General features: G+C 42.2%; 1 protein-coding gene across 1 annotated transcript; it reads right to left on the reverse strand.

Annotated features, from left to right (window-relative positions):
• Positions 1-31,895: 31,895 nt before the first annotated feature.
• MMP13 (matrix metallopeptidase 13) lies at positions 31,896-43,207 on the reverse strand. The gene is made up of 10 exons (XM_055306293.1): positions 43,083-43,207; positions 42,753-42,994; positions 41,913-42,061; positions 41,627-41,752; positions 39,547-39,708; positions 37,885-38,002; positions 36,762-36,895; positions 35,639-35,798; positions 33,799-33,902; positions 31,896-32,932 (listed from the first exon to the last, which is right to left on the reverse strand). The coding sequence occupies exons 1-10, from the start codon at positions 43,197-43,199 to the stop codon at positions 32,832-32,834; spliced, it is 1,413 nt and encodes a 470-aa protein (XP_055162268.1). The 5' UTR covers positions 43,200-43,207; the 3' UTR covers positions 31,896-32,831.
• Between the last annotated feature and the right edge of the window lie 28,882 nt (positions 43,208-72,089).

Genomic DNA, 72,089 nt, shown 5'->3' on the forward strand with positions numbered 1-72,089 from the left:
TCTTGGCTCCCCAGCACTTTCAAGAAACCCTATGGCTTTGGTTGGAAAATGTTGCCACTTTGGTCGGTCTGAGCAGAGGAAGATCGCCTGGGGCATCTAGAGATCCCTAGAAAAAAAAAAAAAGAGCATTGAGCTGGGCTTTGAAAACCGGTAATGTTTAGAAAGAGTATCAAAGTGTAGTTTCCAAAAAGTTAAAAACATGACTTGTATAAGGATCTATTCAACTAATTGATGAGAGAATGAGCAGGATGGTGAAACTAGTCCAAAGAATATTTGAGAAACTGAGTGTGCACAAGCATTTGAGTAATTTGAGGCTACAAAACTAGTTAATGTCCTACAAGATGATAAAACCACAACCATTGGGGACAGAAATCACTGATATTGCTAATAGGCAAAAATTACAAATTAACATGGGGCTTCACTAAGTCTAGAGTTTCAATCAATAGTGAAAAAGGAGTCAAATAAAAACACATTCCCCTACATGATTAGATACTCCTTGGGTAGGCCAGTCACATGGTGCTCTACAGGACATTGAAAGGACATGTTGTCCTCTCCTTGCCGGAAAGACAAAGGATAGAGAAAAGTATCCCTTTAAGGCCTTGTTCCCAGAAAATTTTGAGAGGTGAGAATGCACATGGGTTCTGGGCCCATTTTGGAGGCTGGCCCCTCCCCAGGAGCTGGTGAGGCTCCAGCCCTACATTCCTGTGTAGAAGCAGCTGCCGTCTCCTTGATCATGCTTCCAACCTATGCTGTATATTTGACCTTCTCAACCAGGATTGCCCCAATTTCCAAGGGAAATAAATACTAAGTTTCCCTTTACCCTTTGAAAAGCATTTATTTAAGAATTTTTATTTATTCATGAGAGACACAGAGAAAGAGAGAGGCAGAGGGAGAAGCAGGCTCCCTTAGGGAGACCGATGTGGGACTTGATCCCTGAACTCCAGGATCATACCCTGAGCCGAAAGCAGAGCTTAACCGCTGAGCCATCTAGGCGTCCCTTTGAAAAGCATTTAAAGACCGAATGTCCAAAAACAACCCTAAGGAACCAAAGAAATGACAACATGAATTCATTTTTGTCCATCTTATCAAAAAATAATGGCATGTTATTACTGTTTTGATTTGCATTTTGCTGGCTACTAGAGAGACTCAGTATCTTTACATATATACTTTTCTGTGAATTTCCTTCTTATAATTTTAGCTTTAATATTTCAATTTTTATTGAGTTACTTTCTTTCATCTTCCATATCTGTAACAGCTCTTTCATATTTATAAAGGAAATGACTCTATCTATTATATTCATAGCAAATATTTTCTTCAGGCTGTCATTTTGACTCAGTTTACAGTGTCTTTTAACATTCCAGACATTTGAGGAAAAGCTTCCTAAGTGATAATATCTGCCCATCTTTTTCTTTAGGCTTTTAGATCTCCTATGTTGCTTAAGTGTATTTCCCATACTCTTAAAGTAATCAAGATATTCCCATAAGCTGTCTTCTTATATCTTATCTTTTTTCTTACACATAAGTCTTTAATCGATCCCTAATTTAATTCTACATGTGTGAATAGGAAGCTAGTGTTTTTCTTCTCATAGCCAGCTGTCCCAGAACTACTTTTCAAATGCACCATCATGCCCCCAATAGAATTAAAATGCTACCTTTGTCCTACATCAAGTTTTCTTGTAAACTCTCTCTTCTTAACTTTCATCTTGTTATAGATTAATTCCTAAACTCTTGTCAAAATCCTCTTTTTGAATACAGGCCAAAGTTTCTCCAGGTTCCTATAACTGCATATGATTCAGCTGTTCACAGCTGTCTAGACATGTTTGCTGAAAACAAGTGGCGCTGTTCCTGGAGCTCTGGGAACCGCGACACAGCTGTGCAGATGCCTGTCCAGACAATGCCACTGTGGTTTTCCTTTGCACATACATCTTCAAGTGGGCTCCTTCTACAGACTAATCCTTTCTAAGCATGATTCAATTAACAAGCAACGTGTTAAGGAAAGGAGATCAAACACCAAAATCTGGTTTACAGCTACAGCTACCGCTACCAGGGGGTGCTCTTTCAATGTGAAAACTGTGCCAGGACACATTCATTCAAACACTTTTCATTCAATACTGAGCACCCGCTATGTGACAGCTACATTCCAGACACTGAAGGTATATAACAGTAAACAAAATAGACAAAAATCTTTACCCTTGTGGGGTGAGATGGAAGAGATGGGTAACGTGGTAAAGTATGCAAATCATAAGCATACAGCACAGTTAACATTTACACATGTATCTACCTGTGTAACTGCCACCCACATCAGGAGAGAATATGTCCAGCTCCCCAGGCTTCCTTGTTCTCCTTCCCTCCAATGGTAAGAACACTTCAAATGTAACTACTATCTAATGACTATCAATAAATATTTGTTTTGCCAGTTCCTGAACTTTATATAAATAGAATCATAATGTGTACTATCTTGTGTCTGGCTTCCTTCACTCCTGTTGTTGCATCCAACTGAAATTTATTCTTTATATTGTGTGGTATCCCATATTATGAAAATGTCACCATTTTTTAATCCATTCTGGATATTTCATTATTTCCATTTTGGGGAAATTGGGAATAAAGTTGGTATGAACATTCTTATAATGTTCTTATAATGGATTTGGCTAGTTCAATTGCACACACAGTATATTTAAATATAGTAAATTATATATATAATATATATGATATATATCATGTATGTGTATATATCGTCTCTGTTATATATAATATGCTGTCTTGGTGTCTTTCATCATTCTAAGCCTCAAAAATTTTGTGTGTGTGATGGTATCTGTCCATCTTTTCTCTTAGCTTTTAGATTTCCTGTGTTGTTCATAAATCTATGTATGTTTATATAGAATATATACATATATTTATGTATCAAAGAATTCATATACAGAGTATATTTTAAAACTACTGATCAATAAGAAAATGATAGACATTTCAATTTTTTAAAAAATAGGCTAAAAACTAGGACACTTCACAAAATAGAGACTATTCCAATAGTCAATAAGCACATTAAAACACACTAATTGGGAAAGGTACATTAAAATCACAGTGAAGGATCCCTGGATGGCTCAGCAGTTTAGTGCCTGCCTTTGGCCCAGGGTGTGATCCTGGAGTCCTGGGATCGAATCCCACATCAGACTCTCTGTATGGACCCTGCTTCTCCCTCTGCCTGTGTCTCTGTCTCTGTCTCTGTCTCTGTCTCTCTCTGTGTCTCTCATGAATAAATAAAATCTTTAAAAAAATAAAATAAAATCACAGTGAAATACTAGCACTCCAAGCTACCAGAATGGCTAAGGTTAAAATGACCCAATATATTTCCCAAAGCAATCTACAGATTTAATGCAATCCCTATCATAACACCAATGGAATTTTTAACAGAGCTGGAACAAACTATTGTAAAATTTGTTTGGAGCCACAAAAGGCCTTGGATAACCACAGCAATCTTGAAAAAGAAAAACAAAACTGAAGGCATCACAATTCCAGATTTCAAGTTATATTACAAAGTTGCAGTAATCAAAACAATATGGTATTGGCATCAAAATAAACACATAGATCAATAGAATAGAACAGAAACACAGAAATAAACCCATATTTATATGGTCAATTATTTTTGATGAAGCAGGAAAGAATACACAATGAGAAAAAGACAGTTTCTTCAATCAATGGTGTTGGGAAAACTGGACAGCAACATGCAAAAAGAATGAAACTGGACCACTTACACCATACACAAAAATAAACTCAGAATGGATTAAACACCTAGATGTGAGACCTTAAACCATAAAAATCCTAGAAGAGAGTACCAGCAGCAAATTCTCTGATATTATCTTTAGTGATGTTTTTCCAGATCTGTCTCCTGAGGCAAAGGAAATAAAAGCAAAAATGAACTATTGGGACTTCATCAAGATAAAAAGTTTCTGTACAGTGAAGGAAACAATGAACAAAACTACAAGGTAACCTATGGAATGGGAAAAGATATTTGCAAATGACATATGTATAAAGGGTTAGTATCCAAAATTTATTAAGAACTTATCAGGGATCCCTGGGTGGCGCAGCGGTTTGGCACCCACCTTTGGCCCGGGGCATGATCCTGGAGACCCAGGATCGAATCCCACGTCAGGCTCCCGGTGCATGGAGCCTGCTTCTCCCTCTGCCTGTGTCTCTGCCTCTCTCTCTGTGTGTGACTATCATAAATAAATAAAAATTTTTTTAAAAAAGAACTTATCAAACTCAACATCCAAAAAATAAAAAACTCAGTCAAGAAATGGGCAGAAGACATGAACAGACATTTCTCCAAAGAGACATACGCATGGTCAATAGAGACATGAAAACATGCTCCACATCACTTGTAATCAGGGAAACACAAATCAAAACCACAATGAGAAATCACTTTACACCTCTTAAAATGGCTAAAATTAACAAGTCAGGAAATAACAGGTGTTGGCAAGGATGTGGAAAAAGGGAACTCTCTTACACTGTTGGTGGGGATGCAAAGTGGCACAACCACTCTGGAAAACAGTGCAGAGTTTTCTCAAAAAGTTAAAAATAGAACTATACTATGACCCAGCAATTGTACTACTAGGTATTTACCCAGAAGGTACAAACATAGTGATTTGAAAAGGCACCTGCACCCCAATGTTCACAGCAGCAATGTCAAGAATAGTCAAACTACGGAAAGAGCCCAGATGTCCATCGACAGATGAATGGATAAAGAAGATGTGGTCTATATATACAATGGAATATTACTCAGCCATTAGAAAGGATGAAATCTTGCCATTTGCAATGACGTGGATGGAACTAGAGGATATTATGCTAAGGGAAATAAGTTAGCCAGAGAAAGGCAATTATCATATGATTTCAGTAATATGTGGAATTTAAGAAACACACAGATGAGTATAGAGGAAGGGAAGGAAAAATAGAATAAAAACAGAAAGGGAGACAAACCATAAGAGACTCAACTCTGGGAAACAAACTGAGGGTCACTGGAAAGGAGGGAGGTGAGGGAGAGGGTTACTGGGGGATGGGCATGAGGGAAGGCACATAATGTAATGACCATTGGGTGTTATATGCAACTGATAAATCACTGAACCCTACCCCTGAAACTAACGATACACTATATGTTACCTAAATTTAATTTAAATAAAAATTTTAAAGAAAGATAGCACAATTAATTTAAAAAATCAAAATTAGAAAAAAAACTTTTGAGTAATTTTCAATCAAGTATGTATTACCCTGGAGCAATGAGTCAACTTCTAGTTCAAACAGAAAACTTTTGGATCCATGGGACATGGAGAATATCAGTGATATCTGTAACATTTTCTTTCTATAATAAACACAATTAATATCTATTATAAAAATAAAATCATATAACAAATGTAACAAATTATTACAATATACATTAGAGGTGTACACCATAATACATGTTATATATAAGTACATAATAAATTATTTTTTAGAAAAAAAACAAACAGCTTGAAGCAAATACCACAAACCCAGGGTATGGAGCAGCACACTCACCACCTGGGTTTGCAGATCATCAATTGAAGTTTGCCTTTTATGACAGTGGGTCATGGGTGGTGGAGGGAGGGAAAGGTCCCGTGACTGGGTAAGGGGTCCCAAGATGAGGAGGTCAAGACTGCAGAGCCGAGGCTGAAACCAGAAGCTACCTCCAAGAAATACAAGAACTCGAGAGGCAAGAGGAAAATGAACTGCAGGACTACAAGCCTCAGGCTGTAGAGGAAAGCAGATAGACTAAGGTATGAACAGCTGAGATGAGATTCCTTCCACCCAAATTCCACTCTCAGATAGTTCTTGAGCTCTCAGTTTTCCAAGGAGAGAGTTTGAGAGCATGAAAATGGCTGTAACATGTGATTAAATAAGTCAACATTTATGAAGCCTAGTTCATGTTAGGCACTTCTAGGCTCTATTAACCATGAACAACAGAAATGAGTAATGTAATTGGATTGGGGGGAGAAGCATAAAGTTTCAAAAAAAACACTCTCCTTAGCATTTCAAGTGTCTCAAATGTTGATTAGAACTAACACAAACTATCATTAATCAGTCAAGATTATTGGGTGAAAAGAACCAATGAGAATATTTTGGGTAATGACACTCAGACGATGGAAAGTTGCCATTTATTTAGCTCATGGGAAGCTCACTTCACGTGTGCTGGATTATTATTATCCCTTGTACAGGTGGGAGTAATAAGGCTCAGTTGAAAAACATACAACTACTAGCTGGCAAAACCAAGGTTCAAAAACAGGATCTGACTTGAAGGCCTAGTTTTCTTCACTATTTTGACAGTGGCCTATCAAAGAAGAAAATTTTACTCATTTATTCAAAGAAATGTTAACAAATGTCTACTACATATCAGACATTTTTTCAGGCACTGAGAACGCAGTGATATATATATAGGATGCAACTTACTTTTTATTTAGAAATTTCCATCGCTATATGATGGCTTCCTCACTGTCCTGAAAAATACAGTCTGGCTGGAATCAATCTTGAGAAGAGAGAAAATACAGTAAAAGTAAGCATAGCCCATATGTCAATAAAATTTTATCCAGGCAACGTTATTTTCTAAATGGAATTCAATGATAGATATATAAACTGTTGAGTACTGAAAGAATATGTAGGAGCAGTTTAGGCCATACTGTTGATTTAAAAAACTTTGTTACATTAATTTTTTAATGAATTTATTTTTAGTCAGCTTTACTGATGTATAACTTACATAAAATAAGATATATATTTTGATGAGTTTTGGCAAATGTATACAAGCAACCACCACAAGCAGAACATAAATCATTTGTTAGTAATGTCAGCAGGATGGCAGAATGGGGATCCTTCCCCATCCGAACACACTGATTCAATAATGCATGGACCTATTCCATTTGTGAGAAATCCAGAAACCAGGTAAGTGGCTCCTGCATCCCAGGTGAGTGCAAAATTAGCCTAATCAAAGCCAGTAGCAAAATTGTGACATGTACTCACCATAGCACCTCCTTCTGGATCAGCGTGATGGATAAGGAGAAAATGCCCAGCTCCCAGCCTCTCCCTAGGGAGAAAAAGAGAATACTGGACACAACACCCACATTCAGGCTTTCCAGGGAGCTGCCCCAGGAACTGCCTTGTTCTACACTAAGTCTGATGGGAAATGGCATAGTTTCAGGGGGCACCGAGAACAAAGGCTATGGTTAGGCGCACTCACCATGCCACCTCCCTCCAGCTCAGTGCAGAGTGAGTGGAAGAAAACATGCAACTCCTAGTTTCACTTTGGAAAGTGGAAGCGTTGGCACATGTGTCTGATCTTCCCAAGGGACTGGCTTTTCCTCACTTGTCTCAGAGCACAGACAGGACCCAGCACATGGACCCATAGGAACCTCTAAGAAAAAGGATAGCTCGGCAGCATGTTGCTGCTTCAGAAGATACATGGTAGAACGAACAGAGGTTCCCTTTTCAGGAGAAAGAGAAGAGTGGAGTCTAAGTCCAACATTCTGACTTTTCAGGGCACTGCCCAAGGGACTAGTGTTTGTCTTGCCTGACACCATGGGGCTTGGCATACTCTAGAAGCCTTGGCACCACTGGAAACAAAGGAGCTGGTTCAAGAGAACCTGCACCTATAGACAGATGCCCCAGGAAGTAAAAGATTGCAAGCTCAAAACAAACAAACAAACAAAACTGGCAAATCCATCCAGTTCAGAATTACCATGAAGCTGAGAATACATATCACAGAAAAGGTTTGAGAGGTCTTCAGGTTGAAACAGAAGGGTGCTAAAAGCACCACCAAAGCACATGAAGAGTGGAAAGCTCATTGGTAAAGGCCAATATATAGACAAACACAGAATACTGAAATGCTGCACAAGTGGTATGTACATCACTTCTAATGCTGTTAGAGGAGTTAAAAACAAAAATGAAAATAACTTTAACTATAAAAATACGTTAATGGATAGGGGCACCTGGGTGGCTCAGTTGTTGAGTGTCTTCCTTCGGCTGAGTTCACTATCCAAGGATCCTGGAATAGAGTCCCTCATCAGGCTCCCCTGCCCAGTGGGGAGCCTATTTCTCCCTCTGCCTGTGTCTCTGCCTCTCTCTGTGTCTCTAATGAATGAATGAATGAATGAATGAATGAATAAATAAATAAATAAATAAATAAATAAATAAATAAATAAATTTCAGAAAGATGTCATTTGTGACATAATAACAGATTTGGGAGGCAGATGTAAAAATGTAGTTTTGGTATATATGCAGCTGAAATTAAGTTATCAGCTTGAAGCAGGTTGTTATAACCATAAGATGTTTTTTGTCAGCCCCACAATATTCACAAAGAAAGTACCTCAGGAAGCTACATAAAAGAGAATGAGAGTAGGATGAAAACATGTCACACATATAAACAAAATCAGTGAAACACCAAGGAAGGCTGCAGGAGATGGAGCAAAGAGCCCCGGGGCAGAGGAGGGCTGTGACCACAATGGCAAGGGCAAATCCTCCTCTATATAATTACTTTAAATGCAAATGGATTGAACTCCCCAGCTGTGAAACACAGAGTGATGAAAGGATCAAAAAAAAACAAGATCCAGCTGCATATCGTCTACAAGAGACTCACCTTAGATTAAAGACATGCAAGGGCTGAAAGCAAAGGATGGAAAAAGATATTCCGGACAAATGACCACCAGAAGAGAGCTGACTTGGCCATACTTGTATCATAAATAATGAGTCTCTAAGTAAAAAGTTGACACAGAAGACAAAGAAGGACATTATGTGAAGGCAAAGGGGTCAATTCACCAGAAAGACACAACAGTTACAAGTACATATGCGCCCAGCCTTGAACACCCTCATATATGAAGCAAACACTGAGAATTGACTGGGAAAGAGATAGCAATACAAAGGATTTCTGTTCCTCACCTTCCATGGCGTGAAAACTGGGTTTCCACACACAAAAGAAGGAAATTGTAAACTTACCCTACACCATATGCAAAAACCAACTCCAGCTGGATAAGACCTAAATGTAAGAAAGCTTAGAGGACAAGCTTCAGAACATGGAAATGATTGGGTCTTGGAAATGATTTATTGGATCTGACAGCAAAAGCACAGGCAACAAAAGCAAAAAATAGACAATTAGGATTGTATCAAACTAACACACCTCTGCATAACAAAGGGAACAATTAATATAGTGATAAGGCAACTTCCAGAATGGGAGAAAATATTTGTAAACCATGCCTGAGAGGGGGTTAATATCCAAAGTACACTTAATGAACTCCAACAACTGAATAGCAATAAATAAATTAATTTTAGGAAAATAATAACCCAATTTAAAAATGGGAAAAGAACTTGAATAAATATTCTTCAAAGAAGACATACAAATGGCCAACAGATACATGAAAAGATGCTCATTAATCATCAATGAGTAACCATCAGAGAAATGCAAATCAAAACAATAAAACATCACATCACACCTGTTAAGATGATCATTATTTTAAAAAACAAGCAATATAAGCAGTGGGGAGGATTGAGGAAGTCAGAAGCCGGGTGCACTGTTCGTGGGAATATAAAATATGCAACCACTGAGGAAAACAGTACAGAGCTTCCTCAAAAACTTAAAAATAGAACTACCTCCTGATCCAACAATGCCAATTCTGGATATTTATCCAGAAGAATTGAAAGCAGGATCTTGGAGAGATATCTGTGCTCTCATGTTGCAGCTTTATTCACAAGAGTCAGAGGCAGAAACATCCTTGATGTCCATCAAAGAATGACTGGACAAAGAAAATGTGGTATATGCACACAATGGAATATTATTTAGCTTTATAGGGAAGAACCTGCCATATACTACAACATGAATGAACCTTGAGGCTGGCATGTATGTGAAACAAGCCAGTCACAGAAACACAAATACTGCATGAGGTAGTTAAAACAACCAAACTCAGAAGCAGAATGTACAGGATGTTTCCAGGGGAAATGCAGAGTTGCTGTTCAGCGGGTGAGGACTCAGTCATGCAAGATGAAGAAGTTCGAGAGACCTGCCTATGACAATGTGGATACAGTTAAAAGAATGGTACTGCACACCTAAAACATTTGCTAGAAGGATAGATTGTATGTTATATGTTTTTTCTCATAGTAAAAAAAAAAAAGAATTTTCTACCACATTGGGACATCTTTGTCTTTAGAAACATGAATCGCCACAGCAATATTTTTTTGTCTTTCCCTATGGGACAGGATCTATCCATTCTATCCAGACTATTTCAACACCTCACTTCTGGTGTGAAATACAAACCAAATCCCAGTATTGAAACTTCAAGAGACCACCATGCATCACTTCATAAGTCTCAGCCATACTGTCCTCTAATAAATACAGTGTAGTGGGGGGAAAATATGTAAACCATCTCTATCACCTCAAAAAATTCCTTTGACTTTTGCATAATCCCTTTGTCCCACTCAGTCCCTGGGAACCAGTGATCTGATGAAAAAAGTCTATGTGCTTTTTCATCTTTTCTAGAATGGGATAGGAGTGAATCATGCAGCACATAACTATTTGTCACTACCTTCTTTCACTTACTTTGTTTTTAAGATTTATCCATTTTTCACATGTATCAAAAGTGGTTTGTGTTTGTGTTTGTTTTTGTTTTTGCTGCGTGGCATTCCAATCTGTTTTTAACTTTTCAATAATGTGGTGGCAATTGTCTTCATAGTGGTGTCCCAAAGACACCTGACACTGACGCTACCCCAGAGCCAACACAACACCTGAGCACCAGAAGCTGCTTGAGTCACCAGCGGGTTCGCAGGGAAGTCGATATCCAAAGTCAGGCAGACTTCTTTGCTAAGTGACTCTGCTTCCATGATTCTGCACGCTCATCCTTGAGAGCTTGTGGTGGGCTGAGCACATTTCCTGGGAGCCCAGCTTCTCCCCTCCTGAAGCAGGAAGAACGCCAACGCCCAACGTCCATCATTTAGCAAGCTTTTGCCCAGTGGTGGAGCGAAAAATAAAAGTTCATTGTAAACCTCTCCTCCAAATCACTTGTAAACCTCCTCCTCTCATCCAGATCAGGTGTTCAGCCCTGCCTGAGCACAACCCTTATCATCAGCATCTTAAAACACGTCCACATGGCAATCCCCACCCCTGACTTTGATGTTAGACCCTTCAGGTTGGTGCTAGATGGTGGGCATTTTACACATGGCAACTGGCTTCAGTGAATGACCAGAGTTGAGAATCCCACATCTGAAGCTCTTCTTGATCCTGAGAATGTGAACTCTGGAGTGTACAAGACCCCTGAGCTTCATCTTTTCTCACTCGTCTCTTCCTTTCTTCCCCAGATAAGACAAGGACTTTGGGGAAGCCTGTGCCGTCCACATTCACACCTTGTTCAACTGGCTGCAGGGAGCCGGTGGGTCCTGGGGGAGACTGGGGTCCTGTTGCATCCCCTGAGGGGGAAGGCCCGTGAGGAGCCAACGTCAAGCATGAAGGAAAACAGAGGTCAATCTCCTGGTTCACTCTTGAGCACAGACTCAGAGCAGCATTGAACTCTGCAAAGGCTGCTTAGGTCTATGTGCCCAAACTGCCACGCCAAAAAATGGCCAGCCTAGTATTAAGGCCAGCTTGTGGAGAGGACTATAGAAGCTCTAGAACTAACCTTATGTATGAATTACACAAACATAGTCACAAAAAGTGCCCCAAACTATTGTGTCATGAAAGGAAATTAATCTGTTGTCGACATATAGACATGGCTGTTTTCTCCTCACCATCTTAATTTTATGGTGACTATTACTGGCCATTGTAGAGGAAATGAAATCATCCCACACACATGAGGCATTGCTGATACCAGAGTAAATTTACAGAGAAAAGCAGACTGCACCTTCCTAATAATCTGAAAAACTCTGTATCTGGTATTGAAGTTTGAAGACTTCTTATTCTTCCTTCCTCATTTGCAGAAGACTCAGAATGATTTAATTTAGACTCATACCTTTCCTTAGCTGGCATGGTTTAGGTGGAAATGAGAATAATCACATGTGACTTAAGAAAAAATTAATGCAAGAGTAGTCTCCAGCGGGATGAGGGAGAGGGCATGCACTGGTTGGTGGCTCAGAAGGCTGGCTCTGCTCACAGCCTCTGCAGAGCCAGTGCACAGAGTGGTTTTCTCAGCCAAAGTCACCTGCTTCAGTGGACACTGCCGTGCCAGCGTGGCCACAGATACAACTGAGAGAGGGATGCCTCACCCACAGCACTCACGGGCCAGCACGTGGGCTCAGGATAAGGGCATGGAAGGTCTGCCTGCAGGGGGACTCCACACTGAGCAGTGACTGGCCAGCCAGGGAATCCTCTCTCAGGGGGACTTTGAACGTGAGCGGTTCAGTTAGTCAGTGTGCGCACCTCTTTCGATCATGTTCTAGATAAAATCAAATGATCAAAAACATCCCTGAAAGAACAAAAAGATTTCAAAATTTCATTTTCTGTTTTTCTTTTCTAGGATGTTTTGAATAATCTTATCAAAGATTAGTGGAAAACCTTATCTATTTCTTTTCTGATTGGTTCTCTCACCTAGAAGACAATTCTTTCTTCTTCAAACTCAGCCCTGACATAAGCATGATGGGTATGGAAGAGCAGTTCCTACCAACCTCTGGCCTATCAGGACTCTCATGGATATTTGTAAATATGTGAGGCACATCTTCAGAAGTACTAGACAAAGAAAACACGCATCCCCCAAGCTCAAAGATTATAATCTCATCAGGGAAAAGAAGACTGGATGAAAGGAGGGAAAAGCCCAAGCCGGGACAGCAACATTCAAACCAGTGGGAAACCAGGGACCAGACTGAGTAGGAGACACGCGAGTGTTGGGGTGAGGGCTGAAACCCTCCAGAGCCGTGACCTGAAACCTGCATTCTGAGTAAGGAGCCCAGGTAAGACCCACACTGAAGTCTGAAAGCCACCAGTAAGTGTTGGCAGGAATGAAAGAATGAAGTGGAGATTGCACTTTCCCATCGCCGACGTACAGCATGATGATTGTGTGTAAGTCACGTTAGGAGGTGAGTGGAAGAGTGGAAACCCCACTGGCTTCCATGCACCGCTCCCTTTCCTCAGATGTAGGTCAGCCCCTCATGAAGGACGTGCTGATGAAGGAAATTCTGTAGTTTCCCTGAGTGTGAGTCCTGCTTCTGGGCACTCACTGAGGTCAAAATGATTCAGCAGAACCTCAGTGTGCATGCTGTGTTGACCCAGAGCACACATCGTCCAGCTGCTTCATTTAAATAATGACCAAAAAGGAGCATTCCAAATGTAAAGGTAAGAAGAAGAAGAAGAAAAAAAAAAACAGAAAACCACCCTGGTTCCCATAAGATCATAGTTGAATGTGCTTGAACATACTACCAGCGTCTACCAGCGTGAGACAGTCTGTGGCTTCCTGGAAGTCCTTCGTCTGGATACCTGGCAGTGCCTCTGGAAAACCATACACAATCCTGCACCAAATGTTCCTGTTCCGGAGCTCTCTCTTTTGGAAACTGTATCCAGGACACCTGTACTTACTGGGGCTCAAATCAAACTCTTTTTTCTTTACCCTCATAATTTTTGAAAAGACTTGTCTATCTTGCCCCACCACCCTTGGCTCAGATGCCCCCCATGAGACACAGAAGGAGTAAGACTGTGAAGGCCAGGGCACAGGATGGGGTCCCCTGGGCCCTAAAGGACTGGGATTCCACTCTTTGGGATCAGCTTTGCCCACAATGCCTCCGGCCCGTGCCCAAACCTGCCTTCTAGGAGTACAAGTGATCACTCAGGAGCCCTTGGGCGAAGACGTCCAGCAGGAGTTCCAGAAGCCTGCAGTTTCACTTCTCTGCAGAGGAGTCACAGTCTAAGGGTATGAGCCTTGCCCGAATCAGATGAGTTTAGGCTCCGCCTGGCCCACTGAAGTGGCATCAAGGGGGATGGTGGGGAGATGCAGCCACTCCCATCCGCAGGAGAGGCAGCCTCAACCTCTGTGTAAACCACACATTTATTATAAACTTGCTGGGTTTACTCAACATTTCAATCTGGTCCATGTGCGAGAGTCTCCTCTGTATATGGGAGCTTACAGGCCACGGAGGGTTAGAGTAGACGCATTCATGTGTGTCTCACCTCCAGGCAGCCCCCAAGTCCCCAGACCCTGGGGCTGACCCACCAGCTAGTCTGCGGTTTGTATACGAAGCTTGTTTCCCCGGCCTGTCATCCTGTATCCCGTACCCCTCCGTGGCCCATAAGCTCCCATGTACAAGCTGTACATGAGCTTACAGGCCCCCATGTACCACCCACGTGCAGTTCTGCAGAATCATTTGAGGCCGTCTTGTGCACACACCCTGCTCAGACACAGGCCTCTGCCACCTGTGCGGTGGGGCCAGTGCGTCAGGGTGGCCATGAGCGCAAGTTCCTCAGCTCCACACGGGGCCAGCCCTGCTCCATTTTCTTCCTGATTGTGCTTTTAAGAAAGTTCCTCACCTCTCTAAGTTATGGTTTTCTCACCAGCAACATGAGCCTGGTAATAAAACTTCTGTCAATGTCTGCTAAGAAAATCAGAAGGGGTCCAACCTGATGCCCGCAGATTCCCTCACATCCTGCATTTACACTTCCCAGGAGGAAACACCGGATTAATCCACCGCCACTGTTTAGACAGTAGTCTTTTGCTGGTAGACTTAGAGACCACTACCAGCCAGGCTGTATGTAGATGCCAGGCTGGGAAAGTGAGATCCCACGTCCCAGTCCTGGTGAGCCCATGTACAGAGCCGTGAAGCGGGCTGTGGCCTGGCAGATGGTGTAGCCATGTCCAGGACACCTGCAGGGCACATTGTTGAGACTCACTTCACCCAGAGCAGGTAATTGGTAGTTGTGTGGGTAATGGATCAGCCGCACAGTGTCCAGGGAGCACCATGCAGCAGCTACTGTAACATGCCAAGGGTTATCAGTCCTGACCCCCTGACCCAGGGCTTACACAGAACCTTATTTCCATTCTTGAGGAACAGAAAATATGAAGTGGATGCAGAAGGCATTTGGGACAATTGGACAACTGGCTGTGTGGAGAAGAGGAAGAAGAAGGGACTGTTAAAAATAACTCTGAGGTTCTGAATTTGGATGATGATTCCAAAAGCAGGTAGTAGGAATAGTAACAGGAAGTTCAAGCTGGCTGAGGAAAGCCCGGAGGGGTGACTTCTGCTTCCGATGTTGTCACAATTCAAGATGGAAGAAGACCTAATGACCAGAATCAGTGATTTTAAAACCTGGTATTTTTAATATTAATGTGGAGACCTTTCTTCAAATGAAATCTTACATGTAAGTCCCAAATGTCTAGCAAAATAAAAGTAAAATGTCCTTATTGCGGTGGCATTGGGTAGGAGGGTGGAGAGGCTTCCCACGCAGGTGACTCTCACTGCTTCCCATCTTGGCATGTGCCTCAGAGGCCTCTCGGATGGTGTGTGCAAATGCTTGGGCAAACAGGGCTCCATCCTCTACACACGATGAACGTGCTTCTCAAAGATGCAAAGTGAATTTCCTAAGGGCACATAGCTGATGAGCAACAGAGCTAGGACAGTGACCCAGACTTCCCAGCACACAGCTCATCCGGGGAAGGTGTATGTGTGCCTGGCCGTGCACAGCAGCTAACTCCGCAGTGTGATGGGCAGATCCCGCTGTCATCACAGAACCTCCTCACACACAAACAAACGATGCTTCCAGACAGCTGTGATCTGCAGGAAACACTGCAGACCACCGTGGGTCTGCCACCTGGGGCTAGGCGGGTAAGAGGGAGCTTGAGCCAGCTGTGTGAAGAGCCAGGGAGCTGGGCTCTGCGGAGGAATTGCACCTACAGAGACCCTGGGGCAGAAATGAATTTGGTTTGTCTGAAGAGCAGAAGGGCACCCGTGTGGCTGAAGGGCAGTGAACAAAGGAGATGAGGTGAGTGACATCAGAGAACCAAACTGGAGTCAATCACACACCTTCTCGCTTTGTGAAGTCTGGAGTGCCAGCACGGCTTTGGAGGGGAGAGGTTCACATGCTCAACAAATGCGTGCTTGCTAAAAGAGGAGGAGCATCCTGAGTCACTAGATGAGGGGCCTACAGACACCCTTGAAGGTTTGAACTGCACGGGTCCACTTTACACTTTTACTGATTTATTGTTTTTAGAGAGAGCAAGCTTGCAGCAGGGGTATGGGGGAGGGGCAAGGGGCTGAGGGGGAGAGAGAGAGAGGGAGAGAGGGAGAATCCTAGCAGACTCCATGCCCAGGGCAGGGCTCAGCGTGGGGCTTGATCCCTCCACCCTGAGATCATGACCTGAGCCAAAACCAAGAGTCCAATGCCCAACTGACTGAGCCACCCAGGGGCCTCCCTTCCCTTATTTTTTGTAAGAGTTGACAGCAGAAGCCACAAGGCCTTTATTCACAACCACACACCCCAGCTCCCAAGATCTTAGTAGGCCATGGGTGCAGGGATGCCATATGCTGCCCCTGCACCTGGGGGGCAGGGTGGAGAGGGGCAGGGCTGCAGGCTGCCACGTGCCTGGGTGGAGGTCAGGCCCAGTGCCTAGAGCCAGCGGCAGGAGGCCAGGCTGCAGCTGAGGAGGGTGCCAAGGGCCAGAGGGCACTGCACTGGGCACCCGAGTCCTCACCCACTGGGGCTGCTCTGCGGTACAGAAGCCCTGGACCCTCCTCAAGGCGGGGACTCCTAGGTGGCCATAGCTGCAGGGCAGGCTCACCTACATCTGCAGGCAGGTGTGTGGTTGTCCAAGGGCCAGCTGTATCTGTCTGCTCCTCATGTTGCTCTGAATCGTCTGGGACACATTACACTCCCTGGCACAGGAGCATGATGGCAAGACCGGGTGCTGCAGGGTGAATAAATGCCATCCCTGCCACAGAGATGCAGCGAGCGTCGAGCAAGAACATCTGGGTTATTAATTAAGCATTTGCTTTAAAACTCTTACCTATAATAAAATTTACTTATACTATAAATGGTTTTCTTTTTTCCTATAAATTAGTCATTCTTTACACTACCAATGGCCTACTAGCTCCAGCTTGTTGCAGGGCTGTATTTTCTCTGTCAAGTTTGTACTGGCTCAGCCGTCATGTACTAACAACTCTCCCTAATCCATTGGTCTAAACCAGGAAATCCCACGCAAAAGTCACAGGTTTTACAGAATGACCGGAAACTGCAAAGGATGGAATATTTCTCACTATGGGAAATATGAAAGGAGCTTTTCTGTGAAATATACCAGCTCTAAATGCAGTGAGTGAGCTTACTGTGCTTCCTTCCATCCTATCGGTTAGGATTTGTTCCTTCCCTGAGGAAGAAGGGGGAAGAAGAATGAGCTAGCTCTGCACAGAGCTGTGCCCTGGGCTTGTAGAAGATGGCAAGAGTGAGCACCCTTCCCAAGGCCCGTGCCCCCGAGGACACACACACCACACAACCACCACTGTTACATTTGTGCCCAACTAGGGGCAGACACATCTCCCAAGGTCCTACATCCATAGCAGTGAGCAGCAAGATAAAGAGCTACAAATATCACAGTCCTCCTCCCCAGGGACCCTCGTGACCCCCCCCCCCGCCCCCCTCCACACCTTCTCCTCTTTCCCTCATGCCTGTAACCCTTGGATCCTGTGTGCAAGCCCTCCTCCAGGCCAGCAGGGAGCACCTCATATACAAGGGTCTTTTTGAGTCAGAAGATCAGGAACCTGGGAATTTCTGTAGTCTATATGACTCTGAAGCAGAACAAGTGATGCCAGATCCATTCAAGGCTGTACAACTGGCCCCAGCCAGTTGGTAATGTTATCCCATTACCAACTCACCATAGCTCTGGCTACAAGGACCATGCCCCATGGAGACCACCCCAAGGGACCATTCCCCTAGGGGACCACCTCCCATGGGGACCAGCACCAATGGGACCACCCCCATGGAACCACCCACATGGGAGGACTCCAAGGTTGCTGTTGTTTGCTAGAGATTAGAATTGAAACTGCTCAGTGCTGCATAGAAAGAATGAGCACCTGTCTCACTTGTCCTAATTCAGGGACTGTCTGAATTGTATGTTGTCTCACAGGAGAGCTATGCACCCCAGAGAACATCTACTTCAGGTGTCACTGGGACTTGGCACTTTCACAGAGGGGAGGAGGGGAGCCCAGTCCATTTCAGGTGCCCACTGTTTCCCAGCCTACTCTACCCTCAACCACCATTTATGTTCCCAGCGGTTAGGACACTCTGCCGTGGAGAAGTGTTTAATCCCTGTTTTAAAAATCACTTGATATTGGAGCACCTTGGTGGCCCGATGGTTGAGCATCTGCCTTTGGCCCAGGTCATGATCCCAGGGTCCTGGGATGAGTCCCACATCTGACTTCCTGCATGAAACCTGCTTCTCCCTCTGTGTCTCTGCCTCTCTCTCTCTCTCTCTCTCTCTCTGTGTGTGTGTGTGTGTATCTCATGAATAAATAAATAAAATCTTAAAAAAATAAAAATCAGCTGATATTTTGTATGTCTAACCTGTATTATCAATTCACATGATTGGCTAATTATGTTTATGGCACTTTTTAGTTAAACTTCTTGCTTGGATGGTTTGGCCCAGTTTTACACCTAAACCTAATTTCAGTTCCTTTCTGAGGAATATACAACCACCCCAGGAAGCAGAAGTCATCAGCTGTATACACAGAATTACTATGTTTAGTGAAGAAGAGGCAATGAATAAGACACTCAAAGTTAAATTTGACTCTAAGAGATTTGGGCAATGGTCTTATCATCAGCAGAGTGCCTGTTCCCCAGAGCTTCGACTATGGGCACTAGTCTGGAGGGCATACACCAAGGGCCTTCCCAAGCTTGACTCAATTCTGATGATCTCACGATCATCATGTCTGGTAACAGGCATTCAGCTAGTGTAAAACCACGCTTCCATAGGGTGTGTTTTTGCCCTCGGGACCAAAGTCTTAATTCTTCCTCACTAAGTAAAGAATCATCAATGATTATTCTGCCAAAGGAAACACCTTAATGCATCTTCTTTCTTTTCCCAAAGAGATGGAATTCAGGAATTCAGACAGGGCTTTCAGGCAGGCTGGAGTTGGGCCAGTGCACCCCCAGGCAGCGTGAGACAGGCTTCCAGCACTGGACCCTCAGGGCGAGGCCAGGTGAACGTGCAGCTGTAGAATGACTACATCACTCCCTATGGATTTAAAACAATGAATGGGATTAGACTCAGGAGATTTGATGTTTTCAGCCACGGGATGCGTGCTCAGAGCTGATTCAGTTACCGATGCCGAAATAGTCAGGCATGTGGTTGGAAAAGAGGAAGATGTGTGCTTCAGCTGATGGGGTCACGTGGCTGGTTATGGGTTTAGGATCCCATCTGGACCCCTTCTGACTACACCGCAGGATTTTAGGCTCAGCTGGGCCGGGCCTCAGAGGGCAGTGACTGTCATCCCACCTCGTCCTCACCTTTCCTTGGGAGAAATCCTTGATGACTGGCTAATCTTTGCAATGTAGATGCCACTGGGTCTCTCCTCTAGCAAATATCTAGGAAATACAGATAATACTTGAAACGGGTCTAGAGAAGACATCCAGTAAAGGAAAACTATTGCTCCAACAAATGTTAAGCTGTATTTCACGGACAAATAATCATAAATCCTTACTGGGTTCTGCTTCCTTGTTTCTAGGCTTGTGTGTCCCTATTCTAGTCCCCACTCAACATGGACAAGACGGTTGTTGAGCAGATGCCTTCAGCACCATGGGAAGAACCCCCACTTTGCCCAGAACCGGGAGGAGGTAGGTGACTCCTACCTAACGGTGAAGAAGTGGGTGACTGAGGTTCTTATTGTGGAATCCGTCCTGCTCCTTCTTGGAGGTTTTAAGCCAGAATTCCATATCCTCAAGAAGCAGAGCAGTAGAGAAACACTTAGTCACTGGACTAAACCAAAGAGAAGTGGCCTACAGACCATGTGAACATGAAGTGCAAGGACTTAGAGCTATGACCTCAGCTTTGGTCTGGGTATGCGCTTCATGTCTGGTGGAGTGAGCCCAGTCATCCCCCCCCCCCTGCCGCCGTGATCCACCCCTACTGGGCACTATTTCAGTTTGAATATCTGCATATAGATCCCTAGCCTTCCCCACACCAGTTGTATGACTTAGGACAGGCTCTTAGTCTCTCTGTGCTTTGTTGTCACTTGTGTGACAGTAAGTAAATTAATGCATGTGGAGCACGGAACCAGTTGTGGCGCCCAGGAGAGTATGGAGGTCCTCTTCCATTACTACCGCTGTCACTTTAGATGAGCTGGGGCTCATCATCAAGGCCTAGAGAAGCGGTGTCCGTCTGCAGGTAGCATGCCAGCATCCCAGGGAGCAGGCCGAGCACTGCCCCTAGGCACCAGGTTCCACAGATGGTGACGTGCCCGTATTACACTCTCAGCTGTGGCCTCTGGTGTGGCCTGCCCCGCACACGGCTGCAGTGGGCCCATTCTGCCCACAGCCCCTCCACATTGTTCCTGGAGGGAGGCTGGAAAGGGTTGTTGGGCTGCAGTGACAGCAGGACTTAGGGGCGGGGGTGTTCTCACGAGATCAGGGTGGATTTGGAATAGGATGAAGACAAAAGGCAGCTAATAGAAAGTGAAGGGATCCACGGTGCTGCATGTGGAGGGTCCCCTCTGTTCTCCTCTGGCTGCTCTGCCAACGTGCAGGGCCGCATCCACAACTACTCTGTCTCTTTTTCAGCACAGATGGCTACTGAGCACCAGAACCTCGGCTAACCAGAGCAGAGACTATTGGCAGTAAGCATAAAATACCCACTGGATTCCAAAGATGTCATATGAAAAACAGAATGTAAAATATCTTATTATTAATTTTTAAAATCTTAATTATATTTGAAATACTGATATTTTAGATATATTGAGTGAGATAAAATATCATTAAAGCTTATTTTGTCTATTTTTTTCTCATTTGTTAAATGTAGCTTCTATAAAATTTGTAATTATGTATGTGAATGTGTTGTAATTTCTGTTGTACAGGGTTGCTCTAGATCACGGGTCCCCTGAATTCCCTACTGCCAAGGTCTGAATGAGTCTCCTCCACTAGCTGTTCTACCAAGGGTGAACCCCTCGGTGATGCGTGCATCCCTACTGGTGGCCAAGGGGCTGCTGGATACAGGTGGATGGTCTACAGGTCTGGGACACATACTTGTTGTGTTGGGGTCTCCAGTGATGCCAAACAAAGCCAGAGAGAGGAAGAGAAGAAGAATTTGGTAGAAAGAGGAGCCTCAGAGATGTCAGGGACAGGCATAGGCTCTGGGTAAAGAAGATCTGGAGGGGGTCCCAGAATCTGTATATTCTAAGAGGTGACATTGATAGAGCTGAAGGAGCAAAGGTTGTGGCTAGCTTTGTGCTGACACTTTTCAGAGTAGGGGTCCCCAGGGGGTGTTCCAGTGCTGGACAGGTGTCAGTCCTCATAGCTGACAGCTCCTTTCTTGGTGAAGAAGCCAGCTTGACCTCTGAGCACAACAGGGGAAGAAAAATAGAAGACATGCAGGATAGATCAAACAAAAGTGAGATAGTTGTATTTGTTTCAGTGTTTGTGTCTTCACTGTAGGAAAGGGCCAGTGCCTCACAAATAGGGAGGCCCACCCTCTGGGTGGCAGCAAGGACCTGACCTTGAGTTACCCAAGATCTGGGTAGAAACACCCTGGAGCACGCAAAAGTAGGGTCTGTGGTGTGGGCTCCAAACCTAGAAAAACATAGAAACCAGGCGGTCAAAATTGTATACAAAGCCAACGTTGTCCCGGCAGAGAAAATACTTCACTGAGTCCTGTGTGGTTGAGCTGGGGCCCCTTCGATGGCTCCTGACCAAGGTCAGTCAGGGTCAAGCAACCTCAGCTGTGAGGAGAGGATGAGCTGCAAATTCTCCCTGGCGGGGCACAGCAATGAGCCAAGGCCAGAGAGACACAGCTCTCTGTGGCCCATCACAGTGGCGGTCGCCTTGTGGAAGAACCGAGTGTGTCTTGTGATCTGTGATGAGCAGTGTGTCTGCACACCTAGTGCCCTGGCCCAGGGTAGAGGGGATTCTCCTGGAAGGAGGAAGATGAGATGACTGCAATGGACCCATCTCCAACACTGTCCTAAGATCTTGGAGACATCACCTCTTATCTCCTGGCCTCAGTTTCTTGACTGTAAATGAAAGCCCTGAATCCACTGATCTAACTGGTTCCTCTAATTTTTTTCATCTTCAGTAATCAAACTACATATAGTATTGTCATATCCCCCCACTCCCAAATTTGCTGTATCTGGAGATTTCAGGAAATGTTCTGAACTTAAATGTAAATATCAAGCAGAAGCATCATATGAGTACAGAATGTATAATGCAGTTCTGGTGAACTAGCTCTGACTCATTAGTTCATTTGCCAGCTAATGCCCCATAATTTCAGTCGTTTTGCTGTTCAGATGCTCTGCTTCCGTTACTGCTACTGTTCAATATGGTCCAGCATTTCACCTCCCCATTGCCCTGCTTCCTTGACCTTTATTTTATCTTGCTGTTGCTCAAGCCATGAAGTGGTTCAGATGTCCCCTATGAGGCTGGGAAGTCAGCAGGGCATCTTGCTTACAAGGGATAAAGCTGATGAGTGCACTCAGAAAAGTTAAGCATGGCTGTGGGCATCAATGGTAAGTGTGCCAGTCCTCTGCTTACCTTGAAATGATCCGGACAAGAATTTTCCAGAAACAGAGCCAACATAAGTGTACACACTGTTCCCCACGTGCTCAGAGGCACTTAGCGCTCTCAGAATCCCTTTTCCCTTTCACTGCTTTGCAAAGAGAGGCACATGCCACGCGGCTCTCAAGGAGCCCAGACACAGGCTGGCTAAAGCACCCAGCCAAGCATGGCCATGCCTTAACCACAGAAAGCAAGTCCTTTACAGACAGAATCGGAGGGGGCCGTGACTGCTCTACTGTGACCAGTACCAGGCATTTAGTGCTCAGCATGTCCAAGGAAAGACGGGGAAGGCTGTCAAGTAAAGGCATTTTGCTGGTATATGTAAATACTAAAAAACAAACCAAAACACACTTTTGGTTACCGATTTTAAATGTTTTTGGCACAGGAAGTAGGAACATTGCTGAGGACGCCCAGTTGATGTCCTGGGAGCCAGCGTGAAGCTATGAAAATGGAAACAGCGAGATCCTCACTTGTAATGAACCATGAAGCTCTGATTTTGATTCCTGTGAGCCCAGCTCTGTGACAACCAGGTTCACGAGACTCACAGGTTGGCTGGATAGCATCTGCCCCACGCTCGTTTCTTGGTTGGTTGATGTGCAGTGACAGTTTTCAGTGATTGACTCTAGAGTGGATTATAATGAATTCTAAGAATATGGAGGAGAACTTTTCCTTCTCTCAGTATGGATTTTGAGGCATAATGTTGTCCTTTCAGGTTAAACAAGAGTGCTTATTGAGCGGTGAGAAATTCTAGATCAGCATTTGGCACACTCCAGGATGGCAGGTATCCAATCTCCCTAAATTAGGACAACTGAATCATGACAGAAGGAAGCTTCAGAAACCTTAGGTGGTCTGTACCCCTGAGAGGTGAGTGTACAGGTCCCAGGCCTAGGGGTCTGGGGACTTCTTTCCTCTTGTTGTCAGTGGGTTTGGCTCCCCTTTAGAATGCAGCTCTGTGCTGTGTGCATGTTGTGTATTTTGTGGGGCATGTTCAAGTCTGCCACCCAGGGGCCCTGATGACTCACAAGTCCTGGCTCCAAGGGGCTTGCCACATGTCGTGGTGACCTGACAGGACACACAGTCCTGACGCCTGTTTCCATGAAGGAAGCTTCCCCAAGTTGAGGGGTAAGTGACAGGGACACAAACCTTATTTGAAAATCAGTGGCATAATGACAGGAATTAAAATCGATCATTCGACCAGCTTCCTCGTCCAACACTCAGCAACAAAGCTCTAGTTTTGTGACTTAAACAAATTATCGGAACATTGCGTCATTTCAAAAAAGTATTGCCAGTGCCACCTAGTGGAACAATTGTAAAGTTCACAGCCTTGCAAAGAATCCTTAAAATCCGGTTGTTTTCCACGACCAGGACGTAGCTAGCTAGGTACGGTGCTATCTCTTTCTGAGAGGTTCTGTGAGGTATATTTCTCGGCATTTTTATCCTAACACAAGGATGTGGAGATCCAGGACACTATTTTTAATTGGACATCAAAATTCTCGAAGGATAATCTCAGGGGCAAAATGAGTCACACCAGCATGGGATCTTGTCAGTTGCACCTATTCCAAAAACCTCTGGACTAGAGATTCACTCTGAGAGGTTTTTCAAAGTCTTCATCCCAATTATATGATGCAGAGACTGTTACTGGCTGCTAGTCCACTCGAACAAAGTTGCACATTAGCTCGTATTTGTACTTCAACCTTTGTGGACGTAGTAGGGCTTCTCAAGAAAAAGTCACTTGGTGTCTTCATGTCGTCCATGAATAGCTGTGTGAGTGGGTTCTCCATATTTTACTTACATATTCTAAAGCAGATCCTATGAGGACCAAGTGCGCAACTCATAACGAATTTTCCTTAAAGTGTTCCAGGTAACACCAATCAAATCAGGAATGTGGAACTGCAACTGGAGCAGAGACAGGATCTGGGAAATAATCTTGACTGTATATCTATTTTTGTATCTCTTATCTATCTATCATCTATCTCTCTGCAGAAGAGAGACTATGCAAGCAAATGAAGTTTTTTTCTGAAACCGAGTTAAACATCTTTCTAAAAATGAGGCTAAAAGAAAGAAAATAATCTTCTATGTTCACATATGTTTGGGAAATCTTATTCAACAAAGTTAAAGAGTTTCTTTGCCACAGGAGTACTTGTACCTTTAATACACTAGCACGTACTATGGATCTTCTGGAAGAGGGTGTAGAACATCATGCTCCAAGATCTTGCCTGGAAGCTTTGAGCCCCAGCAACACCCATATAATTTCTCAGGAGTACTGCAAAGAGTGCTTCATCATTTGTTTTATTTTTTATTTTATTTTTTCAATTTAAATTTTGTTAGTTAACATAGTGAATTATTGCTTTCTAGAGTAGAATTCAGTGATTCATCACTTATATACAACACCCAGTGCTCATCATCACAAGTTCCCTCCTTAATGCCCATCCCCCATCTAGCCCATCCCACCCACCTCTCTGCGTGAACCCTCAGTTTGTTTTCTATCCTTAAGAGTGTTCTTGTTTGTTTCCCTTCTTTTTTCCCTTCCCATATGTTCATCTGTTTTCTTTCTTAAATTTCACAAATGAGTAAAATCATATGGTATTTGTCTTTCTCTGACTTATTTCACTTAGCATAATAATCTCTAGCTCCATTCACATTGTTGAAAATGGCAAGATTTTATTCTTTTTGATGGCTGAGTAACATCTCATTGTATAGAGACCACATTTTCTTTATCCATTCATCAGTCAATGGACATTTGAGATCTTTCCATAGTTTGGCTGCTATAAACATTGAGGTGCAGGTACCCTTTTGGATCACTATATTTGTATCTTTGAGGTAAATACCTAGTGCAACTGCTGGGTCATAGGGTAGCTCTATTTTTAACTTTTTGGGGAATCACCATCCTGTTCTCCACAGTGGCTGCACCATCTTGCATTCCCACCAACAGTGTAAGAGGGTTTCCCTTTTTCTGTATCATCACCAACACTTGCTATTTCCTGACTGTTAACTTTAGCCATTCTCACTGGTGTGAGGTGAGATCTCATTATGGTTTTGATTTGTTTCCCTGATGACAAGTGACTTGGAACATTTCTTCATGTGTCTGTTGGCCACATGTATATCTTCTTTGGAGAAATGTCTGTTCATGTCTTCTGCCCATTTCTTAACTGGATTACCCATTTCTTAACTGGGTGTTGAGTTTGGTAAGTTTTTTATAGATCTTGGATACTAGCCCTTTATCTGGTATATATCATTTTGCAAATATCTTCTCCCATTCTGTTAGGCTACCTTTTAGTTTTGTAGACTGTTTCTTTTTCTGTGCAAAACCTTTTATCTTGATGAAGTCTCAATAGTTCATTTTTGCTTTTTTTCCATTGCCTCCAGTGACACATCTAATAAGACATTGCTGTGGCCAAGGTCAAAGAGGTTTCTGGTATACCTGGGTGGTTCAGCAGTTGAGCGTCTGCCTTCAGCTCAGGGTGATCCCAGGATCTGGGATTGAGTTCCACACTGGGCTCCTGTGGGGAAACTGCTTCTCCCTATGCCTATGTTTCTGCCTCTCTCTCTCTCTCTCCCTCTCTCTCTGTGTCGCTCATGAATAGATGAATAAATCTTAGGGGAAAAAAGAGGTTTCTGCCTATGTTCTTCCCTAGAATTTTTTATGATTTCCTATTTCACGTTAAGGTCTCTCATCCATTTTGAGTTTATCTTTGTGTATGGTGTGAAAAAAATGGTCCAGTTTCATTCTTCTGCATGTAACTGTCCAGTTTTCACAATACCATTTATTGAAAAGACTGTCTTTTTTCCAGTGGATATTCTTTCCTGCTTTGTTGAAGATGAGTGGACCATAGAGTTGAGGGCCCATTTCTAGGTTCTGTATTCTGTTCCATTGATCTATGTGTCTGTTTTTGTGCCAGGCCCATACTGTTTTGATGATCACAGCTTTGTAATACAGCTTGAAATCTGGCATTGTGATGCCTTTGTGATACAGCTTTGGTTTTCTGTTTCCCATCCAAGTACTAACCAGGCCCGACCCTGCTTAGCTTCCGAGATCAGACGAGATCGGGCGCGTTCAGGGTGGTATGGCCGTAGACTGGTTTTCTGTTTCAACAGTCTTTTAGCTATTTGGAGTCTTTTCTGGTTCCATACAAATTTTAGGATTGTTTGTTTCAGCTCTGTGAAAAATGCTGGTGGTAATTTGATACAGATTGTATTAAATGTGTAGATTGCTTTGTATAGTATAGATTTTTAAAAATATTTTATTTATTTATTCATGAGAGACACAGAAAGAGAGGCAGAGACACAGGCAGAGGGAGAAGCAGGCTCCCTGCAGGGAGCCCAATGCGGGACTTGATCCCAGGACCTGGGAACCACAACCTGAGACGAAGGCAGACGCTCAACCACTAAGCCACCCAGGTGTCCCGGGATAGTATAGATATTTTAACAATATTTGTTCTTTCTATCCATAAACATGGAATACTTTTCCCTTTCTTTGTGCCCTCTTCAATTTCTTTCATCAGTGTTCTGTAGTTTCCAGGGCACAGATCTTTTACTACTTAAGTTATATTTATTCCTAGGTATCTTATTGTTTTTGGTGCTATTGCAAATGGGATCGATTTCTTGATTTCTTTTTCTGCAGCTGTGTTATTGGTGTATAGAAATACAACAGATTTTTGCACATTGACTTTATATCCTATGACTTCGCTGAATTCCTGTATGAGTTCTAGTAATTTTTGGTGGAGTCTTTTAGACTTTCTACATAGAGTATCATGTCACCTGCAAATAGTGAAAGTTTGACTTCTTCCTTGCCAATTTGGATGCCTTTTATTTCTTTTTCTTGTCTGATTGCTGAGGCTAGGACTTCCGTGATTATGTTAAATATTAATGGCGAGAGTGGACATCCTTGTCTTGTTTCTGACCATAGGGGAAAGGCTCTCAGTTTTTCCCCATTTAAGATGATATTAGCTATGAGTCTTTTGTAGATGGCTTTTATGATGTTGAGGTGTGTTCCATCTTCCCTACTTTGCTGAGGATTTTTATCAGGAAAGGATGCTATATTTTGTCAAATGCTTTTTCTGCATCTATTGGGAAAATCATATGATTCTTATTCTTTCTTTTATTAATATGGTGTATCACATTGATAGATTTGTGAATATTGAAGCACCTGTGCAGCCCAGGAATAAATCCCCTTGATCCTGGTGAAAAATTATTTTAATGTACTGTTGGATTTTATTTGCTAGTGTGTTATAGAGAATTTTTTTTATCTATGTTCATCAGGGATATTAGTCTGTAATTCTCTTTTTTAGTGGGGTCTTTTACTGGTTTTGGGATCAAAGTAATGCTGACCTATAGAATGAGTTTGGAAGTTTTCCTTCCATTTCCATTTTTTGAATATGAGTTTGAGAGGAATAGGTATTCTGTTCAAATTTTCTATTTCTTCCTATTTCAGTTTTGGTAGTTTATAAGTTTCTAGGAATTTGTCCATTTCTTCCAGATTGTCTAGTTTGTTAGCATACAATTTTTCATAATATTCTCTCATTGTATTCACCAGAGGTGTTTCTGATCTCTCCTCTTTCCTTCCTGATTTTATCTATTGGGTTCTTTCTCCTTTATTTTTTATAAGTCTGGCTAGGAGTTTATCAATTTTATTTCTTTTAAAGAACCAGCTCAATCTGTTCAAATTTTTGTTTGTTTGTTTCTCTATTGTTTTTTCTTGCTCTAATCTTTATTATTTCCCTTCTTCTGCTGGGTTTAAGCTTTATTTGTTGTTCCCTTTCTAGCTCCTTTAGGTGTAAAGTTAGGTATTTGAGACTTCTCTTGCTTCTTGAGGTAGGCCTATATTGCAATATACCTCCCTCTTAGGACTACCTTTGATGTATTCTGAAAGTTTTGGATTGTTGTGCTTTGTTTGTTTGTTTCCATGTATTTTCTAAATTTTTCTTTAATTTCCTGGATGACCCATTCATTCTTTAGTAGGATACTCTTTAACCTCCATGTGTTCATGGTCTTTCCAAATTTTTTCTTGTGGTTGACTCCAAGTTTCATAGTGTTGTGGTCTGATAACATGCATGGTATGATCTCAGTCTTTTTGAACTTGTTGAGGGCTGGTTTTCAACCTAGTATGGGATCTATTCTGGAGAATGTCCCATCTGCACTGGAAAAGAATGTGTATTCTGCTCTTTTAGGATGAAATGTGCCACTTGAGTACCTTTGGGCTGGGGCATCCCCCCACCCCCACCCATTTTTCATAGTAGTGGACTTCCAGAAGTTCCCATTCTGCACTGTGCCACTTCTGATACTTTGTGGTGGCCTCCACAAGCTTCCTTCCCAACCTGCATCCTCAGCTAAGACCCTCTCACCCCAGGTGATCTCCAACCTTCCAAAAGGTAGTGGCTTTCCTTCTTGTAGACTTGCAGATTTTATTCTCTCAGAATTCCAATGGACTCCTCGGGTGTTCAGAGTAACTTGATAGCTGCCTGGCTATGTTGAGAGAGGAGACAAGCTGGGGACCCCCTGCTCCTCTGGCATCTTAACTCCTCCTCTGAAGCTCCTGCTGTGAACACTTCTTGAGGCACTGAAGGGCTTGGCTTACTAAAAGCCCTTCAGATTTCTGGGTCCTATGGTAGGGTTCCTCATGTGGCATGTCTGGGGTGGTGCAGAATGTGCATTTCTAGCAATGCTCAGGTGATGCTGCTGCTGCTGGTGTGAGAAACACATCTGAGAAGAACTGTCCTAAAGCAGCCTTTCCTGTGCTGAGAGAACCTGAGTGTCTCCAGGCAGACAGTGCTCTGCCTGGGACTAGGTCTGGGGTCAGTGAGTGGCATTGTACCATGCCAGAGCAATCTGCAGGGCTCCAAGACAAGAGGGGGACCTCCACAGCACTCCTACAGACACAGGCCTTGACCTTCTTTCAGAATAATGTTGAAAATGCATCCATGGGATGCCTGTGAGGTTCAGTGGGTTAAGCATTTGCCCCCAGCTCAGGTCATGATCTCAGGGTCCTGAGATTGAGCCCCACATCAGGCTCCCTGTTCAGTGGGGAGTCTTCTTCTCCCTCTCCCTCTGCCCTTCCCCCACTTGTACACACACTCTCTCATCACTTGCTCCACTCTCTTTCTCAAATAAATAAATAAAATATTTTAAAAATGCATTAATGTGTCAAAAAAGTTTGTTTCCATAAAGTGGCTCAATTATCAAGAAATAGATATTCACATGTCAATCCTTAGAATGACTTCTCTCCATTTTTTTGATCAACAGACTTTAACAATCAATAAGCATTTTGTTTGTTTGCTTGTTTGTTTATCACAGAGAAAATCACTGATTTATAGGAAGCATGGGGAAAGATGGGAGGAACATGGTGGAGCCTGGGGGGCTTCTTGGATAGTTTACCCAACTGCCCTCTGCAGAAATCATTATAAACACTCCTGTCACTCCCTACTGGGCTCTAACAAATCTATTTTAGTCTGGAGGTCTGAATCTGGAGCCCTTGCCCTGATTCCCTTCACTGCCCCCATTATACTCACACTCGATATTTGCTTGGGTGTCTCTTCTGCCATGAGGCCTTTCTTGAACCACCCTCCTGTGCCCTTGCCCCATCCACACAGCAGGTAAAATCCTTCTTAATGGAGGATTACAGAGCACCATGTTCTTTATGGTTTTTATCATAGTTGTATTTCATACTTACTTGGTTAATACATATTTCCCCAACCAGACTACGAGCTCCAGGAGAGTAATAAGGTTTTCCACTTCATTGCGTCCAGTGTCTACTGAAGTTCCTGACTTAGCATAGGTGCTCAGTTACTATTTACTGCATGGATGGATGGATGGATGGATGGACGGTTGGATGGGCAGATAGATGGATGCAAGGAAGGATGGATGGATGGATGGATGGATGGACAGATGGGTAGATGGGCAGATGGATGGATGGGTGGACACATGGGCAGATGGATGGATGGATGGAAAATGAATGGTGCAGAGACTGATTCAGAGAGGGGTGCCCTAGGAGAAAACAATCATCAGCCCTCCTTGCACCTGCAGCAACTGGTCATTCTCTCCTCAAATCACTTAACTTACTAAATTTTAATCATTTTGCCTCCATTGTAGGATGGAAGTTCTTCGAAGGTAAAGAGCAAGTTCTTCTAGTTCATCTCAACATCTCAGCTGCCTGACCTTTACCAGACACTGACTAAATGTCTGGGGATGGCAGTGTTTAGGAAAGCAGAAGGGACCTAGTCCTAAGCTCAGTGGGCCCTAAGTTTCCTGGGGAGTGTCTGCCTTCCTTGTGAGAGTGCTCTGCCTCCCTATATTACCCCAGCTTCCCCAAAATGTGATAGTCTCACATTAAACCTTAAGAAAGGCAGGCCCCTGGATCTCTGGGTGGCTCAGTGGTTTAGTGGCTGCCTTTCGGCTCGGGGCATGATCCTGGAGTCCCGGGATCGAGTCCCACATCGGGCTCCCTGCGTGGAGCCTGCTTCTCCCTCTGCCTATGTCTCTGCCTCTCTCTGTGTGTGTGTCTCTCATGAATAAATAAATAAAATCTTAAAAAAAAAAGGCAGGCCCCAAGAGCCACAAGGTACACAGCAGAACTCAATCTTCCTTGCTCCCAAGGTAGCACTATTTTGTATCTGAATAGTGCTCCCAGTGGGGGAGAGTGTGAGGAGCCCCAGGTCCCAGCAGGGGAGAGTATAAGGGGCTGTGGACCCCACCAGGGGAAGCTGGCCTGTCACACGAGGCCGAAAAACCCCATCAGGGCTCCTGCTCACATGGCCTGGGCAGTTACTTCTAAATCCCGAATTTAGTCATTCTACAAACAAACAAAACAGTGAGTGAACCACATTCATCGAAAAATATGGGCAAGAAAAAGGAATAACTTAAATGGAGACTCTTTGTGTGGGGAAAGCCTAAACTTATACCAGAAGACAAAACATACTACATAATTATGTCTGTTGAAAATTTCTTTTTTATTTTAAACAGTACAGATGCTTCCTAACACATCTCGCAAATATAACACACTTTATTTTCTTTGCCTAAATTTCTGTGAATGAGATGTCCCAGTATGACCAAGATAGCTCATGGCAGTTCTGATGCTCTGTGAGCCCCTGAGCAGGTTAAGGGTAGGCCATGCCAGGGCTGGGACCAGAGCAAGGGGAGGAAGGAGCACATCTCCACATCCTTGAGAGGCCTGCAGTCTAGCAGGATATTTTCTTTATTTTGGAGGTCTCTGTGTTAGCATACTTCCAATTTATAAGATATAGTCTATATTTTCAGAAAAGAGCCTGTCTACCCACAGTGAAATGAACAATGAAAGCAATTTTGTAGGTGAGACAAGGCTAGAGTAGGACCTTTTGTCTTAGAGAACCAGGTGATTTATGAAAGAATGATGCTGTGGCCTTAGATTGTTGTCATAGGTATTTTAATTCTTTGATATTTTTGGAAGACCTGCAATGTTTGAATACAAAAAGAGACAGGATCTCTGCATCTTCTAGAGCATGTGAAAAAAATTCTTCTTTGTGAGCAGCGCTGGAATTGTCAACAGTGAGAACTAAAATGAACCCACGGGTCACATCTGCTGTCCTTGGCACTGGGCTCTGTCTCTCATGTGGAGTGACTTAGATCCAGTGTCTGTAGGAAGTGGGGTGTGGACATTCAAGTAGCCTCAGTGCAAAACCACAATACCTTTAGTACAGATATTTCCCTTCGGCTTTTGCCTGTTCATGGTACCATGTGCTTCCCGTAAATTCCATTTTCATACTATTTTATACTTTTTAATAAAGACAATTCATTAATTACATAACTGTGACTTAGTTCTATGCCTTTTAAAAGTCTCCTTATAAATATATTTAAACATTATGCTAACTCTCTTTGACACACCAGATGTCCTGTTTGTGTTATGGGAACCACTGTCAACTGCTGCTCCTGTGTATCACGCAAGAGTTAGGTGATCCTTAGAGATACTGAATTCCAGAACTTTATAACTTCCTGTGGTTCCAGCCACATACAGCTGTACGGACACCGCCTATTCAAAGATAAGTTACTGAAGCTTGTTCACAGAACTAAGCTTTGCCCCAATGTCCCCACCCCCAACACCTGGTATCAATTGAAGTATCATCTCCGTGCTCTCCAGGGTTTAAATAACAGTATTTAGAAGACACTTAACACCACAACAGGGAGTTTGCTGGCATGACGCGGACAATCCGCTTACTCCAGATGCTATACTCAAACTGGATGGGCCCACTGAAAAAATAGATATAACCTGCAAGGAAAAGACCAAAAAGAAAGTTTCAGAGTCTGAAAACACTAAGAGTTTACTCCAGCTCACATGAAAAGTACAACCTGTGAGATCCCATGGTTTTTAATGTGCCAACATTTGTGTCTAAAACCCTACTCATGCCTTAACATACTGCTTATAGTTAAGGGGGGGGGCGAGTTTCCTAGGTCTCCTGAATCATCACCTTGAAATAGTTGTCATCTTACCACGAGTCCTAGTTTTGATGCCAACATGTTGATATTAGTTATTTAAGTTTGGAAAAATGTCCCTTTTCATTATTAAAGCAAAAATAACTATATAGTTACAGTACTCATCTGTCTTTCTATATAAATGACTCCCCACTCTACCTCTGATTTAAGTTATGGCAATAATCTTTGCCTCTTGACATCATTAAGCATAATTCAAGACCATGTTGGGGCACCCGACTGGCTCAGTCAGTTGGGCATCTGACTCTTGATTTCAGCTCAGGTCATGATCTCAGGGTCATGAGATGGAGTCCTAAGACCCGCCTCTTTCTGTGCTCTGCAGGGAGTCTACCTGAGGTTCTGTCTCTCCCTCTGCCACCCCCCACTCTCTCTTTCTAAAATAAATAAATAATTAAAACCTTAAAAAATAATTAGGATAGTGTTTAAAGTTTGCCATCTCTTATTTGTAGAATTAGCAATCATTTGAGCAACATCATCATTTATTCTAAGCGTATTATATTTTGTTTGCTGCCTGTGTAACTAATTTCTTAACTGCCATTTATTTATTAGTACCTCTAAGTCCTGTGTAAAAGTGCTTTATAAGGGAAATGATTTTGAGGGGCTACAGAAACCCCCCATTGAGGTTAATGTGATGGAACTTGTTACCGTTTTTCTCATAGACGGCATCCACTTTATCACCAATCCCTGGGAAGTCCTCTTCTATCAGCCTGGGGTAGTCTTTATCCATGATCTGATTAGTATCATCATAGCTATGTAGTAAGAAAAAGAAACTCTTAAGTAGGCTGTATTTCTTAGAAATTATCTTAGAAATAATACAGTGTGATCATGAAACCTTTCAAAATTGACAAGAGTTGTAAAATGTTAAGTCCATTTAAAATATCTGGTAACTTTTTCAAATTAGGAATTATGACACTGAGTGCACAGTGGGTGCTTGCTAAGCATTTATCGACTTCCCTAAACGTTATCTCTGTAGAGAGAGTTACAAGCTCACTTTCATTTCACAAATTGCATATCTGCTATAAAAGTGTATTATTAGGAAGTGTTCTTAGACCCAAATCAATACATGTTTGTTCATTGAACAACTAAATACTGATCTCTCACCACAGGTGAGACAACTTGCTAAGTGCAGAAATGGATGCAAGAATATTTGACATATAATTTCTGGACTAAAAAGTTATCAGGGCATAGGGTGGTTCTGAAGCTGGGAAGGGGAGCATGGCTCTCTTGGCTCTCTCCTCCCATAGCTTCAGTTCCATAGTCCACCCCCCTGCACACAGGCACACCCTAGCCAAACAAACACATCCTGAAATTAGCCTAGAACAGCCTCCCATCATGTACTACTATTACTGAGGAGAGTTTCTGACCCTTGAGATATGTTCCAAAAGGTAAAAGGCAAGAACCACTGAACTGTGGAGAAAGGTAAGACATGTATACATGGCAACAGTAAGCAATGGAGGCCAAGCGTCATGACCAGGAGATGCAAAGCATCATGAGAGCCTGTAAGAAGAGACATGGCTGGGAATGGGGTGATCCAAAAGACTTGGAGGTTCAATGGTCTTTCCAGGTACTCTGAACAGGGGGTAGAATTGCAAGAGGGGGAGATGCTGGGAAAGACCTTCCAGTCACATGAGGGGATAAAGGCACAGTGTATTTGGGATCTAGGAAGTCACACACCCTCACCGAACCATGCACCTGTATAGGGCATGGGGACTGGAGCAGCAGGAGAACTTGGTTGTAGTATTCAGGCAGTAGTGAATGTCATTGTCAGAAATAAGGAAGTCAAATGGCAAAGATGACTATAAAGGAATGTGTGTATGGGTGTGTGCACACGTGCACAGATGAAGTTTCTATTGTAAACATTTTGAGTATGAGATTCGTATGAGATATTCTCATATGGCTCTGGGCTCTGGTGTCAGAGCTGCCCTCACAACTACATATTTTCCTAATATTCCAGCTTCACCTGTCCTTCAAAAGGGGGCTGTGGCCCAGCAGCTTCTGGCAACCTCTCTGAGGGATGAGCAGACACTGGAAGTGGCGGCCTTCTCTCTCTCTATCTCTCCTTCTCTCTGTCTCTCTCTCTTTCTTTCTTTCTCTCTCTGTCTTTTCCTGCACCTACTTTGTTGTCCTCTCTGGACACAGAAGGTGGGGCCATGTGTAAATTAGGAGGGATGACAAGAAAGAGGACTCAAGAGCAGGACCAGTGAGAAGGAAGATGTCAAGGTCAAAGCAATGGGTTAGCAGGGCTGACGTACAACAAATAGCCAGAAAAGAAGACTGGCTCTGAAGAAGGGAGCGCTGGATGTGTGTTCTCGCCTGTTCAAGCACCTGTCTGAGAACTTGCCTCCAGGGACTGACACGGAACAGACATCCATGACTGGTTTGCCATTGTACGTAACACATTAGAGACTTAAACCAGTGATAGCCACATGGGACTTGCTTGGCCTACGTGACACAGGTGATGTGCCGAGAAAGACAGTGGCCATACCTCCAGACCTGGTTTCCCGAGAAGAAGAGCGTCTTCCCCGTGTCCTCAAAGTGAACAGCTGCACTTATCTTCTTAACCTCTTTTGGAAATCCCAGTTCAGATATTTTTTGGGGATAACCTTCCAGAATGTCATAACCATTAAGAGCCCAATATTTTCTGCCTAGAATAAGTAAAAGAATGGTTTTATTATCCAAGGGAATATACTAGGACTCACATTGTGTAGATACTTACTTTAACAAAGAAAGACTCATTTTACACATTTAGAAATAAATTAGTGTTTGCAGTCAACATGTTTATGAAGCATAGAAATATGAGCATTGTTCAAACAAAAATTAGGATTTAAGATGCTGATATCCTAATTATGAGTATAATTACCAACCAAATATCATAATTAGTCAACTTATTACCTCCTAATGTTAATCTGGAGCTGAGTGAAAAGTATACTAAAATTTCTTCATGAATAAGCAGTATAGGTGTAACAGCAAATTAGACTGAAAACTCAAATTTTATTCCAGATAGAAAGTGACTTTATGATAGCATTAATTATAATAGTCAAACACCAGATATAATGCCAGTAGAATGCTATGTAGTCATCATGAATTATGATCATGAAGATGGAGTAGCAGTTTGGAGAACTGCCCATAATTTTATGTCAAAGGAACAAGTTAAATATGAAAATGTATGCACAACATGAATATAAATATTTTAAAATACATATTACATATAGTGAAGCACTACCAAAAAAAGTGAGGAAATGAAATAAATTGATGTTTCAGAAGGGGGAGAATTATGGATACTATTTTTTCAACTTTTCAAAAGGTACATTGTCATAATGTTTGCTCAGCAAATGATTTTTAAGAGGAAATAAGAAAAAACTGACATGATTGCTAATGAAAAAAAATAGTAGTTTTGTAATGACAAGTAATAATGCAGACTTTTTACTTGTCAAATTCAGAGACATTTTGTGGAAAGTTTCCAGGTATGTTCTGCTTTCTATTTTGTTATGCTTGGTTCTTAATTGAGGTATTTTTCAGAAGTGGTCACTTTGCTAAAACTCTGGCAGCATCAAGTTCACCCCTGCCTGCCCTGGACACGAGGGAGGCCTCACTAGGGAAAGGCTCACCTCTGAAGATGAAGATAAGGTCGCGGGAGGGGTGCTCATATGCAGCATCGATACGGTTGGGAAGTTCCGGCCAAAAGGATTTTGTTAAAAACAGCTCGGCATCCACCTGCTGAGGATGCAATCGCCAGAAGAATCTAACACACAAGTAAAAATACAAAGTTTGCAGTCATATTTTTGAAGTGCAAATACTATCCATCCTACTAGCCACCTGTCTCCACATCCACACGGGTAAGTTAGAGCAATCATGCCCTATCACTCCTTCCCACGCCCTATTCAGTGCCAGGGGGACAAGCTCTTGCTATCCCAACTCTAGGCTAAAGTAGTAAGGTTTAAAGTCTCATGGAATCTTTGAAGGCCTCTAGGGCTTTGTGAGTTGAGGCCATGCTTTGTTCCATTTGGCATATCTTGCAAATGTACCAGGCACTGAGTTGGGTTCTGGAAAAAAAAACAGGAGTTACCAAAAGTAGGTCTTCCAAGATTTCATGGCCCAGGGAAACAGATACAGGAGAAAACACCTGAGATACCGTATAATCAGAATTCTAATGGAGCAGGGGGTAGGGATGCTGTTGGCACACAGATAAGGGATCAAGTAATTGATGAATGAGACAGTGAACAAATGAACAAATAAGCATATTAGAACAATGTAGAAGTGAAAAATTCATATTTCATTTTTCCTAACCCACAGGTTTAGATTGTAAGGCACTCACTCTCTCAAATTCCCACATATATTACTGGAACAAGTCTTTCCGTACCAAAAGGAATTCATATGGATGCTGTAACAACTTACTGATATGGTCATTGATTTCAATACTTGTGTTTTTAAATAAATAAATTGGATTTTTATATTCATTTGGTTATCTTTATAACAAAGAATACAACCAAAGTTGTAAAGAGAAGCTGCATCATGCCAAGATTACCGGGTGAAAAGTAAAGTGTTTATGCATCAGTGATTTATTTCATCTGAAACATGTAAAAACACAAACAAATACCAAACTACCCAAAGATCTATTATCTTCACCATTAACTTCACCTTTGGAAATGTGACTGCATGGTTGGAAATTTGCAGACAGAACTTTACAAATGTCTATGACATGCAGATTGTGTAAAATAATATGAAGAGTACCTGTCTTTAAAGATCATTGTTTCCCCTCGGAGGCTGGTGATGGCATCAAGGGATAAGGAGGGATCACATTTGTCTGGTGTTTTGGGATGTCTGGGGTTGGGGTCTTCATCTCCTGGGCCTGCAGTCATGAAACAAATGTAAAAAGGGTAGGGGGTTGGCCTCCCTGATGCCTCGACCCTGCTAATGGGTCCCCGCCAGGGAGGACAGGAAATTGTCAGCTTCTACAACAGGATCCAGACCCCATGTAATCCTACTTCCTTCCTCTAGTGTTATCAAGCTCTTGGGGGTGGACCTATTCCTCCCACGTTCATCCTCAAGACCCTTTGAGATTCTTCTCAACTACAGATTTGGGTTTCTTGAGGTTGGTGATAGAAATGGGGAGTGGGAATGTGAGCAAGACTCAGAGGAAACCTGCCCCATGCTTGGCACAAGCTGTGGACAGGTTGCTCTCGAGAGACACATTCCTCTTCAGGCCATTTCTGGTGGCACATCATCCCTGAGGGAGTCCTCACCTCTGCTCTATCTCTTGCCTCTTTTACCAAATGGCAAATGTCTGCCATTTTGCCTCACCAATTTACCCCAGTACCACTGCTATCAGAACCAGCCAGGCCTTAGCAACCTTGACGTGCCTTGCCACGAGTTTGTAGCTTTCCACTGGCTCACATGAGTAAAAAATTCTGAGCTACCTTTTCTCCACCTAGTTCATATTAGTTCTATCATCAACTCCCTTGGTCACAATACTGTAGAAATAACAGGAAACACAAAACATTTGCCCATATCTACACTCGCTGCTATAGTAGATTTCAGTCCAGAGGGAAATGTGATGGGCCCAGGGGCATGAGTAAGGTTTCTGAGCTAGGTGCTCTAGAGCTAGGTTTGCACTGATGACTTTAACTATATTAGTGGCAGGCAATTTTGCTGGTTTGGGGTGAGGTCTAATTATTTGGTAAATATTATTGAAAATTTGGAAGAAAAAAACAGAAGAGATTCTTAAAATGGTCATTATAGATATTGAGTAAAAGTTACTACAGGCCACTTAAACAGTTTCTACTGTGGCAAACTGATGTAGTTGAAGGAATATCCAGAATTTATAAAAGCTGATGAAGACCACACCTTCACTCTCAACCATGGGACTAGAGCTATACTAGGTAAGATCTACATGGTGTGGTTTCTTCATTGGTCAAACGGGGAAGAAAATATTTTCCTTCCTTATGTCAGAGGTGTTTTGAGGGAATCAAACATACCTTACAAGGTATAAAATACAAATATGAATCTGCAAAAGTTTTGGAGAATAGAATATTTTCTACTTGAGCAGGTAGTCTGATTCAGAAAGAAAAAATGGGCATGTCTTCCCAGGTTTTAATAACAGAACCAGAGGGACACCTGGGCAGTGTCTGCCTTCAGCCCAGGGCGTGATCCTTGGAGTCCCAGGATTCAGTCCCACATCAGACTCCCAGCATGGGGCCTGCTTCTCTTTCTGCCAATGTCTCTGCCTCTCTCTCTCTCCCTCTCTGTGTGTGTCTCTCATGAATAAATAAAGAATATCTTTTTAAAAAAATAACAGAACCAGAACAGCAATATGGTAATGATAAATTCACTAATAAATTTGAAAAATAAATGCATGTATCTATTCTGTTTCTAGAATGATAAATTAAGAGTTACCATAGAGAGACTGGATCCCTTGTACATCATCATCGGGAAGCATAAAGTGGCTTTTGCCCGTGTAGGTGTAGATGGGAAACATGAGTGCTCCTGGGTCCTTGGAGTGGTCAAGACCTAAGGAGTGGCCGAACTCATGGGCAGCGACAAGGAACAAGTTGTAGCCTGTAAGAGAACAAAGCAACGATGAGAAGGCAAGGCAGTGACCAGCTAATCGAGGGAATGCTATTTTCCTCACCTCTTTCTCTTTCTTGGCGATTTCACTATTTTTTAATTAATATTCAATATTCAGTTGCTTGAAGGAAGATTCAAAACATTGATTTAATCCTGATAAATAGTTTCATGTTCTCTTTGATTCTAGCTGCCTACATAATTAGAATATTAATAGGTTGCTCTCAGATAATTAGAAATCAATGAGGATCTAATGGGAGACACTAGTAATCCTGATGTTTTCTCAGGTCAGGTGAGGGAAGTGGGCAGTGGAGGCCAAAAGAGGACTCCTGGGAAGTCACACAGGGTGGTCCTACCAGGGGTGTTTCTAGAACATCATCTGAACAAGAGGCATCATGCAAAGGGATGATGACCAGGTATGGAGCATGTACTAAATAGGGTCTCTGGGAATCTACTTGGGAACAAATCCCAACCAAATGATCCTTTTCAGAATATTCTAGACTCTAAAGTTTAAAAAAATAGAAACTCTGGAAATGATTAGCCAACTTTCCTCCATTTTAGAAGACTACTGTGTTGCTCTATTTACATTATTTCCTCTAGTCATTCTTTCTACAAATTTCTAAGCCTCCTAATACTGCTATTTCAAGTTGAAGGAGAAAAAGATAAAAGCTTTAAAAAAAAAAAACACATGGAAGCTGGATTCAGTAGTTTCACTTTGACCTTAGACACCACTTGCTATCACAGCCCACACCTGGAGAAAATGCATAACTAACTTAGTGAATGATGGAGACCAGAAGAGAAATCAGAGCTCACATAATCTGAGTGACAAGCAAGTCTTCATTGAAATGACTAGTGAAAGATTCCTTTCTTGGCCTTCCACTGAAAAATCAATCATGGTTTGTTTGTGAATATATTCATTCATTTCAATTAAATATCTCAAATCCAGAATTTATGCAGGAGCCTAAAACTGAGGTTTACTATGGCTCTATCTTAACAATACTGATGTTATTCTTTCTTCCTAAAAATCATTCTTACCTGTGTAATATTCAGAACATAAATATATAATCTCTCACCTTTTTTTCCAAAGACACATCGAGGGCATTGGAACCAAGGCATTGGTCAGCCAAGCCCAGAAAAACAATTCTTCTGTTTAAATGAAGAACAAAAATTAGCTATCTATGAAGACTACCTCTAACTGTCACAACCAAGGGTCAGTAAAGCTCCATAGTTACATCCTGGTTAGAACAATCTGGCTTTTCTTCCTAAATTAATATTCCCAATTCTTTTGAGCTTTGAGGATTCAAATACTGACTGAATTCATTCAAAACTGAGTTTCATTTTGCTTCAAATATAATCTGGTCTGTCTCATGCTATTTGGAGTAAGACACCATCTAGCTTGGTTGGAATGATATTTAAAAATCAGTGACATAGACACATCTGAAACAAGGAACTCATATAACAGAGAACAGAAAACTGATTGCACTTGTGCCATTAATATTTCTGTCGGGGAAACAAAACCTATTTCAACTCATATCCAACTCATCTATGATCTGCCTATTCAGCCCTAATAGTTTTTAGATGTGTATGTGTAATAAACTATACCTCCTCAACACATCAAAGTGTAATCCACATTAACAACCCCTTGATTGACAGAAGAACATGTTGGTCCTAATTCAAGTTAGTTAGTATCCCTCAAGCCACTAAATGAAACTGCTCACTTTTAATGTTTCACATAAGTTTGTAGAAAAGTCACTTGTAGAGACTAATGAGTATAAGATCAACTTTTAATTTTTTTTAAAATACAATCAGTTGGCAAATAAAATTTACAGTATGCTTCTTAACTTCTTATCCATGGGATCACTATCTAACCTAATCTAGAAATTATGAAACATACCTTTATAAGAAACATTACCTTTGGAACTACTTGTCCAAGTTTCATCATCATCAAAATGGGCATCTCCTCCATAATTTGGCCCAGGAGGAAAAGCATGAGCCAGAAGACCAGAAGGTCCATCAAATGGATAGAAGTCCCCATGCTCTACACACAAAAGCAAGAGTTAAGAATCTAATTATATCCAGTAGTGTCTGGCACAAATGCTTGGTGAATCCTGTAAAAAGTAATAAATGACTGAAAGAAGGTATAAAAGAATGGAGAAAATTAGGGAGCAGAATGTAAAAAAATGATTCTGCATCATTACCTTTAGTTCCAAAAGAGATCATGATATCTGCAGTGCCGTCATGAAGTCTGGTAAAATTCAGAGGTGTCACATCTGACCAAACTTTGAAAGCTTTTTTGAATGCCTTTTCAACTTCAGAATGAGTCAGATCAGGGGTATAGTTCACAATCCTATTCAACAGAGAAAATTTCAATTACATTTTTGGAAGGAGAAAGCTATTTGAGAATATATTTTCTTGGAATACTGCTTTTCAACTCAAAAATGCAATGGCTCCTCTAAAAGTTCTACTGGTGGTCCATTGTTTCAAAGTACTTATTAATTATGATGTCATACAAAGATAACAAAATGAGTTCATTCAGACATTTGAGTATCTCCAAATATCTGATCACTTAGAATCTTGCATTTAAAATATTCAGATATTTAATGAAACTTACATTGTATGATACAAGTGTGGAATTGTATCACTATGACCTAAATGAAATAGCTTTGTCAAGTTCGTAGAAAGAGCAGGACTCTACATTTTTAAGCACTCCTAATAAGTATGCCTCATGTAGTACATTTGCAAATTTTATTATACCTACTTTTGTTTTTTATTTTATTTCTTTTCTAAAAAAAATACTTGAGACTTCCAGTAAAAAATAATGCTGGGTTAACGTAACAATAATAGATGTCATGAGGCATTCTCACCAATAGCATTAAAATTATTACTTGAATTATTTAATTTCTAGTTTAATATTTAAAGTCTACCTTTAAAAAATGGGACCAAACATGTTCTGTCATCTATAGCTTGTGTTGAAAATCAGGCATTTAATACTATTTTCAAAACTACGAAATATTAAAGAAAGATAGCCTCTGATCTACCTGTAGGTTAGGTTCGTTTTGGACCACTTGAGAGTTCGGGGGAAAACATTGTACTCGCCCACATCAGGGACCCCACATCTTGGTTTCTTCATGATGTCCAAGGTATTATCATCAAGTTTGCCAGTGACCTCTAAGCCGAAGAAGGACTGCATTTCTCGGAGCCTGTCAGCCACTGAGCCTGCTGCAGACTTCTTCAGGATTCCAGCAGGATTCAGGGGATAGTAGTAGGATTTCAGGTAGCGCTGAAAAAGAGACCAGAATGGCCTACTTTTAAAAGATAAAGGCATTGGTGGGATGTAACACCCCATTGGGATTAGCAAGATACTCTACCTCTGCAAGCTGGAAGTCTTCCTCAGACAGATCATCATCACCATCGCTGGGAAGGGGCAGGGACCAGCACTGAGTCCAGCTCAAGCAGAGGAAGGCAGCCAGGATGCCTGGGAGCATCTTGGTGGTTGTGCCTGGAGCCTGCTATCTTCTCCCAGACAAGCACCTTTACTTTTATAGACCTGCAGTGGTGACTCATCCTTTATGGACAAGTTCCTGCTTCCTAGTCTGTTGAAGGTAAACATGCTTACATGGCTACTTTTTTTTTTCCTCCCAAGAAAGTGTGGTTTGTGGTAGAATTTGAGGGAAATATAAAATGAGGGCATCTCTCATTTCAGCGGGGTCTCAAAAACCATCTGGCAAAATAAACAGCCTCAGCATATTTATGGATACTGTGGGAAGAAGCAGAGAGTAGTAAAATTTCACTTCACTGGGCAAAAATATTTTTCCCTCTGTAGAAAAGCAGCTACTTTTACTCTTTTCAGACAAGAGTATCAAGACGATGCTCTCACTTCCTTAAAGAGATACTTAGTCCTGCTTCTAGAATATCTAGAACCTGGTGACTTCTGAACATCATTTTCCCTAGAGCAATTACAGAAGGAGACATGAGTACCTGAGGGCCAAACAATTGGGGCAGACCCGAGATTGGAGGCTTGGATACTAGGGCACACCCACAGGGCCCTGGTGTGACTCTCGATACACATGGAATCCTCCATGGATTCCCCACAGGTTCAGGAAGGGGTAGGAGCCTATATGGAATACGATATAATGGCTAGCACATACCCGGGGATTACTAGGCTTAAAAGGCATGATCTCGTTAAATCTGTACAGTAGCCTAAGCAGGAGGTGCTACTGGAAGGCTTGTTTTCGTTTGACATAAGAATAATCTGAGCACAGAGAAATTAAATACTAACCTCTAATAAAAGGTCAAAAGTTAATAAATGATACTGTCAGCATTTGACTCCAAGCCAGTAGACTTAAGACTTCATCTTTTTAACCACCATCCAGTATGGCTTCTACCCCATTAATTCTCAGAAATTTTCTCAAAAATGGAGCTGCTTTGTTCCCACACCCCTGGAAGTACCAGGAAAACTAGGGTCTAGGTAAGCTCTTGGCCAACTTCAAGTTTCTTAATTTTGACTTTTAAGAAGTTTGAATAGTAGATGTACCTGAGTTCCAAAAACTCAGGAAAATCATCCACGAGGGGCGTCCAGTCTGTTACAGAACATACCACATTTAGTACCAGGAAATCAGAATGCCATCTTTGGTCCAGCATAGATGTAAATGGATAGAAAATACAAGTCGTGATCTTCAGATTGAATGACTGAAAATGAAGTTAATTTAAGTGATCAGGAATCAGAGAGCAGCTCAGGTCCGGAACACAAGAAGACAAGGACAGGAGTGGAGCACAGGTTAGGGTGGGTAGGGAGGGGGCATCCCACATCTGAGTGACGTGCTGTCACCTGAGTTGGCCAGAGCCTCAGATGGAACCAGACAAGCTTATGAAATGTAAGCTATCGGCGATGGACAATTTATTACACCTTGTCCAAAAACAGATCCTTACAATAAATATTTCCAATGAGTTCGAGATTAGAGTTGGGCTCAACCAGCAACACAAAACAATAATTTGTTTTAAACCTCTTTCACAAACAGCAGTTGATTTTAGATTAAATGATAATAACCAAAAAGTTTGATTCATCTACTGAGCTTATAGGAAATTAGTTCATTCTAAATTATTTGCTTTTACCAATATAATTTCATAATCTTCTAAAGTATTTTAGATTTTTAAAGTTTTTTTTTTTTAGATTAGTCTCATCAGATTTTGAAAAAGTTCAGAAACAAATGACATTTTATTTAATGTTTGGAAGTAGGAGAGATGAATCAAATAGGTTCACTGTACTGGTAGGTTCTCACATATTTGTAGACATGTTACCACTTTAAGCTACAATTTTTTTAAAAAGCCACTTTAGTTATTGAATCAATGAATATTGATCAGGCATCAACTATGTGGGATACCATTTGGATCACTATGAAGATGGGGTGAAGCATAGTGCCTTTTTTGTAGGAAGATTACAATATTATCTCCCCAGAAAGATGCATTTTTAATGAGCAGTGAAAATAAATGTCACTGCGAAATAATGCTTATTATCAAACCGCATTAGTGTTTTATCAGCATCTCATATCACCTAAGCACACCCACAGTGCAAAATAAAAAATAAAAAACCAGACAGGTCAGTGAGAACACGCTGTTCACATTCTGTAGTGTTCTGAGCAAGGTAAATAAAAGTTGTTCAGAAGATTAAAATAGAAATTGATTCCTTCAGAAAATAATGGGACTGCTTGTCTGTAGCAACTGCTCATGGAGTAGCAAGCTTAGCTGGCGATCAGGATGTGTCATCACGTGGAAATGTGATGGCAAATCACTTGTCAACACAAGTCCTTCTCTTGGGCTGTTAATTATTAGGAGGAAAGCCAGGTTTTGTGGCTGCCACTGCTGAAATGGTTTGTGGTTTCGAGCGACACCTCTCACACAATGAGGCCGTGCGGGTCTTTACAGACTGTCCCAACAAGCCTCCCGGCTCACTGGGCAGAAATGAAAACCTGTAGAATGAGCAAACAAAACTGGGCAAACTTAGCAGTGGTATCTCCTGCTGATTCACACATAAGCAACATGGGCTTTTTAGAGTACACGTCATCTTCCGTTTCTCAGTCCAAAACATCACCCAGGAGAGAATCAGGATTGTCCATGACCAACCCTTGAGTAAAGTATAGGGGGGTTCCAGACCAGGAAAAATAGGAACAAAGGCCATGGGAGTTGGATTAAAATTATGAAAATTAAGTAAGTCAAAGAAACTTTCAGGTAAAAATTTTGGCTTTGGTTTAGAGTGTTGTAAATTAACAACGTCGACCATAACACTTAGTATCTTGATTTTTCTAAAAACTAGGTGATCTGACAGTGCAAGTGCAGAAGTAATGATTTTCGTAAACATCCTCTGATGGTCCCTTTGTTCTTCTGTCTGGTTTTCCCCCAGAGCCCCAAGGAAGGGGTTCCATGCCCTTAAAGAGAAGCACTACCCTAGAATAGAAGTTCTCGATCACACCGACATGCTAGAATAAAGGACAAGAGTGCCCCACTGACTCACTTGTGCACAGCCATGGCATGACCCCAGGTCAGGTGCAGGGCGCACAGGGACTCACATCAGAAGCTGGCCAGGCAGCAGGCCAGCAGTTTAGGAGAGCACTTGCTTTCACGCCTGAATTTCATGCTTTACACACATGGCTGTGTTCATCTTGTGCGGATCCCTAAAGAAAGAAATAGAATCTGCAAGAAAAAAGGAAATTCTTTTCAATTCTTACCTGAGTATGGTATCTGAAAGTCAAGACTTAATTTTCTGGGCTTGCTAAAAAAAAAAAAAAAAAAAAGATTTTATTTTTTTATTTTAGAGAGAATTGAGCAAGAGTGAGGGGAGGGGCAGAGGGAGAGGGAAACTCAAGTGGGTTCCACTTGGAGCACGGAGCCCAACACGGGGCTCAATCTCACGACCCTGAGATCACGACTTCAGCTAAAACCAAGATTTTGACGCTTTACCAACTGAGCCACCCAGGCTCCTCCTGGGCTCACTTTCTAATGAATTGTAATTTTATTGTGCTTTGTTAAAAAGAGTGTTACTGGATGTCCACCTCTGCCAGATTTAACCAGAACTGAGAAAGAAAACAAGCAGCATAGAACGCCAATTCTAGCCCATCCCTGTCCAAATGTCTTTGAAAAGGGAAAAAACTGGGATGGTTGGCAGTGAATAGTGGAAATGAAAACAAACTAGAGAAATGGGACCTTTGTAATTTTAACAAGCAATTGCAATATATTTAAAGTTCCCTAATATTTAAACAAATGAAGCAAAGAGTCTATTTTTAAAGCAGCCGGGCCTCACCTTGTTACCCTCATTCACTAAAGTAAAAGTTATTACATATTCTTAATAGATTTTCTGATTTAGGGCAACCCGGGTGGCTCAGTGGTTTAGCACCGCCTTCAGCCCAGGGTGTGATCCTGGAGACCCGGGATTGAGTCCCACGTCCAGCTCCCTGCATGGAGCCTGCTTCTCTCTCTGCCTACGTCTCTGCCTCTCTCTGTGTGTCTCTCATGAATAAATAAATAAATCTTAAAAAAAGTGTCTTTTTCTTAAAAAAAATTCTGATTTAAAAACTAATATACAAAAAGTAATAAACTTCTTGCATAATGACTGGAAGATGAGAAACCTAGAAGGAAAAAAGTATCATAATACCCCCCAAAATTTTATATATTTATTTTTTTAAGATTTTATTTATTCATAGAGACAGAGGGAGAGAGGGGCAGAGACACAGGCAGAGGGAGAGGCAGGCTCCATGCAGGAAGCCTGACATGGAACTTGATCCCGGGTCTCCAGGATCACACCTGGCTGCAGGCAGCACTAAACCGCTGCGCCACCAGGGCTGCCCCCAAAATTTTTTAGATAATCCACATATACATTCTCTTTTTTAAAAAATTATTTATTTATTTATTTATTTATTTATTTTTAAATAAATTAATTTTTTATTGGTGTTCAATTTACCAACATACAGAATAACACCCAGTGCTCATCCCATCAAGTGCCCCCCTCAGTGCCCGTCACCATTCACCCCCACCCCCGCCCTCCTCCCCTTCCACCACCCCTAGTTCGTTTCCAGAGTTAGGAGTCTTTATGTTCTGTCTCCCTTTCTGATATTTCCCCCACATTTCTTCTCCCTTCCCTTATATTCCCTTTCACTATTATTTATATTCCCCAAATGAATGAGAACATACACTGTTTGTCTTTCTCCGATTGACTTACTTCACTCAGCATAATACCCTCCAGTTCCATCCACGTTGAAGCAAATGGTATTTGTCGTTTCTAATGGCTGAGGAATATTCCATTGTATACACAAACCACATCTTCTTTATCCATTCATCTTTCGATGGACACCGAGGCTCCTTCCACAGTTTGGCTATTGTGGACATTGCTGCTAGAAACATCGGGGTGCAGGTGTCCTGGCGTTTCATTGCATCTGAATCTTTGGGGTAAATCCCCAGCAGTGCAATTGCTGGGTCGTAGGGCAGGTCTATTTTTAACTCTTTGAGAAACCTCCACACAGTTTTCCAGAGTGGCTGCACCAGTTCACATTCCCACCAACAGTGCAAGAGGGTTCCCTTTTCTCCGCATCCTCTCCAACATTTGTGGTTTCCTGCCTTGTTAATTTTCCCCATTCTCACTGGTGTGAGGTGGTATCTCATTGTGGTTTTGACTTGTATTTCCCTGATAGCAAGTGATGCGGAGCATTTTCTCATGTGCTTGTTGGCCATGTCTATGTCTTCCTCTGTGAGATTTCTCTTCATGTCTTTTGCCCATTTCATGATTGGATTGTTTGTTTCTTTGGTGTTGAGTTTAATAAGTTCTTTATAGATTTTGGAAACTAGCCCTTTATCTGATACATCATTTGCAAATATCTTCTCCTATTCTGTAGGTTGTCTTTTAGTTTTGTTGACTGCATCCTTTGCTGTGCAAAAGGATTTTGCTGTGCAAAATTTTTTAAAAAGTATTTATTTATTTATTTATTTATTTATTTATTTATTTATTTATGAAAGCTAAAGAGTGAGTGTACCCATGCAGGAGTGCACACACAGGGATGAGGTGGTGCAGAGGGAGATGGAAAGAGAGAGAATCCCAAGCAGACTCCCCGCCAAGCACAGAGCCCGATGCAGGGCTCAATCTTACCACCCTGAGATCATGACCTGAGCTGAAACCAGGTCATGATCAGACTGTTGGACACTCAACAGACTGAGCCACCCAGGTGCCCTCTCAACGTATATTCTGAAAGTTGACTTATTTAGACACTGGTCAATCTTAAAGGTTTTATAAAATATACTCTCTGGAATGGAAAAACAGGCCATGTTGCTAGTATGTTGCATCTGCTTCATTTTCAATTCCAGGAAAGCCGTGTTGAATGAATTTGAGGTACCATGTTCCATAGTTTGCCCTTCTTCACTAAATCTGTCATAAAACTGAGAATGAACTCAAAACTGCACAAAATATATCTTAATAATACTAAGTGTTAAAGAGGTTAACTTTTAAAATTTTTCTATAAGCTCCAGTTAGATAATTTCAGAAAATTGTAGACAGGAATTCGCTGCAACCACGAACTGCCAACGGACTCCCTGGTCAGTCCAGCTAAGGGCGGATTTCCACCTCTACCTGCAGGGAAGAAGGCAGGTACCTATTCCCAGGTACAGACCACAGGCAGCATCCAGGGAATTCATCCATCAACACTATGTGAGTGCCCCCAACTTTTTTCCCGTCAATGACGAGGCAAAGAAAGGCCTTATTCTTGGCACAAAAACTATGACGAAGCAAACATGTCTAAAATGAGGAATATTATAAGCCTACATGTACACAACAAAGAAACTGTTTCGGGCTACCGCCTCCGGGTGGGGTTTGTTTCTCTTCTCTGTCCAGGAATTCCACTTTTGCCTGAGCCTATGGAGACCATTCAGAGAGTGAGAGCACAGGCCCTGGCATCAGTTACCACAGCCGAAACCCCAACCCTGCCGCTTATGAGCTCCCTCACATATGCAATTTGATCTTACTAATAGAGCAGTGAACAAAACACAGCAGAACCCGGGTCCTTGAGCAGCTGACAATCTAGTAGGGTGAGATAGAGAATTAGAGAGATAATTAGATAATGAGAGAGAAAAATAGAGCAGGAAAGAGGGGTCAAGGAGGTATGTTGCAGTTTATTTGGAGTGGCAGGGAAGCGCTCATGGAGAAAGTGACTCTTGAGTAGGGATCCAAGGGAAATGAAGGTGGGAGTCATCAAGCAGGAAGAGGAGCAAGGGCAAAGGCCCTGAGGTAAGAATCTGTGTGGCGCATTTGGAGAAAGCAGCAAGAAGGCCAGTGTGGCTGGAGCAGAGTGAGATAACAAGTTATTGAATCTTAACTAGACAAATGGGATTGTCACAGTACCTTTCAGGCCATATGATGAGCACATGACATGATGATGGAAGAGCCCTGTAGCAGTGCCTGGCACACAGTAAGCACTTGAGATAGCAACTCAGTTCCTGGTGAGTAGTCTGCACAGTGCCCAGCAAAGTCCCAGTGCTCAGCACCCTGTAGGCATAGGGGCCATTGCAGCAACAGTGTCCATGGGGTGAGGGCTAAGCCGAGCCACGGCTTTTCCCAGACTCTTCCACTGTGTAGGTCTCAGGAAGGCCTTGGGCCCAAACTCTGACTTAGGTGTCTGCTACACTAATATTAACAATAGGAGGAAGGGGAGAGGGGCATTTCTATGGTCAAACAAGGTTAGGAGACACTCGGTGACACAATCATGAGCCAGTTTTTTTCCTAGAGGACTCCTCAGAGCTTTAGCACATCATGAACATCATGAACATCTACGAGAGGGCTAAAGCTGGGAACATGCACTGGAGCTTCACACAGATTGGGGTTGCTGCTTTGGGGGATTGGCAAGGCAAACAAATCTTGAGAATGGGAAGACAGACCACCTTCAGCAAACTGGAAAGCCTAGGTGCATTTGACATCATCCTTAGAGGAGATCTTTGTCTTGTCAGAGTGGGTGAGTCTCAGGGGTACATCAGAACCTTGGGGTCTCTGCAGTGGTGGAAGCCCAAGGCATGGCCAAATCTATGGGAGGCCAGGCAGACAAGTGCAAGCTATAAAGAGATACAACCTGGATGATCCATGTAAAAGCCCCACAAAACTAGCTCTTCTCAGAGATCTTCTTAGATGTCTCTTCCAAGCCTTATTAACTACATCCCTCCCCTATTCCATATTTAGGGAAGAAGGACAAAAGGCAAGACCCCCACGGACACCTTCCTCAGTGGCCTGAGGCAAGTGACACTAACCTGGCAGAGTGTCCTGAGGGGTGCAGGTTGGAGCCACTAAGATTCCACCACTGAGATGTTGTGCCTTGGGACTCCTCAGGGGTTAGGCAGGAACAAGTAAATGAATACCTATGGCCACTTTACTTCTACTGAGAAAGTACAGTAAATGAGCACTGCACACTGTAAATTACATTTTTAAAAAACTTTATTAGTTTGAAATAGGTAAAAGAAGTAGCCAATTACTGTCATGGTAACAGAGATGAGCCCTGAAGCCAGGCAGACCGAAGTCCATTTCCCCATTTGAGAAGTGGGGGGTAATAAAATCAGCTTTATAGGATTAGTGACAGAAGGTAATTGTGAAGTACGTGGCATATTGTAAGAGTTCAATTAGCTTTTTAAGATTTACTTTTTTAAAAGATTTATTTACTTATTTGAGAGAGGGTGCATGCAGGTGGGCAGGGGAAGGGCAGGGAGAGAAGTAGACTCCCTGCTGAGCATGGAGCCCAACAGGGAGCTCAATCCCAGGACCCTGGGATCACAACCTGAGCTGAAGGCAGATGCTTAACAAACTGAGCCCCCCAGGTGCCCCTAGACCTCAATTAGCTTTGTTGCTACCTCTATTACTAATCTCCAAAGCACTTGAGAAATAGTAAATGCCCAATGTAAAGTAGCTACAAATATTAAAATCCGAATTTAATGATTATGGAGTTCATCCAAAGTTTGTTTTTTGCTGAGCTGCAAGCAATAATGGGCACAGGAGGAAATTCATATCTGTGGTGTTAGATTGTTTCAAAGCATTTAGTGACATTTGCATAAAATGGTAAACATGCCAATTACAAGAATTTTTGTTGATTCAGGAAAGCCTTCTGGCAGAAAGCTACACACACACACACACACACACACACACACACACACACCCCTTCCTTTTTCACATTTGCCCGAGTCTGGAATGTTCCTATATCAGATGTTTCCTAGTGCTCATTAGGTTATCAGAGGGACAGATCTTCTGTGTTAGCTGGGAGCCAGAATGACACATTCTTTAATTTAAAAAGTAGAGAAATTGTAGAAAGTCATTTAATTCTTGTATTGCCTAAGTGTTAGTAATACAATATTTAGGGGCACCTTGGTGGCTCAGTCAGTTGAGCGTCTGCCTTTGGCTCAGGTCATGATCTCAGGGTCCTGGGACTGAGTCCCACATTGGACTTCCTGCTCAATGGGGTATCTGCTTCTCCCTCTTCTCCTGCTCATTTTCTCCCTCTCTCTCTTCCTATCAAGTAAATAAAGAAAATCTTTAAAAAATACAATATTTAATCAATATTTAGTGAAGAGAAAGAAGATAATATGAAACAGCAAAACAGGCAATAAAGATCAGTGTTTTATATCTGAATGATATGTTTTATTTGTGAATTGCTACAAATTATTTTCTCCACATGAAGTTTAAATGATCAAGGATTGGTAAACTCTGCTACACTTTCTTCAACCATAGGGGAAAAACCTGATCAACTCAAACTTTGTAGTGTGACCACATAGTCCCCTCTAAGACCTCAGAAAGCATTTCGGTTGATTCTCTTTTATGGCTTCCGTTGCTGTTTGGGGATACAAGATGGAAAACTCAGTGTTTCAACCATTTATGTACATGAAAGTAACAAAGCAATGTTCTCCTAAATGGGAAATTTCTGTAACTTCAGTGACTGTCTAGCATCAATGACTACACAAGGCCAGTGACTAGGATTACACCAGTCTGAACTGGAGAATAGTCACCCTCACCTTCGGAATCACTTGCCAGAGTTTACGGTCACCAAAGCAAACCCTCATCCCAGACCATCAGCAAGAGGAAAGTGATGAGCCCACTTTCCAGAAGACTCATTGTATAGGGAAGAAAACCTCATGTTCTAGAAGGGGAACAACTCAGAAATCACTGTCAAAACAAGAACAAAACCAGTCACTTCAAGTAGACGGTATTAAAAAATGGGAAGTCTTTAATAAAGACAATGTGTTCATCCTTATTCTCTGTTTCCAAAGAAGATCCTGATGCCAGCAGGGTCCCAGAAAACTCTGGTGAAATTGAGTTGGGTCTCAGTGTCACTCAGACAGTGTGATCCACAGTCCCAGGGGAAAAATCTGGAATGTAATTTGCTATTCTGACTAATACACATACACACAGGCATTCCAGAAAGCTCCAAAACATGACATTTTTAAGGATTCTTGTACTTTAAGAATGCATCCTTTCGATGATTCTTTTTATTTCCTTATAGGACCAAAAATCCAAGGTACATCATGGTATAATAAAGTTTCTTTAGAGGTAGGCTTAATTTGTATGTGTTTGCAAGTATTCTTGGTTAAAAACAAAATCCAAAGTGCACTATAATCACCCAAGATTTAAAAACTCCTGGGGCACCTGGGTGGCTCAGTTCGTTAAGTGTCCGACTCTTGATTTTGGCTCAGGTAATGATCTCAGGGTCGTGAGATGGAGCCCCCCATCAGGCTCTGTGCTCAGCTCAGAATGTGCTTGGGATTCTGTTCCTCTCCCTCTGCCCCCACCTCTCATACTCTCCAAATGCATACATACATGCATAAAATCTTTTTTAAAATTAAAAAAAACTACTGTAAGACATTAATGTTAAAGAAGGTAAACGTTCTACTTATGATAAATTTGAATGTCATTTTGATTTCATCACAGCATAGCGCCAGAGATAACTGAGAATAACTCATAAATCAACGTCAAATTATACTACATACCAGTGACACACGGAAACATTGAATTGAAGGTTCCAGAGTTCTGAGGCACAGCCTTAAAGAAATACTGGTTTTAAAAAACTGAAAATCTTTACATTTATAGATTCTTGTAAAGAACTAGCTACTACACCCTAACTTGCTTTCTCTGTCAATTACAGCTAAATGTTAGCACAGACAGACAGTAAAGTATTTCTCCAAAGTTTTGCTAGCTATTTACACACACTATGTAAAATATTTCACTCTATGAGCAGCCTTTAAATCCTGGAGGGTTTATTTTGAATGGCATTCAGCAGTAGAGACGTATTGTTCTGATGTACTTGAGAAGGAGTGCAGAAATGTCTCTCACTCATCTTTATATCCTTCAAGATCTGACCCTTGGTTCTCACATGCCAGGAGCCCGATTAAAATGTGTGAAACAGTTGGACACAAGGAAGGATGGGCTCAAGATGATTATCTACAGATTTCTTGCCAAAATTATCTCATGTCTTGATTGTTTGCTTCACTTAAGAAAGAATCAGATCCACCCAAAAATATGGGTTCAAGATTTGTTGTTTTGAAAGCTCCTAAATTTGCAAGAAAACAGTCTGCTGTCTGTTGTTAACAGACAACTGAGTTTAACTTTTACTTAAGATTCAGTTCCTAATGAAAATTATTATATAAGGAAAAAAATAAAACCATTGGTTCTCAATGATTTTTTTTAATTAAAAAAAACTTTTAAAGGTATTTTAAGCCACCTGACAAGATTTACTAAGTCTAAATTTAAGTGACAGAGACAAAGCCTGGATTGGAACACAGAAGAATGTGACGTGGGGATAATGGGTTATAGACCCTAAAAGGACCTCCAGAGATCATCTGACCTAATCCTTTATATTCCATTGGAAGACAGATTGAGAAACTTCCTCAAAACCACGCAATAAAATAAAGTTGGTGCTAGGATTAGAATCCCAGCCTCCCAACTAGGACAGCGCAGGATACTATGTGTTATCCCCAAACTACTTAACCCGTGTGTGTCTGACCTGCCGGAGCTAATCCTGCCTGTTGACATCCACGCACTGGAGAGGAAAAATCGCCAGCTGTCTTTTTATTTTGTAGGTCAAGCGATCAGTTAGCCATTTCATTTTCTTAGAGAAAAAGTTACACTCCCCTGAGTCAGGTGCCTTATAGGGTTTCAAGTGTCGGCATTAAGTGGGCCATGTGCTGGTGGACTATGGGAGGCTTGCACATGCGGCAGCACCCCCAGAGCTCAGAGTCTCATCTGCCCAAGGACTGATCTTGAGGGAAGTTGAGGAATGGCTTTCAAGCACTACTGGGAAGAGCGCACACACCAGCGCCCCTCCATGGCAAAGCGCATGCTGAAAGAGGGAAGCAGTGAGCGGGGAGCCGTCACCCCTGAGAGAGGTGGTCCCGCCCAGATGAGGGCCTCCCGAGCTCTGGAAGTGTCAAGGCCAGGTAGGGGCCCAAGGACAACAGAGGCCCCAGCAGGGAGGCCACCGCATCTGCTGGCCTCCCGGCCTCGAAGGCTGAAGAGCCTCCCATGCGGGCTGAGGGTTTGCAGGGAGATCATTGGAACCTCTGTCTCCTTGAGTCGATTTTACAGGATCAGAATATCAGCATGTGATTTTTGTCCTGATTTTGTTTGGGTTACTTTCCATTCAAGCACAGAGAAAGTTTAGCACGTATTTTTGTCCAAAGGAAAAGTTTATGGTTAAAAACACAAGCTTCACTTCTTGTTTCCTGACCTTACATGCAGAATGTCAGTTTTGCTTTTTCTGAGGGTGTTATCTCTAAATTGGTTGAGCAGCAGACAACTTGTATTTGCTCTCTGGCCCAAGAAGAGAGGGAAGGAGGAAGAATGAAGGAAGCCAGGGCACAAGGAAACTGAGAAAGAAGGAAGGAGAAACATTAAGAGGAAGGGAAGGTTAGGGAACCGAGACAACATTGGGCTGTGCTCTACCTCAGACTCCCCAGCTTGTGTACTAGAGCCGCCGGCATCGGAGCCCAGACAGCAGTAGGAACACAGCTGGACAGGCCTGCAGGGCCAGCAAGCACCATCCCCCATGTAGGACCGGGACACCCGCACCGTGAGCCTCAGCATGGAGGCCATCCTGGCGCCCAGCCAGGACCATGGGAACCATGGGTCCAACCCTAAACCCTAAATGGGATAACTTAATCCAGATGTAGGAAATGAGACACTTGCCCAGGAAAGCATCATTAAGAATGTGTCAATTTTTTCCTAAACCAAAATTCTTTCCAAAATTTCCAAACCCCTGACAGACACAAGTGATCAAGCAGATCTCCTCCCTTCTTGTACTAAAGCACAGCTGATGAAAATAATGGAGCAAGAGGTTAAATACATAATTTGATCCATTCTTCCTCCAATGATACATAGTTTACACATTTTGGAAGGTCCTCTACTTGCCTGTGTCCAGCCCACTTGACAGTGCCATCAGCTAGAAGGCCAGGTCTGGGGCATAACTAGCAAAAATGCAACTTTCATGCTGATATTTCATTTGCCCCCAGGATATTTTTCCATAGCTGATTTCAACCAGGATGCTCCATCACTAACCGCAATCCCATCACAGACCCCACGCTAGCTGACAGGGATGGAGGCAGGTACAGTACCACTTGTCCAAGCTGAGACATTAAACCAGAAAGGAGTTCTCAGAAACCAGGGTGGTCAACAAGGACTTGCTGATGAGACCCAGATAAGCTCACTCACTCTCCACCTGTCTTCTGTTGTCCCATGTGACAGGTGACAATCATATGCTGAGCACTCTTCCTTGACCTGCATGGGTGCTACCTGTTATCCCCCTCTCTCCAATGCAAAACAACATAAGAAAGGCAGTGAGGGTGGTGCTATCATACATGGTAACCCAGAAATGACACAACAAATGCCAAAATAACAGTCATTTGAAAAATTCAACACTTTATTATTATTCCTCATGACTGACATGAGAAGACAAACTATTAAATTATAGTCAACAGCAAAATGGAGGATGTCCCCAAAATGTAGGATATGAAGATGAGAATATTAAGTTTGTTTTTTTATTTTGATAATACCTTTTTTAGGGGCGCCTGGGAGATTCAGTTGGTGAAGCATCTGCCTTCGGCTCAGGTCATGATCTCAGTGTCCTGGGATTGAGTCCTGCGCTGGGTTCCCTGCTCAGCAGGGAGTCTGCTTCTCCCTCTCCTTCTGACCCTCCCTCTGCTCATTCCCTCTCTCTCTCTCTCTCTAATAAATAAATAAAATCTTTAAAAAAATACCCTTTTAACAATTCATTTTGATGATTTATTTTCAATAACACACATTTAAGTGTTAATACATCTTAATTTCTATGTTTATACATTCTTAAAATACTAGAATTACCTAATTTCAATGATTTTTAAAACATTATAAATTCTGAATATTTTCTTTAAAAACATGAGTGTTAAACAGAATTTTATGAAACAAGTATTCTCATTTTGTCCATTTTAGAATTTATTGAATCTCTCCAGTGCTAATGAATCTTTCCATTCTCTTTGGTTTTATTGGGCTTTATGAACATTATTTATCCTATATAATTTTAATGGAGTAAGGATTTACATAGAGGCAGACTTGTCTGTGGCAACATGTAGGCTCTTCTGCCTGGAGTGTCTAGTCCATGAGGGAAAAGACAGTTGACAGGCTAGGTGTGAAGGAAGCATTCATTAAGATCACCTTCTCCTCTTCCTCCAAATAAACTATGAAAACTCTTGATTATATTTCTTATACATGTATATATCTCATATACATCTGTCAGTGGAAAAGAATATATAGATTATTAGATGTGATTCTCTATTGATCATATTTTACCTAGCAGGTGTGCTCCTCCATCTAAATGAACAGCAGAGGGCAGCCTGGGTGGCTCAGCGGCTTAGCGCCGCCTTGGGCCCAGGGCATGATCCTGGAGACCTGAGATCAAGTCCCACATCAAGCTCCATATATGGAGCCTGCTCCTCCCTCTGCCTGTGTCTCTGCCTCTCTCTCTCTCTCTCTCTCTCTCTCTCTCTCTGTCTCTCTGTCTCTCGAGAATAAATAAATAAAATCTTAAAAAAAATAAATAAACGAACAGCAGAGCGCTGACTTGTGAAGAGCTCTGGTCTGTATTGAATTGCCATGAAGGAAAGGTGACTTTTAGGGTAAAGGATGTTAGGGCAAAGGAGAGAGAAGGAGACAAATGGTGATAACCTAGCTGAGCTGTGTAACTACCTTTCCATCCAGACCAGCTGGACCTGGATTACCTGTAACAAGTGCATTCACCTATTCTTTGCTAGGCAGTAGATATGCAATGACTGTTTTTAGTACACACACGTGTAAGCTTCAGAAAAACAGGTACAACCAAATGTGACACGAGCAGCTCCCACATCAAGATATAACTAGTCAGGGGGAGTTTGAGAGACTGCTTTTATTGTTTTGTTTTGTTTTGTTTTTGGAGATGGTTTTTAGTTGTCTGAAGGGCATTCTCTGGGAACCTGACCACCTTCTAATTCACAACTATCTTCCCATACATTGTATACTATTTGCAATTATTTTTTAATTCTTGAATTTATGAAGTCAGTGCTCATAAATATTGTCTAGGTCCAATTTCAATTTAAATTGCAAGAAACCAAATATTCATAATATATAAAGAACTAATGGTACTCAACACCAAACACACACACACACACACACACACACACACACACACAATTGGATTGAAAAATGGGAGGAGGACCTGAACAGATATTTTTTCCAAAGAAGACCTACAGATGGCCAACAGACACATGAAGAGACGCTCATCATCACTTATCATCACAGAAATGCAAATCAAAACCACAATGAGATACCACCTCACACCTGTCAGAATGGCTAACATTAAAAAGACAAGAAATAACAAGTACTAGCGAGAATGTGGAGAAAATGAAACTGTCATGTACTGCTTTTGGGAGTGCAGACTGGTGCAGTCACTATGGAAAGCACTAGGAGGTTCTTTAAAAAATTAAAAATAGAATTACCATGTGATCCAGTAATTGCACTACTGGGTATTTACCCAAAGAAAACAAAAACACTCATTCAAAATGATACATGATCCCTATGTTTATTGCAACATAATTTGCAGTAGCCAAGATGTGGATACAGCCCATGTCCATTGATAGATGAGTGGATAATGTATGCCAGAAGTATTATGCAGCCGTAAAGAAGGATGAAATCCTGCCATTTGTGACAACACAGATGGATTTTTAGGGTATCGCACTAAGCAAAATTAGCCGGTCAGAGAAAGACAAATACCATGTAATCTCACTCATATGTGAAAAATGAATAAATAAACAAAAAAGCAAATCAGACCTATAAATACAGAGAATGGGTTGACATTGCCAGAGAATGGGGTGGAGGGATGGGCAAAGTGGGCGAAGGACAGCAGGAGGCACAGGCGTATGGTGCTGTGATGAGGACGTCACAGACAAGCAAGGCACAGGACAGGGAACAGGTGTGTGATGTGATAACGCGTATGGAGACAGATGGTACCCACGCTCATGTGAGCACAGCCTGACCTGCAGATGTGTTCAATCACTGTGTCCTGCACCTGAAACTAACATAACACTATCTGTCAAGTATATTCACATTAATAGAACTTTAATCCAAAAATAAATAAATGGTAAGTAACCTTATTCGATGAGAATGTTGGTGACCTAAATAATATTATTATGCTACTGACATGAATACATACAGTTTGAAGAGGCTGTTTACAATCCTTTGCATGTTGATAAGATTTAAGGTACAAAGAGTCACCGAATAATGTGAGTCATGTTGTCTGACTTCAGCTTTAGACAGTATTTGTGGCTTACAGTGACTGAAAACTTAAATGATATGAGCATTTGTGAACCATGCCCTGGGGACAGGGAGGAGCATGCTGCATACCTTTAGCAAAAACTCTGAAATTGACTTTGTATGTATGAATCACCACGGGATTTTCCACAACCACAAGAGAGAGAACCAGAGATAGCATGTTAATGACTTTTTATTTCCTTAAAAGACATTTAAGGAAGAGAAATCTTGGTTCAGAAATACAGAATGTTTTCAAAATAAAGGAGAAAATGGTAAGAACTCACATTTCAGGCTACGGATGACAGTGGCACCTGCGACACAGAGTCTCCTGAGTTAACCCTGAAGACGTGAACATCGCGTACAATGGACACAGGCACCGAGTCTAATTGTAATGTGTGACAAATGCTGCATGATTTTGACAAAGTTATTTAAACGTTCTGAGTCTTGTTTTCCTCACCTGAAAACCAGGCCTGGAACAGGTCCTTCCTATCAGTGTGACACTCAGAGTCCACAGAAGCGGAAGGACGGCAGTTACCTGACACGTGGCTCTTACACGCTCTCACCACTGACATCGGGGCCGCTGGCAGCCGTGTCACTGAATGTTAGCCAATGTGTGAGCAGCGCCACTTATGCACAAAGCACAGCACTTGAAGTGTTGGAAGACACGCACAGAATGGAAGCTATAACCTTAGACACAAACAAGGGAAAACACGAACTGCCCGCATCCTGTCTACCAAGGGTATCCCTCCCCTTGTCGTCTCCTATAGGATGGCAGAAAGTCCTGCAGGGCTTTGCAGGGGCTCATTCCGGTACAGAATAGAGAAGGGGCATCGGGGTGCACAAGTTGGCACACATAGCTCGCACAGAGATGACAAGATGTTTCCCCGTGACAAATCCTGCTCTTTCTGGTTTTAATGCATCCACAGGAGTCTCTGCCCCTTGACATTTCTCTGCACCGGCCTTCACCTTGTGTACATGGTGCAAGGGCTTCACAGTCACCGCCAATCAGAGAGGTGCCTGCAGGTACGCGGTCAGCGAGTTATACCGCCAGGTGCTTGGGCAGAGGCCGTGCCGGGCGGCAGTTTGCCCACCAAAGAAAGGAGGTAAAGGGACGTAAAGAATCCAGAAAGTGGCCACCTGTATGGCCAGCACCTCCCAGACACTGGTGGTCTCTCTCCCTCCCGCTCTCTCCTCCCTGGCTCCCTCTCCGCATCCCATTTCCCCCACTACCCTCATCCCTCTTTCTCTCCCTCTCTCCCCCTCCTGCTCCCCTACCCTTGTCCCTCTCTCCCACTCTCCCTCTTCCCTCTCCCCTACCCCTATCCCTTTCTCTCTCCCCATCCTCTCCCTCTAACATGCTCTACAAGAGAATCAGATGGGTTCATTTAGATGACTCTCCAACATAGAATTGCTCCTCCTGCAGAACGTTTTTCAGCAAGCCTATACATGTCTCCCTTTGGGTCAAGGGCCCTGCTAGATTAGGTGGCCAGGATGATGCTATGGTGGCCAGCGTAAAGTATGGCATAAGGAGTGTGTAAGGAGTCAGTCCTGGGCAGGTGGCTGTGGGCATGGTGCTGCTGAGCACAGCACAAACTCCTCTAAGATTCTGGGCTGCCTCACAGCCTTCACTGAGCTTGGTCAATCTTCCTGCCAGAATATAGGAGATGGTGTAGGAAGGCCAAGGAAGGAGGGGCAGTGGTCCAGGTTAATAGTTCCCATGAGGGCAGCCCTTAAATCAACCACTTTGTGCTAAGGAGTTTTCCTGTTGGCTAACGTGTCCCTACACAATTGTGCCGCATTATATACACTCACACGGAAATTAAATGAGAAGAATGGTAACAATAATTGCCAATATTTATTTAGTAGCTAGGCTAAATAATCTCATTTTATTTATATAACAGTACATAACTACATTTTATGATCATTTTCATTCCTTTCTTATGGGTAATAAAACTGAAATTCAGTGACAAATCACACTTGTCAAAGCCAACAAATGGTAGGTACGGGATTTGAGCCTCACCCTTTCCAGCATCAAAGCCCATGGGTTTAATCACTATCCTGCAGTGTTTCTCAACTAAAAGGAAGACTATGGGGGGAAAGAAGCAGATCTCACAGAAGAAACCTGACACTAGAGATCAATGGGTGGAGGTCAACACTCAAGATTGAAAGGTTCATCAGATTCCTATGTAACACCTGGTCAGTGCCATTGACCCACAGACTCTCTGCTGGTGGTCAGCAGCACATACTGGTCATGCAGGAACCTGTTGGCTCTGAGAGTCTGGGGCAGCAAACAACCACCAGCTTCAATGGCCAAGCTGGGAGAAAACAAGAATTGTCCCAGACTCATGATGTCCTAGCAGGAGTGACCCCAGCACTTGTCACCTGCTGATACACACTAGAGCATTCTGCTATCATCGCCAAGTAGGCATCCCGAAACAAAGTGCACACTTTACTTCATAGTTCAGAACTTGATCATGTCTTCACTATGATAGATTTTTGTCTTTAAAGCCAAATTTGTCCAGAACAAAATTAATATCCCAAAGTAGAACAGGCTTATATTTGACAAGTGGTAATTGCACCCAACACTACCAGTCAGCCTTTGGGCAAACCTGCTCTAAATAATTACTGGGTAAAAGCTCTTCAAATTTTGGGCAGAAAAAACTCCATGTCAAAATAAAGAGTACTTGTCACCCAAATCCCCATTCTCTATAGAATAACCAACAATAAACCAACCAGGAGAAAAACAAGAGATAAAAAACAAGCCAAAATAATTAAAGGTTCATCGAAATTCTGTGTACAGGTACAAGGTCTAGTATATTGTTATCAAGTCAAAGGTTTCACTGTTTATGTTTTAAAGAAAGTGTCCCGTTAGGGAGACAGTTTAACATAATATTTTTCTTTAGGTTACTGGAAGCCACTGTAGTGCTATCAATAAAAAATTGGCACCACTCTACTGTGGGATGAAATGCCCTCCATTATGGCTTTTCCCCTTTTACATACGCCACCACATATAATTTTCACCATACAGACATTGAGCAATGCATTGGTCTATGTTTGGTAAGAAGTCTGATGAAATTTTTGTATTTGCTAAACCATTAGAGGGTTTCTCTGAATTTCTAATTCCAGCGAACTCATAAAGTTAATGGAAATTGGGGTATAAACCACACCAGAGCTCTCCTTAACCATTCACCTCTTGTCCCGGCCAGTGCAAAGCCACATTTCTTGGGATTTTTTTTTTTTAAGTCCAAAGAGTAAGAATTCAATACAGACACTAAACTGGTCTCCTGATCTCATTCTAGCTCTGCTGGCTGCGAAAAACAAAACACTCCTGACCTGAATCCTCACCATTTTGACCCAGTTCCTATTAGTGGTCACAGGTGACCACAGGTGTCTCCTTTGAGGAGACAAAGCCACAGGGACCCATCCAGCTACTGGGTAGGAAAGTCCCCCTCATTGAAAAGTCAAGATCTGAACCATTAATCAGGAGACAAAATCCGGGGGTGGAAGTCATTTCCAGGAGGCTGAACATGGGGGTGGCGAATTGATAGAACATTGCTCATTGCAAGTCTGAGAGACTAAAAACAGCTTAATTGTGCCTGTCTCAGGGCTGGCCCATTCCATTGTGATAGCCAATAAAGGCGACCGAGCAAAATATTTATGACTCATATCCTGGCATCAGCATGAGACAACACCTCAAGGTTAATTAAGGAAATAAAAAACAAATATCAAGGCAATGTCAAGATGTATTTTTAATTTGCCTTGGAAGGTTGGGCATATTGTCTTTTTCATCTTATAAATTACTTTTTAACACAACGTCTATATGAATGCCTGGTCCAATTGTCTAGTACTCTATGTCAAACACAGACCGGGACAGACACAAGTCACCTCTGCTTCTCTGCCCTGTCCTCTCCCACCATCCCGCTGGCATGTCCATGGGTCAGGCATCTTCCAGCATTCCCCTTAAGTAGAGACATGTACTTTCTTTAGCCCAAAGAGCATCCTTCTTAATTTTTTGCCACTGCCCATCATTCCTTATATACATATTAGGTCAACACATATGAAATTGCCATTATAGGACATAAAAAATGGTCAGTGCAGGTGCTTTCAAGAGGTTTGAGCTAAATAGTGAAAGGTTCATAGGGGAAAGGAGAGAAAATGAGTGGGAAAAATCAGAGAGGGTGACAAAACATGAGAGACTTCTAACTCTGAGAAACGAACAAGGGACGAGGGGTAGTGGAAGGGGAGGTGGGCAGGGGGATGGGGTGACTGGGTGACGGGCACTGAAGGATCACTTGATGGGATGAGCACTGGGTGTTATACTATATGTTGGCAAATCGAACTCCAATAAAAGAACATACAAAAAAAAAGAGGTTCGAGCTATTGGTGTGTATGTATATGTATATGTATTATACAATGTGTGCATGTTTGCATGTGTACATGTGTGTGAGGCTGAAGTGCTGAGCATGTTTGACTTGAGTTAATCTTTACAATACCCTGTAAGGCAGGTGCATTTCTTCAAGGTACACATGTGAACACAGCAGCTAAGGACCTACACTTACTTGTCTACATAGGTCTTCCAGGATGTAAATTCCGATTTCTAGCCCTGGGGTCACATAATCCCTCCCAGCTTCCTTATCGTGGGCTCTCCTGCATGGCCTGCTTGATTCAGGCCACCAAACCATCCTGACTCCAAAAGAAACCCAGCCAAGAGCTCCCAAGTTTGCACCATCTCCTCTCCCTTCCGTTCCCAGGATGTGGCACAGCAGGTAAGTCAGCAAGTCTTCCATGAGTTTAGTCCATTAGCAGACGTAGGTAAAATTAACTTGGAACTTTTCAGTGATTGAATGCTTATTTCTCCAAGAAATTTTGGATAAATTCTTCAAGTCATTTTTTGGGGGGAAGAACCAGGTTTGGGCAAAATCTTGCATTTATTTTAGAGACGTGCTAGTTTTCCCAGAAATTTGACGGGAAAATGTGCTTATAACATAGTTGAGCAAAGGTGTCCAAACACTGTGAAATCCAGTTTCTCTCCTCTCCCAAATTACAGAGCGTGAGAAGTGGTTTCCCAGCTTTCCGGTTCCTGCTCTGTGCATTTTGGGAAGTGAGACCACAGGAGTCTAGATTTACATTGTTGGGATTTTTTTTTTCAGTAAATGCTTATACAAATCCATCCTTTCCTGTTGGTTTTTGACTAGTTTGTTTGCAACTCACATTCTTGGCTGAAGTTATTAAAAAAACAAAAAAGCTTTCACTAGATTTTGAAACATTGTGTTAAACCCTCTTCATAGCTCACATTTTTTGTGATCATTGGCAGCAAGAAAGGTGGCTTTGCATGAGAAATCACAGCATCTTTTTCTTTCTTTTTCTTTTTCTTTTTAATAATAAATTTATTTTTTATTGGTGTTCAATTTACCAACATACAGAACAACACCCAGTGCTCATCCCGTCAAGTGCCCCGCTCAGTGCCCATCACCCATTCACCCCCACCCCCCGCCCTCCTCCCCTTCCACCACCCCTAGTTCCTTTCCCAGAGTTAGGAGTCTTTATGTTCTGTCTCCCTTTCTGATATTTCCTACACATTTCTTCTCCCTTCCCTTCTATTCCCTTTCACTATTATTTATATTCCCCAAATGAATGAGAACATACACTGTTGTCCTTCTCCGATTGACTTAAAAAAAGAAGAAGAAGAAGAAGAAGAAGAAGAAGAAGAAGAAGAAGAAGAAGAAGAAGAAATCACAGCATCCTCAGGATTCTCTGAGCACAGAACAGGACAGGAGGGAGTCCGGCAGCCCAGGTGGCTCAGCCGTTTAGCGCCACCTTCAGCCCAGGGCGTGATCCTGGAGACCAGGGATCGAGTCCCACATCAGCCTCCCTGCACTAGGCCTGCTTCTCCCTCTGCTTGTGTCTCTGCTGCTTCCCTCTGCTTGTGTCTCTGCGCTCTCTCTCTCCTCTCTGTGTTTCTCATGAATAAATAAATACAATCTAAAAAAAATCTAAAAAAGGACACAAGAGAGTCAATGTTAACACAGACCAGCAAGCCAGAGCGAGGGCATCAGGACAATGTCTCCATCCCAACTACCTCCTTGGTTAACTGGAAAGGCAGGAAGAGGGAGTCACCACCTGTGCAAGCCTCACCAATCAGGGGCCCTTCGGGATCACACTTTTCTCAAACCGAGTTCACCACATGCTCGCTACTTATTCTCAGGGTCTGCAAGTTTCCCAGGGTGATTTATTTATTTTCTGTTTTCATTTTAACAGTCGCCTAAAGGTAATCAGCATAAGCATATCCTGCATTATGTGGATTATGACCACCTATCTTGTAACCAAGAACTAGGCAGGATTTCAGGGTTCACTTTTGTAGTTGTCCCTACAAACTGCTGAGAATTATGGGGAAAAGAATAGAGAACTGAATGGGCCAGGTGAAAGCTAAATGATGTCGTGGGCATCATACAAAGGAAGCTCCTGGTGAAGCAGGCAGGTGGGAGACATGCTGTAGCCACCTGTACTTTAGCGAGGGCAGTCAGGAACATATCCACATGGGGGTCAGGGTCTAGTTGTGGCAAAATGATACCAATTGTCACGTCAATTTAATGTAGCTTATTTAAAACCTGTTGGGAAAAAAACCTGTTGGGTTTAAAGTGTTAAATGTAGACGTTTTGGAAATGTGTTTTGCTTTGACAGCTATAAAAGAATTATCACTAATGGAAATGTCTCAGGAGTATGTGTCCGCACACAGACGAATGCATCAGTTTGCTGGTGCAGCCCTAACAAAGTACCACAAGCTGCGCGGCTCACACAACAAAAATGTCTGTCTCATGGTTATGCCAGATCAAGATGTCGACAATGCCACGTTTCCCCTGAAGGCAGTAGGGGAGGGTCTGCTCCAGGTCCCTCTCCAAGCTTCTTGTAGTTCCTTGGCCTGTAGCTCCGAGCTTTTCACAGGATGCCCTCCCTGTGTGCATGTCTGCACCCAAACTTCCCCTTTCTGTAAGGACACCAGTCATATTGGATTAGGGACCTGCCCTACTCCATGCACTATGACCTCATCTTAAGTAATTACATCTGCCACATCTCTACATCCAAATAAGGCCACATTTAGAAGTCCTAGGGGTTAGGACTTCAACGTATGAATTTGGTGAGGAGGGGACACAATTCAATCCATAACAGGAAACAACATAATAAAAATAATTTAAAACATTAAGGAACCCAAATATTTTTTCCCTTTAAAAGTGATCTGCATGTTGCTCAATTTTGAGAAACCATGCTCAAGATTATATCATTCTGGTAAGAACAAGAATTTATAACGTCTCATTTGTCCATAAGACACTTTATAATAAATATTTAACATTAAAAATAAACTCCTGATGGGTCAAACCATAGAAAACTTGAGGAAAAACAGAACAGGAAAGGGGATGATATGTTTCTTTTACAAGAAACAGATAAAATGATAATAGAAGCACAGACCTCAATAGACAAGGAAGTAAAAGACAAAAAGAGAATTTGTAGCTGAGGAAATGTGAGAAACAAATAGTCAAAGAAGTGGGACGTATTAACTACAGTATTGTTTGCAAGCACAGAGGTAGGTGTCTGGAGAGAAATTCGACTCCTCACTTAGCCAGCACTCAGGTACTTTGCCACCACCTGCTTAGAAAACACCAATATTGAAAATGCTGTGAGGTTTCTCAAAGTTAAAAAATATACAGATAACATGTTAAAAACATGTTTTATTGAGGTGAATTTCACATAAAACAAAATGTGCAGTTCTGTGACAGCTAGTGTGTTCACATGTTGTGCAAGCAGCATGTTATGCTAAGTTCCAAAACCTTTTCATCTTCCTTCAGGAAGAGCCTGGGTGCATCAAAGTATCACACCCCAGGGTCTCTGCCCCCTGCTCCCAGCCCCTGTCAACCACCAGGCTGCCCTCTGTGTCTTTGGATCTGCCTGTTCTGGATATTTCATGTACATGAAATCATATGATACGTCATCTTGTGCATCTGGCTTCTCTTACTTGGCACCGTGTTTTGGAAGTCTATCCCCTTAAAGCATGTACTTCATTCTGTTTTATGGCTGAAAAATATTCCATTGTGTGTGTACACACTGCCATCCATCATCTATTCCTCCATCTGGTGGCATGTAGATTGTGCCCATCCTCTGGCTCTTGTGAATAGTGCTGTTACAGATCACCTTCAGAAAAGGAAAAATCCTATCTTTTATTCAGTCATTCTAATTCAGGAATTCTTCCCAAGGAGATTAACCTAACATCTTAAAATCTATACCTTACATCTATTGCAGGGTTATCAGTATAACTGGGAAAAAATACAGTTGTAGTAAAACCCAAGCTGACTGGTGGCTATTAGATCTTTTGTTATAACCTCCTAACTGGTCCCCACTGATTCCACTCTTTCCCCTAAAATTTATTCTTCAAGCAAGAGCCCAAGCAAATGTTTTCTGACAGGTGGTCCAGTCACCTCACTTCCTGGCTAACATCTTGCGATGATTTTCCATCTCATTCAAAATAAGCCAGCGCCCCCTCTCACTGATAGCGGAGTCCTGAGCAGTTCCACGCCAGACCCATCCATGCACACTCTGCCTTCCTCTCTGCACACCACACCAGCTCCCCTCTGTTCCTGGATGACTGCAGATGCTCATCATTCTCCTCAAGGTTCTGTCATGTTTCTCGTCTTGGTCTCACTCCTTCTCTTCCCTCCTCACTCACTTTCACTCCAGTCTGACTTCTGTCCTACCACTGGAGCAAAAGTGCAAGTTGCACGTGACTCAGATAAATAATGTTGAAATAAACACACATATGTTAACTCTTTATGAGGATCTCTGATAATGATATCCTTAAAAATAAATTGCTATAAAAATAGTTTGGGACATGTTTGTACTTTTCTGCCAAACCACCTCTGGAAACTGTTGTTTGGTCTCTCACTGGTCATCTTCCTCCATCTCCCTCCCCTTCACCAAGGCTAACCAGTCTCCAAGGTACAGATGATCTTCTCTTCTCTCTACCCTGTTTCCCTGGTGACAAGATGCAGCGCAGATCCCAGTTCTGCTCTGGCACCTCAAAGCTAGTGGCTGAGTGCACAGGGAGCCAGCACGTCCATATCAGGGATGGGTCCTCACACACAGCAGTGGCACCACAGAGGTGGTTAAGGCACCTTTGGAATAGCTGGATCAAAAGAGCATCATGTGGACTTATCCCCATTCTGATGATATTTACCACGTGGAGAATAGACAAAATCATGTGAGGAGGCTGGATCCCTAATGACAGGTGGGGACCAGGTGCTAGGGAAATTCAAATAACTCAAGTAATCTTGAGAAAGAAAAACAAAGCTGGAGGAATCACTGTCTCTGATTTCAAACTATATTACAAAGCTATCGTAATTAAAACAGTATGGAATCAGAATAAACAGACACAGAGATCAATGGCTCAGAACAGGGAGTCCAGAGATAAACTCACACTTACATGGTCGGTTGATTTACGGCAAAGAAGCCACTAGTAACAATGGGGGAGGGACAGTCTCTTCAGTAAATGATGTCAGGGAGGCTGGGCAACCACAAACAAAAGAATGGAACTCAAATACCATATTATAGAAATCAACTCAAAATGGATTAAAAACTTAAATGGAAGACTTGAAGCCATAAAACTCCTAGAAGAAAACAGAGGCCATAAACTCCCTAAGATGGGTCTTAGTGATTTTTTTTTAATCTGACACCAAATGCAAATGCAGCAAAAGCAAAAATAAATAAGTAGGACCACATCATTAGAAAGCTTCTGCTCAGCCAAGGAACCCATCAACAAAATGAAAAGGCAGCCTATAGAATGGGAGAGAATATTTGCAAATCATATCCCTGATAAGGGGCTAATACCCAAAATATACTTTTAAAAAACCCTCATATAACTCAATAGCAAAAAAGTAATCTGATTTTAAAATGACTAGAGGACCTGAGTAGACACTTTTCCAAAGAAGACATCCAGATGGCCAACAGACATATGAAAAAAGATGCCCAGCATCACTCATCACTGGGAAATACAAATAAAAACCACAAGGAGATATCACCTCACAGCTGTTAGAATGGCTAAAATCACCAGCACAAGAAATAGCAGCTGCTGATGAGGATGTGGAGAAAGGAATCCTCATGCACTGTTGGTGAGAATGCAAACTGGTATGGCCACTCTAGAAAACTGTATGGAGGATCCTCAAAAAAATGAAAACTAGAACGACTGCATAACCCAGCAATTCAACTTTTGGGTATTTATCTAAAGGCAACAAAAACACTAACTTGAAAAGATGTATGTGTCCCCATCTTATTGCAGCATTATCTACAACAGCCCAGATACGAAAACAACGTAAGTGTCCATAAAGGGACGAGTGGATAAAGAAATTGTGGTGTGTGTATGTAAATAATGGAATATTATTCAGTTATAAAAAATAATAAAATCTTGCCATTTGGGACAACATGGATAGACCTCAAGGGCATTATGCCAAGCAAAATAGATGGAGAAACACAAATACCTTGTGATATGTCTTATATGTGGAATCTAAAAACAAACAAAAGCAAACTCATAGATACAGAGAACAGATCAGCGGTTGTCAGAAAGAGAATGGAGGTGAGAGAAATGGTGAAGGAGATCAAAAAAGTAAAAAGAAATAAAAAGAAGAATGTCTAGAAACATGTGACAAAGCAATATCTATATTCACTTTATATAGATGCACTCATACACACATATATATACTGTCAATACAAATCATGCATATCATATATACATAGTCATTATATGTGCATGTATGTAGTTATTATAGATTATGCATATTATAAAACATACCCTAAATTGAAGTTTTTATTATAGCCACTAAAAACTTTTGAAGATACAGGGAATGAAATGAGAAAGTTTAGGACTATTATCCTTGATTTTTCCTCATGAAACAGAAGAGCCAGTTGACAAAGATAAAGGAGTCTTAGCCAAGGGCAAAATGTTTTTTGATCAAGTATCAGACAAATATTTTGCAGGCCACATACAGTTTTCTTTTCTTTTCTTTTTTTTTCCAAAAAAAAAAAAGAAAAGAAAGAAAAAAAAAAAAAGCAAGGAATGAGCTTCTACCAGAATACTCTTAGGGCCCATTTTAGAAACACCAGCAAACACTCAGGGATCACACACAAAAAAATCACAGTTAACCCGTCTCTCATATTCTCTCACGTAGGTGAAGTCTGAGGCCTGGGGATTGTGTCAAATCCATGGTCATCTGGACCAGAGGACTCCATGGGTCAATTGTGAATTTGGATGCCCATCGGTCCCTGCATCTCACTGATGTTAATTCACGCAAAGAACACACAAGTCAATGCTGGTGCTCATTACGTTCCACAGAATAACTCATCATTTCTTTGCTTCCGTACAGTTGTAAGGTGTGCTTTGCTCATTTGTTTAATTAAATCCAAAAAAACACATGTCAGTGCCTGAGCCAGGTGCATTAGACACAAGACAACTCAGTTGTCTGACAGGGTCTCAGTCCTAAAAGTAAGTAATGTTGAGAAGACAAGAATGAAGGAAGCCCAATAACTAGCATCTTCTTCCCCACTAGGCTTTAGAACAAACTGAGAAATAAGATTTAAAAAACAATAAAAGTAAATAAGTAAAATCTCAACTTAAGTAACAACAAGGACTAAGTTGAAGGACAAAGCTTAACATGAAAGCCAAATTGGATTTTGTGCACTTTTCTCTTACTATTTTTTACTGTTTCTTTACCCTGTAGTGTAGGCCTTGGAACAGCCCAACAGAGGGAAACTTTGGGTCTGCAAAGTAAGACACATGCACTTCAGGTCTTAGCTCTCACTGGCCAAAGTGGAGATGAGATGAGAAAAGGGACCAAATACACAACCTCAGGACCATTTGTGGATTAACTCCATCCAGTTAAGATACATGGATCAAGTTGCCAACCACAGAGCAGGTGTTTCCTCCATGAGGAAAACTTGGCAAGGAGCAGGAAGCCAAGAGTGTTAAGGGAAAATTCCTTCTTCATGGAATCAAGTGAAAAGAGACCTTCACCCCCAAGAAGACAGTGCCTCAAGTCTGACTGTGCCTCAAGTCTGACTGTAGTCTATGTTCTAAAAGTGGTGTAAACAATGCCTTTGGAGACATAGAAAGGAAAGGAATTACTGCCGACAGCAGGGGAACAGTATAGTCTGTGGAGAGGAGGTGGTTATCTAACTGTGTTGAAAGATGTGTAGGGTTTGTGCAAGTCTACCCAGGAAAGGAATAGTGGGCTGGGAAGTGAACTGAGAGGCAGAGGGAACAACAGGACTCTAGGTACAAATATGAATGTTCACGGAGAGCTAGACAAAGAAGCCTCCAGCAGGATGGACAAGATCATTTCAGGAGGCCAATGTGATCTGGACGGTTTGGGGTATCTTTCAACTTTTTAAATTATTGAGCAATCTGCAAATGTACTTCGTCATGACTCAGGATGGGGGTAAGTTTGAGGCTAGGGGAAACTCAATTAGTGGGTGCCAAAAATGGGGACAGGAGTATCTGTTGTCCAGGTTACCTGATGATTAAAAAGCA

Source organism: Nyctereutes procyonoides, unplaced genomic scaffold, assembly GCF_905146905.1.
Source record: "Nyctereutes procyonoides isolate TBG_1078 unplaced genomic scaffold, NYPRO_anot_genome, whole genome shotgun sequence".
Taxonomy (NCBI): Eukaryota; Metazoa; Chordata; class Mammalia; order Carnivora; family Canidae; genus Nyctereutes; species Nyctereutes procyonoides.

What these genes read in the sequence shown, in the direction of transcription:
- MMP13 (XM_055306293.1), bottom strand. Translation starts at nt 43,199, where the DNA reads ATGCTCCCAGGCATCCTGGCTGCCTTCCTCTGCTTGAGCTGGACTCAG. An exon ending in ACAATGATCTTTAAAGACAG is followed by an intron (nt 36,896 to 37,884) that starts GTACTCTTCATA and finishes CTTGTGTGTTAG; the next exon opens with ATTCTTCTGGCGATTGCATC. An exon ending in CCTTATCTTCATCTTCAGAG is followed by an intron (nt 35,799 to 36,761) that starts GTGAGCCTTTCC and finishes TACTTATTCTAG; the next exon opens with GCAGAAAATATTGGGCTCTT.